The 72,089-nt window shown below is 43.1% G+C and overlaps 1 pseudogene; it reads right to left on the minus strand.

Moving 5' to 3' along the window:
* Nucleotides 1–3,501: 3,501 nt before the first annotated feature.
* LOC127328371 (uncharacterized) lies at nt 3,502–55,980 on the minus strand (annotated as a pseudogene).
* Between the last annotated feature and the right edge of the window lie 16,109 nt (nt 55,981–72,089).

The following is a 72,089-nucleotide window of genomic DNA, read 5'->3' on the forward strand; positions in this document are numbered from 1 at the left end:
CAATATGAAGCTAGAAGTTTTTTTTTTTTGGATGATTTGCGTTTGTTTTCAGATGTGTCACCAAGGATGACAGAAGAAACCGAGAGATGCTTCTTCCTCGTCAATATTAATTTTCATAAACAAAATAATTATTCGTAGAGAGAATAGTGATTCCTATATTTAAATTGCGCTAATATAGTGTATTTAGATTGCCTAACTCACTCTGACAATAGCATCATTGGTAGAGGCTAGGGTTCTACCAGAACGGGGGCGTAGGTTGTAGGGGTGGAAGTGCTGCTAGCGCGAGGAAGAGAGGCGGCGCCGGCGGATCACGAGAGCTTGGGGAGGCGGCGGTTAGGGTTTGGGGCGGCGCGGGCAGTAGAAGGCCGACTCCTCTGGGAGTCGGCAATAATGAGATTGATTATTGCTTAATCGAATTAGTCTGATTACATCTATTTATCTGTTTATATAATAGAATAACTGGGCTAAGCCCCTAATTTGGCCCACTATTTGGGCCCCTTCTAGAATAAGAGATACCAACCATAACATCTCTTCCCGCCTTCTCAAACAGCTCGTCCTCGAGCTGAACATCAGGAAAATGCTGCTGAAACTCCTCTAGCTTCTCCCACCTAGCGTCCTCTGAGAACAGGCCAGCCCACTGCACCAGTATATGCCAAGCGCCCCGACGCAGCTGCGCCTTCAACACCTTCTCGGGACCCGGAAGCACGCGACCACCATCATGAGGAGGAAGCGTCGGTGCCTCGGCGGGTGGATCGCCCTTGTGAGCCTTCAGCAAGCTCACATGGAAGACGTCGTGGAGGCGAGAACCCTCCGGTAGCGCCAAGCGGTAGGCGAGCGTGCCGACACGGTCTAGCACGCGAAAGGGCCCAGCATAACGAGGCCCCAACTTGCGCTTGGCACGCGGATACAGCGACTGCGCCATCCTGTGAAGTAGGCGCAGCCAGACCCAATCGCCCACGGCGAACTCAGCGTCGCGATGATGAGCGTCATAATACTTCCGCGCCAGCTGCTGTGCCTGAAGAAGACGTTGGCGCGCCTCAGCCAAAATCTCATCACGTGTCCGAAGCAAGTCGCCCGCGGTCTCCGAACGGGCCGTGCCCGACTCATAAGGTAGCATCCGTGGTGGTGGGCGCCCGTAGACCACCTCAAAGGGGGTGGCATGCAGGGCGGAGTGATAGGAGGTGTTGTAGCAGTACTCCGCCCATGCCAACCAGTCCACCCAAGCTCGCGGACGATCCCCTGTAACACAACGCAAGTACGTGGCAATAATTTTGTTAACCACCTCGGACTGGCCGTCTGTTTGCGGGTGGAAAGCAGTGCTCATGCGAAGCTTCACACCCGCCAGGCGAAAGAGATCGCGCCAAACATGCCCCGTGAACACGGGATCCCGGTCGCTGACAATGGACGATGGGAACCCATGGAGGCGCACGATGTCGTCGAAGAAGGCCCGCGCCACGGACGCGGCTGTGTACGGATGGCCGAGCGGGATGAAGTGGGCGTACTTGGAGAAGCGGTCGACCACCGTCAGGATGACGGACTTGCCGCCCACCTTAGGGAGGCCCTCGATGAAGTCCATGGAAATATCCGCCCACACCTGCGACGGCACGTCCAGAGGCTGAAGCAGCCCCGCCGGCCGTAACGTCTCCGTATTGTTGCGCTGGCACGTCACACACGACCCCACCAAAGCGCGGACCAGCGCACCATCACCAGGAATGTAGAAGTCATCCCGGAGACAGTTGAGCGTCTTTTGCACGCCCTCGTGGCCTGCCGAGTGCGCGAGAAGCAGGGCCTGCTGACGAAGATCGTCCTGATCGGGCACGAAGATGCGGCGCCCATGGAGAAGCAGCCCATCGGCGAGGTGCCAGGGCGCGGCGAGCTCACCCGCGTTGAGACGCTGGCGCAGCACCTGGGCATCCGCGGCTCCCACCGTGGCCCGGCGGATGTCGTCGATGAAGGCGAACGACGGGTCCGAGCGGATGCACATGAGCACGCCGCCGCCGTTGAGTGAGTCCGCAAGCTCTTCCGTGTCGCGGCGAGAGTGCGCGTCGGCGATCGTGTTAAGACGGCCCGAACGGTACTCGACGGTGAAGTCGAACCCGAAGAGCTTGCTGATCCACTGGTGCTGCGGCACGGTGGAGAGACGCTGATCAAGCAATAACTTCAGGCTGTAATGATCCGTGCGGACCCGGAAGGTGTGTCCCCACAAGTAGGGCCACCAATGGCGCACGGCTTGAACAAGCCCAATGAGCTCGCGCTCGTACGCCGCGAGCTTGAGATGGCGAGCGGCGAACGGCCGGCTGAAGAAAGCGAGCGGCCCCTCCCCTTGATGGAGGACGGCGCCGAACCCGATGCCGGAGGCGTCGCAGTCCACGATGAAAGGCAGGTCGAAGTCCGGCATCTGGAGCACAGGCCCTGTTGTGAGCGCCCGTTGAAGCGCCTGGAAGGCCTTTGTTGCCTCCGCGTCCCAGGCGAAGGCGTCACGGCGCAGAAGGCGGGTCAGAGGCGCGGCGATGAGGCCAAAGTCCCGGATGTACATCCGGTAGTAGCCCGCGAGCCCCACAAGCCACGAAGGGCCCGTGGTGACTGCGGCGTCAGCCATGCAGCGACGGCCACGACCTTGTCCGCATCCATCGCGACGCCCTCCGCCGTGATGACGTGTCCCAAGTAGGCGACGGAGGTCATGCCGAACGAGCACTTCGAGCGCTTTAGGTGGAGACGATGCGCTCGAATCTCGTTGAAAACGATGGCGACGTGCTGTAGATGCTCCGCCCACGAGGCACTTTAGATGAGAATATCATCAAAGAAAACAAGCACAAAACGGCGTCAGTAGGGACTGAGCACGTCATTCATCAAATCCTGGAATGTTGCCGGTGCATTGGAGAGGCCGAACGGCATCACCAGGAACTCGAAGTGGTCGTGATGCATGCGGAAAGCCGTCTTCGGAACATCATCCGGATGCATCCGTACCTGATGGTAGCCTGAGCGCAAGTCGAGCTTGGTGAAGAAGCGCGCCCCGTGTAGCTCGTCCAAGAGCTCGTCCACGACCGAGATGGGGAAATTGTCCTTGGACGTCACGACGTTGAGTGCGCGGTAGTCGATGCAGAAGCGCCACGTGCCGTCGGGCTTGCGCACCAAGTGCACCGGCGCCGAGAAGGGTGAAGTCGAAATCCGGATGATGCCCTGGGCTAACATGACCGCCACCTGACGCTCGATCTCGTCCTTCTGCAGCTGGGGGTAGCGGTACGGTCGTACTGCGACATGCAACGTACCCGGCAGTAGGTGGATGCAGTGATCGCAGGCCCGCGCCGGAGGTAGGCCCTGTGGCTCGGTGAAGATGTCGCTATGCTGCTGCAGAAAGTCGTCCAAGAGCGGATGCGTCGGGTCGAGGGCAGCAGCCATCAGCGCCAGCTGGGCCGTCGGTGGCTCGGAGCTGCCGAGGCCCCTCCACTCGACGCAGCGGCCGCGCTCGCGCCAGAAGATGAGGGACAGCGCCTCGAAATCTCAGAGGATGGGACCGAGGGTGGACAGGAAGTCGATGCCAAGGATGAAGTCGTAGCAGCCGAGGTTGATGCCGACGCAGTCCACGGAGAAGTGCTCATCGCCGATGGTGATGGGCACCTGCCGAACCACGCCCTGGTAGGCCAGGCGGTCCCCGTTGGCGACGGTGACACTGAAGTGCTCGTCTCCTGATGGCTGTAGTGCGAGGCGGCGCATGGCGTCGCCGGCCATGAAGTTGTGCGTCGAACCCGTGTCCACCAGCGCTGTGAGACGCTCCCCGCTGATCGTCACCGGCAGGAGCATGGTTTTCACCGTCTTGATGCCCGCCAACGCGTGGAGGGAGATGACAAAAGCCTTTGCGTCGACCGGCCCATAGGTCGTGGCGCCTGGCTCGGAAGCGGCCCCGGTGTCAAGCTCCGGGGTAAGTGGCTCGCCGTCCTCGTCATCGACCGTCTCCAAATAGAACAGGCGAGCGCACGTGTGACTCAGTGCGTACTGCTCGTCGCAGTTGAAGCATAGGCCCTTGCGGCGCCTCTCGAGTTGCTCGGCCGTCGTCAGGCGACAGAAGGGACGTGTAGGTGCTGCAGGGGTCATCGTGGCAGCCGGCAGTGCCGGGCGCGTCGGGGCCGGCTGGGTAGGGCGCGGCGGAGGGCGGGCTCCCCTGCCCTGGAAGGACTGCTGGATGGCGAGGGTGCGCTGCTCGTACACCCGGGCGTAGTACATGGCGGTCTACAGGTCCTGCGGCTCGCGCATCTCCACGTCGACCCGGATGTGGTCGGGGAGGCCGCCCACAAAGAGATCGGCGCGCTGGCGAGCGGAGACGTCGGGGGCATGGCACGCCAACGACTGGAAGCGGTCGGCGAAGTCCTGCACCGACGAGGTGAACTGCAGGCGCCCCAGCTTGGCGAGGTGACTCCCGCGTACCGGGGGTCCGAACCGGAGGAGGCACAGGTCGCGGAAGCGCTCCCACGGCGGCATCCCGCCCTCGTCCTGCTCGAAGGCATAGTACCACGTCTGGGCGGCTCCGCGGAGGTGGTAGGAGGCTATCCAGGTGCGGTCGGACGCCAGTGTACGCTACCCCCTAAAGAATTGCTCGCACTGGTTGAGCCAGTTGAGAGGGTCGGTGGCGCCATCATAGGTGGTGAACTCCAACTTGGTGTAGCACGGTGGCTGCTGAGCGGCCGGCGCGGCGACGAAGGTCGTGGCTGATACGTCTCCGACGTATCGATAATTTCTTATGTTCCATGCCACTTTATTGATGATATCTACATGTTTTATGCATACTTTATGTCATATTTATGCATTTTCCGGCACTAACCTATTAACGAGATGCCGAAGAGCCAGTTGCTGTTTTCTGCTGTTTTTGGTTTCAGAAATCCTAGTAAGGAAATATTCTCGGAATTGGACGAAATCAACGCCCAGGGGCCTATTTTGCCACGAAGCTTCCAGAAGACCGAAGAGGAGACGAATTGGGGCCACGAGGTGGCCAGACGCTAGGGCGGCGCGGCCCAAGCCCTGGCCGCACCGGCCTAGTGTGTGGGCCCCCTGTCAGGCCCCCTGACCTGCCCTTCCGCCTACATAAGGTCTTCGTCGCGAAACCCCCAGTACCGAGAGCCACGATACGGAAAACCTTCCAGAGACGCCGCCGCCGCCAATCCCATTTCGGGGGATTCAGGAGATTGATAACCCACAAGTATAGGGGATCGCGGCAGTCTTCGAGGGAAGTAAAACCCAAATTTATTGATTCGACACAAGGGGAGGTAAAGAATACTTATAAGCCTTAACAACTGAGTTGTCAATTCAGCTGCACCTGGAAAAGCACTAGTAACAGGGGTGATGTGAAAGTAGCAGTAATATGAGAGCAATAGTAACAAGATAACAAAGCAGTAATAGTAACACAGGAGCAATGGCACCAGAGAATAGTTGATACTACTTCCAATGACATGTAGAACGAGTATATGATGATGAAAGATGGACCGGGGTTCCCAGCGATCTACACTAGTGGTAACTCTCCAATAACAAGTGACAAGTGTTGGGTGAACAAATTACAGTTGGGCAATTGATAGGATTGATAAAGCATTAAGAAAGAACATCAATTCATTAATCATGTAGGCATGTTTTCCATATATAGTCGTATGTGCTCGCAATGAGAAACTTGCACAACATCTTTTGTCCTACCAGTCGGTGGCAGCCGGGCCTCAAGGGAATCTACTGGATATTAAGGTACTCCTTTTAATAGAGCACCGGAGCAAAGCATTAACACACCGTGAAAACATGTGATCCTCACATCACCGCCATCCCCTCCGGTTCTCCCGATTTCTGTCACTTCGGGGCCTTTGGTTCCGGACAGTGACATGTGCATACAACTTGTAGATACAATCTAAGCAATAATTATAGAGCTTAAATCTAAGATCATGCCACTCGGGCCCTAGTGACAAGCATTAAGCATAACAAGATTGCAGCAACAATAACTTCACAAACTTTATAGATAGACTAATCATAATGTATCATCCATCGGATCACAACAAACACAACACCGATTACATCAGATGGATCTCAATCATGTAAGGCAGCTCATGAGATCAATGTATTGAAGTACATAGGATAGAGAGTACCAACTAGCTGCTGCTAGAACCCGTAGTCCATGGGGGAACTACTCACGGAGCATGATGGAGGCGGTGGCGTCGATGCAGATGGCTTCCGGGGGTACTTCCCCGTCCCGGCAGGGTGCCGGAACAGAGACTTCTGTCCCCCGAATTGGAGTTTCGCGATGGCGGCGGCGCCCCTGGAGTCTTTCTGGAGTTTCGTCAATTGGTATTGAGTTTTTAGGTCGAAAGGACTTATATAGGCGAAGAGGCGGCGCAGGAGGGGCGACAGGGTGGCCCCACACCAGGCCGGCGCGGCCAGGGTGTAGCCCGCGCGGCCCACATGTGTGGTGGCCCCCTGGCTCTCCTCCGACTCCCCTTCGGTGTTCTGGAGCCTCCCGAGGAAAATAAGATCTTTGGCGTTGATTTCGTCCAATTCCGAGAATATTGCCCGAACAGCCTTTCTGGAACCAAAAACAGCAGAAAACAGGAACTGGCACTGTGGCATCTTGTTAATAGGTTAGTTCCGGAAAATGCATAAAAACATTATAAAGTGCGAGCAAAACATGTAAGTATTGTCATAAAACAAGCATGGAACATCAGAAATTATGGATACGTTGGAGACGTATCAGCATCCCCAAGCTTAGTTCCTACTCGTCCTCGAGTAGGTAAACGATAAAAAGAATAATTTCTGTAGTGACATGCTACTTACATAACCTTGATCATACTATTACAAAGCATATGAAATGAATGAAGTGACTCAACGCAATGATCTATAGTTGCTAACAAATAGATAACATGTAGCAAAACTTTTCATGAAGAGTACTTTCAAGACAAGCATCAAAAGTCTTGCACAAGAGTTAACTCATAAAGCAATAGATTCAAAGTAAAAGCATTGAAGCAACACAAAGGAAGATTTAAGTTTCAGCGGTTGCTTTCAACTTTCAACATGCATATCTCATGGATAATTGTCAACATAAAGTAATATGATGAATGCAAATAAGCAAGTATGTAAGAATCAATGCACAGTTGACACAAGTGTTTGCTTCTAAGATGAAAGGAAGTAGGTAAACTGACTCAACATAAAGTAAAAGAAAGGCCCTTCGCAGAGGGAAGCATTGATTGCTATATTTGTGCTAGAGCTTTGGTTTTGAAAATATAAAGAGAGCATAAAAGAGTAAAATTTTGAGAGGTGCTTGTTGTTGTCAACGAATGGTAGTGGGCACTCTAACCCCCTCGCCAGACAAACCTTCAAAGAGCGGCTCCCATGAATTATTTTTATTTTTGGGTGGCACTCCTTCCAACCTTTCTTTCACAAACCATGGCTAACCGAATCCTCGGGTGCCTGCCAACAGTCTCATACCATGAAGGAGTGCCTTTTTATCTTAGTTTTATTATGATGACACTCCTCCCCACCTTTGCTTTCTCAAGCCATGGCTAACCGAATCCTTCGGGTGTCGTCCAACAATCACATACCATGGAGGAGTGTCTATTTTGGTTAATTAATTTGGGACTGGGAATCCCATTGCCAGCTCTTTTTGCAAAATTATTGGATAAGCGGATGAAGCCACTAGTCCATTGGTGAAAGTTGCCCAACAAGAATGAAAGATAAACACCACATACTTCCTCATGAGCTATAAAACATTGACACAAATCAGAGGTAATAAATTTTGAATTGTTTAAAGGTAGCACTCAAGCAATTTACTTTGGAATGGCAGGAAATACCACATAGTAGGTAGGTATGGTGGACACACATGGCATAGGTTTTAGCTCAAGGTTTTGGATGCACGAGAAGCATTCCCTCTCAGTACAAGGCTTTGGCTAGCAAGGTTATTTGAAGCAAACATAAGTATGAACCGGTACAGCAAAACTTACATAAGAACATATTGCAAGCATTATAATACTCTACACTGTCTTCCTTGTTGCTCAAACACTTTTACCAGAAAATATCTAGACCTTAAGAGAGACCAATCATGCAAACCAATTTTAACAAGCTCTACAGTAGTTCTCCACTAATAGGTTTAAACTACATGAAAAAAAACTTAATCATAATCTACTTGAGAGCTTAAAACAATTGCCAAGTGTCAAATTATTCAAGACAATATGAGGCATTTTCTGTTTCCAACCAAATAACCATAAATGCAACAGCTTCCAACTTTTATCATTGAACATTAAAAGTAAAACGAAGAACAAGTGTTCATATGAAAAAGAGGAGCGTGTCTCTCTCCCACACAAGGATTGCTAGGATCCGAATTTATTCAAACACAAACAAAAATAAAACATACAGACGCTCCAAGTAAAGCACATATGATGTGACCGAATAAAAATATAGTTTCAATAGAAGAAACCTGATAAGTTGATGAAGAAGGGGATGCCTTGGGCATCCCCAAGCTTAAACGCTTGAGTCTTCTTGAAATATTCAGGGATGAACCACGGGGGCATCCCCAAGCTTAGACTTTTCACTCTTCTTGATCATATATCATCCTCCTCTCTTGACCCTTGAAAACTTCCTTCACACCAAACTTCTCATAAACTTCATTAGAGGGGCTAGTACTCAAAAAAAACTTGAATCCACCTTGGTCCTGTAGTGACACATTGCAAGAACTCAATAAAACATTAGCTACAGCACTCCACGTCTAGAAAGCCTTGCTTAAAGTCCACAAGAGACAATGCAAAAAACAGAGACAGAATCTGTCAAAACAGAACAGCCAGTAAAGACGAATTTTAAAGAGGTACTTCCATTGCTCAAATCAGAAAACTCAAAACTAATGAACGTTGCGTACATATCTGAGGAACACGCACGTAAATTGGCAGATTTTTCTTAGTTACCTACAGAGAAAACAGCCCAGATTCGTGACAGATAGAAATCTGTTTCTGCGCAGAAATCCAAATCTAGTATCAACCTTCGATTAGAGGCTTCACTTGGCACAACAATGCAATAAAATAAAGATAAGGAGAGGTTGCTACAGTAGTAACAACTTCCAAGACACAACAAAACAGTAGCAAAATAAACACATGGGTTATCTCCCAAGAAGTGCTTTCTTTATAGCCATTAAGATGGGCTCAGCAGTTTTAGTGATGCACTCGCAAGAAATAAGAGTTGAAGCAAAAGAGAGCATCAAAAGGCAAATTCAAAACACATTTAAGTCTAACCCACTTCCTATGCATAGGAATCTTGTACACAAATAAATTCATGAAGAACAAAGTGACAAGCATAAGAAGATAAAACAAGAGTAACTTCAAAATTTTAAGCATATAGAGAGGTGTTTTAGTACCATGCAAATTTCTACAACCATATTTTCCTCTCTCATAATAATTTTCAGTAGCTTCATGAATAAACTCAACAATATAACTATCACATAAAGCATTCTTTTCATGATCCATAGACACATAATTTTTATCAAGCTCAAAAATAGTGGGATTAAAACTTTCAAACTCACTTTTATCAATAATATAACAAGATGATTGATCAATCTCAAGAGATATGGGACACATAGATAAAGTCAAGAACTCTCCAATCCCATTTTCATTAGTAGTACAATTAATAGTATCAAGTAACATAGGACCATCATCTAGAGCTTTATCATAAACATTTGCCAAGCAAAATTCTTTAGTACCATGCATTTCGACATCAGGCACAAACAAAGCATTATCATAAGATTTATCAAAGTAGCATGGATTATCATAGATAACAGTAGCATAATTATTCTCACAAGTTTTACTCATAGGAAATATTTCAAGAGAATCCACAGGAACATAACATTCAACCTCTTTCGGTAAGCATGGAGGACAATCAAATAGTGTAAGGGATAAAGAGTTACTCTCATTAGAAGGTTGGCATGGGTAGCTAATCCATTCTTCCTCCTTTTGTTCATCACTCTCCTCTTCTTTTTCATCCAATGAGCTTTCAGGTTCATCAATTTCCTCCTCTTTTTCATCCAATGAGCTTTCAGGTTCATCAATTTCTTCTTCCACTGGTTCCTGCAAATTGTGAGTGCATTCTTGTGCATTAATGAGTCTCTCTTTATAGTCAATGATATAAGGATTATCACTGTAGCTTTCATTGCAAAAATTAAGGATAGAAGAGACATAATCTTTAAGGTCCTTACAAACAACACAAGTTTCATAATTTTTAGCCATGAAGGATTCTATCTCAGAGGCTCCCATAAATATGACAAATTGTTCTACCTCTTCAAACCCAAAATGAATATAGCTATTCTGATTATAGTTCTTAATTAAAAATTCCTCACTAAAGCCACATTGAAATTTAAGATGTTTAGTGTCCTGTTGAGAGCAACAGTTTATATCATGGCGTTTAAGCAAGATTTTAGCAATTGTATTCAATTTTTCTATCACAGCACTCATAACTTTACCAGTTCTTGATTCTCTATAATTATTATAAAATTCTATAAGCTCCAAATAGGTTGTGGGTTCTCCCATAGCAACAATTTTTAATTTTTTGGGTTTTCAAATTTTTATGGATTTTTGGGTATATGAGAAAAATAAAACAAGACAAAAACAAACTAGACAAAAGTAAACTAAGAAAAATAATACTAGACAGAAATAAACTAAGCACAAATAAACTAAACAAAAGTAAACTAATCAAAACAAAATAAAACAAAATAAAAACAGAGAGAGAGGTAGAGTGTACTCCCCAGGTGAACTTATGAGTAGAGCTATGCCTCCCCGGCAACGGCGCCAGAAAACAGTCTTGATAACCCACAAGTATAGGGGATCGCGGCAGTCTTCGAGGGAAGTAAAACCCAAATTTATTGATTCGACACAAGGGGAGATAAAGAATACTTATAAGCCTTAACAACTGAGTTGTCAATTCAGCTGCACCTGGAAAAGCACTAGTAACAGGGGTGATGTGAAAGTAGCAGTAATATGAGAGCAATAATGTGATAACACAGCGATAATAGTAACACAGGAGCAATGGCACCAGAGAATAGTTGATACTACTTCCAATGACATGTAGAACGAGTATATGATGATGAAAGATGGACCGGGGTTCCCAGCGATCTACACTAGTGGTAACTCTCCAATAACAAGTGACAAGTGTTGGGTGAACAAATTACAGTTGGGCAATTGATAGGATTGATAAAGCATTAAGAAAGAACATCAATTCATTAATCATGTAGGCATGTTTTCCATATATAGTCGTACGTGCTCGCAATGAGAAACTTGCACAACATCTTTTGTCCTACCAGCCGGTGGTAGCCGGGCCTCAAGGGAATCTACTGGATATTAAGGTACTCCTTTTAATAGAGCACCGGAGCAAAGCATTAACACTCCGTGAAAACATGTGATCCTCACATCACCGCCATCCCCTCCGGTTGTCCCGATTTCTGTCACTTCGGGGCATTTGGTTCCGGACAGTGACATGTGCATACAACTTGTAGATACAATCTAAGCAATAATTATAGAGCTTAAATCTAAGATCATGCCACTCGGGCCCTAGTGACAAGCATTAAGCATAACAAGATTGCAGCAACAATAACTTCACAAACTTTATAGATAGACTAATCATAATGTATCATCCATCGGATCCCAACAAACACAACACGATTACATCAGATGGATCTCAATCATGTAAGGCAGCTCATGAGATCATTGTATTGAAGTACATAGGATAGAGAGTACCAACTAGCTGCTGCTAGAACCCGTAGTCCATGGGGGAACTACTCACGGAGCATGATGGAGGCGGTGGCGTCGATGGAGATGGCTTCCGGGGGCACTTCCCCGTCCTGGCAGGGTGCCGGAACAGAGACTTCTGTCCCCCGAATTGGAGTTTCGCGATGGCGGTGGCGCCCCTGGAGTCTTTCTGGAGTTTCGTCAATTGGTATCGAGTTTTTAGGTCGAAAGGACTTATATAGGCGAAGAGGCGGCGCAGGAGGGGCGATAGGGTGGCCCCACACCAGGCCGGCGCGGCCAGGGTGTAGCCCGTGCGGCCCACATGTGTGGTGGCCCCCTGGCTCTCCTCCGACTCCCCTTCGGTGTTCTGGAGCCTCCCGGGAAAAATAAGATCTTTGGCGTTGATTTCGTCCAATTCCGAGAATATTGCCCGAACAGCCTTTCTGGAACCAAAAACAGCAGAAAACAGGAACTGGCACTGTGGCATCTTGTTAATAGGTTAGTTCCGGAAAATGCATAAAAACATTATAAAGTGCGAGCAAAACATGTAAGTATTGTCATAAAACAAGCATGGAACATCAGAAATTATGGATACGTTGGAGACGTATCAATCGCCTCCGGCACCCTGCCGGAAAGGGGAATCATCTCCCGGAGGACTCTTCACCGCCATGGTCGCCTCCGGAGTGATGAGTGAGTAGTTCACCCCTGGACTATGGGTCCATAGCAGTAGCTAGATGGTTGTCTTCTCCTTATGTGCTTCATTGTCGGATCTTGTGAGCTGCCTAAAATGATCAAGATCATCTATCTGTAATGCTATATGTTGTGTTTGTTGGGATCCGATGGATAGAGAATACTATGTTATGTTGATTATCAATCTATTACCTATGTGTTGTTTATGATCTTGCATGCTCTCCGTTATTAGTAGAGGCTCTGGCCAAGTTTTTACTCTTAACTCCAAGAGGGAGTATTTATGCTCGATAGTGGGTTCATGCCTCCATTAAATCTAGGACAAGTGAGAAAGTTCTAAGGTTGTGGATGTGCTGTTGCCACTAGGGATAAAACATTGATGCTATGTCCGAGGATGTAGTTATTGATTACATTACGCACCATACTTAATGCAATTGTCTGTTGTTTGCAACTTAATACTGGAAGGGGTTCGGATGATAACCTGAAGGTGGACTTTTTAGGCATAGATGCATGTTGGAAAGCGGTCTATGTACTTTGTCGTAATGCCCAATTAAATCTCACAATACTCATCATATCATGTATGTGCATTGTCATGCCCTCTCTATTTGTCAATTGCCCAACTGTAATTTGTTCACCCAACATGCTATTTATTTTATGGGAGAGACACCTCTAGTGAACTGTGCACCCCGGTCCATTCTTTTAATCGAATACAATCTACTGCAATACTTGTTCTACTGTTCTCTGCAAACAATCATCATCCACACTATACATCTAATCCTTTGTTACAGCAAGCCGGTGAGATTGACAACCTCAATGTTTCATTGGGGCAAAGTACTTTGGTTGTGTTGTGCAGGTTCCACGTTGGCGCCGGAATCCCTGGTGTTGCGCCGCACTACATCTCGCCGCCATCAACCTTCAACGTGCTTCTTGGCTCCTACTGGTTCGATAAACCTTGGTTTCTTACTGAGGGAAACTTACTGCTGTACGCATCACACCTTCCTCTTGGGGTTCCCAACGGACGCGTGTTGAACGGAAAGACAATACGTCATCTACGCGCATCAAGCCGAATTTCTGGCGCCGTTGCCGGGGAGATCAAGACACGCTGCAAGGGGAGTCTCCACATCGCAATCTCTTTACTTTGTTTTTGTCTCGCTTTATTTTATTTACTACTTTGTTTGCTGCACTAAATCAAAACACAAAAAAATTAGTTGCTAGTTTTACTTTATTTGCTGTCTTGTTTGCCATATTAAAAACACAAAAAAATTAGTTACTTGCATTTACTTTATCTAGTTTGCTTTATTTACTGTTGCTAAAATGGGTACTCCTGAAAATACTAAGTTGTGTGACTTCACAACCACAAATAATAATGATTTCTTATGCACACCTATTGCTCCACCTGCTACTACAGCGGAATTCTTTGAAATTAAACCTGCTTTACTGAATCTTGTTATGCGAGAGCAATTTTCTGGTGTTAGTTCTGATGATGCTGCTGCCCATCTCAATAATTTTGTTGAACTTTGTAAAATGCAGATTAAAAGTATAAAGATGTAGATGGTGACATTATAAAATTAAAATTGTTTCCTTTCTCATTAAGAGGAAGAGCTAAAGATTGGTTGCTATCTCTGCCTAAGAATAGTATTGATTCATGGACTAAATGCAAGGATGCTTTTATTGGTAGATATTATTCCCCTGCTAAAATTATATCTTTGAGGAGTAGCATAATGAATTTTAAACAATTGGATACTGAGCATGTTGCACAAGCATGGGAAAGAATGAAATCTTTGGTTAAAAATTGCCCAACCCATGGACTGACTACTTGGATGATCATCCAAACCTTTTATGCAGGATTGAATTTTTCTTCGCGGAACCTATTGGATTCAGCTGCTGGAGGTACCTTTATGTCCATCACTTTGGGGGCAGCAACAAAGCTTCTTGATGAAATGATGATGAATTACTCTGAATGGCACACGGAAAGAGCTCCACAAGGTAAGAAGGTAAATTCTATCGAAGAAACCTCTTCCTTGGGTGATAAGATTGATGCTATTATGTCTATGCTTGTGAATGGTAGGACTAATGTTGATCCTAATAATGTTCCGTTAGCTTCATTGGTTGCTCAAGAAGATAATGTTGATGTGAACTTCATTAAAAATAATAATTTCAACAATAATGCTTATCGGAACAATTCTAGTAACAACTATAGGCCATATCCTTATAATAATGGCAACGGTTATGGGAATTCTTATGGGAATTCTTACAACAACAATAGGAACACACCCCCTGGACTTGAAGCTATGCTTAAAGAATTTATTAGTACACAAACTGCTTTTAACAAATCTGTTGAAGAAAAGCTTGGGAAAATTGATATACTTGCTTCCAAAGTTGATAGTCTTGCTGCTGATGTTGATCTTTTGAAATTGAAAGTTATGCCTAATAGGGACAATGAAAATAAAATTGTTACTACAACAAATGCCATCTGATACGTCTCCGACGTATCGATAATTTCTTATGTTCCATGCCACATTATTGATGATATCTACATGTTTTATGCATACTTTATGTCATATTTATGCGTTTTCCGGAACTAACCTATTGACGAGATGCCGAAGGGCCAGTTCCTGTTTTCTGCTGTTTTTGGTTTCAGAAATCCTAGTAAGGAAATATTCTCGGAATTGGACGAAATCAACACCCAGAGTCTTAAAACTCCACGAAGCTTCCAGAACACCCGAGAGCCGCCAGAGGGGGGCCACAGGGGCCCCAGATGACAGGGCGGCGCGGCCAGGGCCTGGGCCGCGCCCCCCTATTGTGTCATCGCCTCGTCGCCCCTCCGACTCCGCCTCTTCGCCTATATAAAGGTCCCTGACCTAAAACATCGATACGGAAAAGCCACGGTACGAGAAACCTTCCAGAGCCACCGCCATCTCGAAGCCAAGATCTGGGGGACAGGAGTCTCTGTTCCGGCACGCCGCCGGGACGGGGAAGTGCCCCCGGAAGGCTTCTCCATCGACACCACCGCCATCTTCATCAACACTGTTGTCTCCCATGAGGAGGGAGTAGTTCTCCATCGAGGCTCGGGGCTGTACCGGTAGCTATGTGGTTCATCTCTCTCCTATGTACTTCAATACAATAACCTCATGAGCTGCCTTACATGATTGAGATTCATATGATGATGCTTGTAATCTAGATGTCATTATGCTAGTCAAGTGGATTTTACTTATGTGATCTCCGGAGACTCCTTGTCCCACGTGTGTAAAGGTGACAGTGTGTGCACCGTGTGGGTCTCTTAGGCTATATCAAATAATACTTATTCACTGTTATGAATGGCATAGTGAAGTGCTTATTTATATCTCTTTATGATTGCAATGTGTTTTGTATCACAATTTATCTGTGTGCTACTCTAGTGATGTTATTAAAGTAGTTTATTCCTCCTGCATGGTGTAATGGTGACAGTGTGTGCATCGTGTAGTACTTGGCGTAGGCTATGATTGTGATCTCTTGTAGATTATGAAGTTAACTATTGCTATGATGGTATTGATGTGATCTATGCCTCCTTTCTTAGCGTGAAGGTGACAGTGTGCATGCTATGTTAGTACTTGGTTTGGTTATGTTGATCTGTCATGCACTCTAAGGTTATTTAAATATGAACATCGAATATTGTGGAGCTTGTTAACTCCGGCATTGAGGGTTCGTGTAATCCTACACAGTTAGTGGTGTTCATCATCCAACAAGAGGGTGTAGAGTCTAGCATCTATTTATTTATTCTGTTATGTGATCAATGTTGAGAGTGTCCACTAGTGAAAGTATGATCCCTAGGCCTTGTTCCAAAATACTGCTATCGCTGCTTGTTTACTGTTCTACTGTATTTGTACTGTCCGCAATATTACCACCATCAACCACACGCCAGTCCTGGGCAAAACACTTTTCTGGCACTGTTACTACTGCTCATATATATTCATACCACCTGTATTTCACTATCTCTTCGCCGAACTAGTGCACCTATTAGGTGTGTTGGGGACACAAGAGACTTCTTGCTTTGTTGTTGCAGGGTTGCATGAGAGGGATATCTTTGACCTCTTCCTCCCTGAGTTCGATAAACCTTGGGTGATCCACTTAAGTGAAGCTTGCTGCTGTTCTACAAACCTCTGCTCTTGGAGGCCCAACACTGTCTACAAGAATAGAAGCTCCCGTAGACATCAAGCACTTTTCTGGCGCCGTTGCCGGGGAGGAAAGGTAAAAGGCACTCATACTCCGGTTCCAGGTAACAGTACTTTTCTGGCGCCATTGTGTTTGTGCTCGAAGCTATTTCCTTTAGATCCTGCAATTGCATCTTTTTGTTTCTTGTTTACACTAGTAAGGCATAATGGACAACAATGAGCTTCTTATTCTATTTCCTGATTTAAGACATGGATGGTTTGATCCGAAAATTAAAAAACCCATGGAACATATTAGCATGAATACTTAAAACACCATTGTTGCAAATGATATGGAAAATTCTAAGTTTGGGGAAGCTGGTTTTGATGAGCATGATCTTTTTAGTCCCGCAAGCATTGAGGAGAAAATTTACTTTGATGATACTTTGCCTCCAATTTATGATGATTATAATGATATTGGTCTTTTGGTTCCACCTGTTATGGAGGATAAATTTGATTATGATTACAATATGCCTCCTATATTTGATGATGAGAATAATAATGATAGCTACTTTGTTGAATTTGCTCCCACTACAACTAATAAAATTGACTATGCTTATGTGGAGAGTAATAATTTTATGCATGAAGCTCATGACAAGAATGTTTCATTTGATAGTTATATTGTTGAATTTGCTCATGATGCTACTGGACATTATTATGAGAGAGGAAAATGTGGTTGTAGAAATTTTCATGTTACTAAAACACCTCTCTATATGCTTAAAATCTTGAAGCTGCACTTGTTTTATCCTTATATGCTTGTTGCATTATGCTTCATGAATTTGTTTATTTACAAGATTCCTATGCATAGGAAGCATGTTAGACTTAAATGTGTTTTGAATTTGCCTCTTGATGCTCTCTTTTTGCTTCAAATACTATTTCTTATGAGTGCATCATTAAAACTGCTGAGCCCATCTTAATGGCTATAAAGAAAGAACTTCTTGGGAGATAACCCATGTGTTTATTTTGCTACAGTACCTCTATTTTATATTTGTGTCTTGGAAGTTGTTACTACTATAGCAACTTCTCCTTATCTTAGTTTTGTTGCATTGTTGTGCCAAATAAAGTCTTTGATAGTAAGGTTCATACTAGATTTGGATTACTGCGCAGAAACAGATTTCTGTCTGTCTGGAATCTGGGCCTAATTCTCTGTAGGTAACTCAGAAAATTATACCACTTTACGTGAGTGATCCTCAGATATGTACGCAACTTTCATTCAATTTGAGCATTCTCATTTGAGCAAGTCTGGTGCCTCAATAAAATTCGTCTTTACGAACTGTTCTGTTTTGATAGATTCTGCCTTTTATTTCGCATTGCCTGTTTTGCCATGCTTGATGGATTTTTCGATTCCATTGACTTTCAGTAGCTTTGTGCAATGTCCAGAAGTGTTAAGAATGATTGTGTCACCTCTGAACATGTAAATTTTAATTGTGCACTGATACGTCTCCAACGTATCTATAATTTCTGATGTTCCATGCTTGTTTTATGACAATACCGACATGTTTTGTTCACACTTTATGTCATTATTATGCGTTTTCCGGAACTAACCTATTGACGAGATGCCGAAAGGCCAGTTACTGTTTTCTGCTGTTTTTGGTTTCAGAAATCCTAGTAAGGAAATATTTTCGGAATCGGACGAAATCAACACGGGAGATCTTATAATTCCAGGAAGCTTCCAGAGCACCGGAAAAGAGTCAGAGGGGAGCCAGGGGGCCCCACCCCATAGGGCGGCGTGGCCCAAGGGGGGCGCGCCCCGCTATCATCTGGGCACCCCGTGGCCCCTCCGACTCCGCCTCTCCGCCTATATAATCGTCCCTGACCTAAAAACCTCGGGAAGTTCGACGAAACCAGAGAAAACCATCCAGAGCCGCCATCACGAAACTCCAATTCGGGGGACAGAAGTCTCTGTTCCGGCACCCTGCCGGGACGGGGAATTGCCCCCGGAGTCATCTCCACTGCCGTCTCCACCGCCATCTTCACCGCCATCGCTGTCTCCATGATGAGGAGGGAGTAATTCACCCCCGGGGCTGAGGGCTCCGCTGTAGCTATGTGGTTCATCTCTCTCTTTATGTGATCTAGTTGAATATTATCTATGTGCTAGTCTAGTGATGTTATTAAAGTACTCTATTCCTCCTGCGCGGTGTAATTGTGACAGTGTGTGCATCGTGTAGTACTTGGCGTGGGGTATGATTGTGATCTCTTGTAGATTATGAAGTTAACTATTGCTATGTTAGTATTGATATGATCTATGCCTCCTTCATAGTGTGATGGTGACAGTGTGCATGCTATGTTAGTTCTCGGTGTAATTGTGTTGATCTATCTTGCACTCTAAGGTTACTTAAACATGAATATCGAATATTGTGGAGCTTGTTAACTCCGGCATTGAGGGTTCGTGTAATCCTACACAATTAGTGGTGTTCATAATCCAACAACAGAGTGTAGAGTAGTCCTATTATGTGATCATTGTTGAGAGTGTCCACTAGTGAAAGCAGGATCCCTGGGCCTTGCTTCCAAGCATTGAATCTCCGTTTGTTTACTGTTTTGTTGCATGTTTACTCGCTGCCATATTTTATTCAGATTGCTATTACCACTCATACTCATTCATATTACTTGCATCTCACTATCTTTTCGCCGAACTAGTGCACCTATACATCTGACAAGTGTATTTGGTGTGTTGGGGACACAAGAGACTTCTTGCATTGTGATCGCAGGGTTGCTTGAGAGGGATATCTTTGACCTCTTCCTCCCTGAGTTCGATAAACCTTGGGTGATCCACTTAAGGGAAACTTGCTGCTGTTCTACAAACCTCTGATCTTGGAGGCCCAACACTGTCTACAAGAATAGAAGCTCCCGTAGACATCAAGCACTTTTCTGGCGCCGTTGCCGGGGAGGAAAGGTAAAAGGCACTCATACTCCGGTTCCAGGTAACAGTACTTTTCTGGTGCCATTGTGTTTGTGCTCGAAGCTATTTCCTTTAGATCCTGCAATTGCATCTTTTTGTTTCTTGTTTACACTAGTTAGGCATAATGGACAACAATGAGCTTCTTATTTTATTTCCTAAGTTAAGACATGAATTGTGTGATGCGAAAATTAAAGAACCTATGGAACCTCATTTGCATGCTAGTAGCAATATTATTGGTATGAACGCAATCACTGCTAATGCTATGGATAAGTCTAAGCTTGGGGAAGCTAGTTTATATAAAAATAATCTTTTTTGCTCCTCAGCTTTGGAAGAAATATTTTGCTCTGATAATGCTTTATCTCCCATATGCGATAACTCTAATGATGCTTCTGATATTTTAAATCCACCTGCTGAAAGTATTCCGTATAAAATACCTATGAAAATTATTGAACGTGTTATGGATAACCGCTATGAAGGGGATGGAACCGTCCATCCTGGAGATCATTTACTGTTTTTGCATGAATTATGCGGGTTATTCAAGTGTGCAGGTATCTCTATGGATGAAGTGAGGAAGAAGCTATTCTCTGTTTCGCTGTCTGGTAAAGCGGCGCATTGGTATAAATTGTTGAAGAATAGTCATTCTCTTGGTTGGGAGGAAATTGTATCTCTCTTTTACTCTAAATTTTATCCTCCTCATGAAGTGCATATTGATAGGAATTATATTTATAAATTTTATCCTCGTGATGGAGAGAGTATTTCTCAAGCGTGGGGGAGATTGAAGTCACTAATGCTCAAATGTCCCATTCATGAGCTCCCCCGTAATGTTATTGTTAACAATTTTTATGCGAGGCTTTCAGGACAACACAAGGACTATCTGGATGCCTGTTCGGAGGGATCTTTCACAAGCAAGGAGGTTGAAGCTAGGTGGGATCTTCTTGATCGGATTGAGGACACCGCTGAAGGATGGGAGAACAACAAAGGTAAAGAGTCAGGTATAAATTATGATTATGAATGCATTGAAGCTTTTATGGATACTGATAAATTTCGAAATATGAGTGCTACTTATGGTCTTGACTCTCAAGTTGCTGCAAATCTTTATAAAGCCTTTGCTTCTCATTTTGTATTGCCTAAGAAGAATTTTGATAAGTATCATGAACCTTTTAAAGAGGCTTGCATGAAGAATGAAATTGTTGTTAATAATTGCAATAAGCATGCTCAAACTCCTAAGAATGCTATTTCTTATAAGCATGTTAATTTTTGTGGAATGCATAGACCTTGTGGAATTAATCAAATCGAAGATGAATATTGTATCCATCATATTAATGAAAAAAACTAGAAAGTGGGCTAGGACTCTAGATGATCTGGGTAAAAAAGTTTGTGCCCTCTATCCTTTTATTTGTGAACTTTGCCATAGAGTGGGCCATTTTAATTTTCAATGCTCCTCCAATGATAATCTGAACCCCATGAGTGCTACAAAGTTGTATTGTGATGATGAAATTACTCCTAATCAGCATGATGAACTTACTTTATTTTTGTGGTGTAAAGAGTTATCAAGGAAAATTTCTTTGTTAGATATTAATGATCTTGATATTGATGATGTCCTGCATGGGTGTTTTTCTCATTGCATTGATAATAGCCATACAAATACTTACATACAAAATATTTTAGAAGATGACACCTTGCCAAAATATGATAGGACCGCTGTGTGTTTTGAACTAATTAATGAAAAGGAGGGATCCTCCCAAGTTTCTTCTATTGTTTCTGAAAGTAAATCAGGTTATGCGGATAAGCCACCCTTCAAGCCTCTTCCTCGTAAAGGGAACGAGGAGAAGGAAGAGAAGAAGAAGAAGAAGAAGAAGAAGAAGGGAACGAAGAAGAAGGAGAAGAAGAAGAAGAAGGAGGAGAATAAAAAGAAAGAGGTAACAGCATATTCCCGCGTGAATGAGATAACGCTAGGTAACCGTAAGTATGTTGCTCCTAATGATTATTGTGATAATGAATCTGAATACGATGATCTTCCTATGCCCTTTACATACATTAGCGATCATGCTTTGAATGAGCACACTACTTTTGATGTTGCAAATCTCTGGGAAACTAATTCTGAAAATGATGATGATAATAATTGCCATAGTGTCAGTGCTATCCATGCTTCCTCCCATAATGATATAGAAAGCTCTAAGCTTGGGTAAGAGGTGTTTGAAAATCCTTTTGCTACTGATCATTATGTGTTTGATACATCTCCTTCTAATAACAATGATGGTATGGCCATAGATAAACCGACTGCGAAAGATAACTATTCTATTTCTTATGATAACACTGTGCCTATGATCTTTGATGATTATTATAAAGAATGCTATGATATAGGTTATAACTATCCTTATGAAACTTGTCATAGTCATGATTGGATTACCAAAAACAATTCCCTTAATATGCAACTTGTTTACCATGTTCAAATTCTTGATAATAATCTTGCTCCAATTACTATTAATGAAAAGAACTCTTCTTATGCCAAAATTAATGATACTTCTATGCATATGAACCATGATAAGAATGTTTTAAGTGATGGGTATATTGTGGATTTCATCAATGATGCTACTGAAAGTTATTATGAGAGAGGGAAATATGGTTATATGCACCTTAATAATATTAAGTTTCCCCTCTTTATGTTGAGAATCTTGAAGTTACTCGTGTTTTATCCTTTTATGCTTGTCACTTTGTTCTTCATGAATTCATTTGTGTATAAGATTCTTTTGCATAGCAAGTGGGTTAGACTTAAATGTGTTTTTGAATTTTCCTCTTGATACTCTCTTTTGCTTCAAATACTATTTCTTGCGAGTGCATCATTAAAACTGCTGAGCCCATCTTAATGGCTATAAAGAAAGAACTTCTTGGGAGATAACCCATGTGTTTATTTTGCTACAGTAACCTTGTTTTATATTTGAGTCTTGGAAGTTGTTTACTACTGTAGCAACCTCTCCTTATCTTAGTTTTGTGTTTTGTTGTGCCAAGTAAAGTCTTTGGTAGCAAGGTTGATACTAGATTTGGATTACTGCGCAGAAACAGATTTCTTTGCTGTCACGAATCTGGGAAAAATTCTCTGTAGGTAACTCAGAAAATTATGCCAATTTACGTGAGTGATCCTCAGATATGTACGAAACTTTCATTCAATTTGAGCATTTTCATTTGAGCAAGTCTGTTGCCTCAATAAAATTAGTCTTTACGGACTGTTCTGTTTTGACAGATTCTGCCTTTTATTTCGCATTTCTTCTTTTGCTATGTGGGATGGATTTCTTTGTTCCATTGACTTCCAGTAGCTTTGAGCAATGTCCAGAAGTGTTAAGAATGATTGTGTCACCTCTGAACATGTGAGTTTTTGATTATGCACTAACCCTCTAATGAGTTTGTTTCGAGTTTGGTGTGAAGGAAGTTTTCAAGGGTCAAGAGAGGAGGATGATATACTATGATCAAGAAGAGTGAAAAGTCTAAGCTTGGGGATGCCCCGGTGGTTCATCCCTGCATATTTCAAGAAGACTCAAGCATCTAAGCATGGGGATGCCCAAGGCATCCCCTTCTTCATCGACAAATTATCAGGTTCCTTCTCTTGAAACTATATTTTTATTCGGTCACATCTTATGTACTTTACTTGGAGCGTCTGTATGTTTTTATTTTTGTTTTTGTTTGAATAAATGCTTGTGTGGGAGAGAGACACGCTCCGCTGGTTCGTATGAACACATGTGTTCTTAGCTTTTAATTTTCATGGCGAAGGTTGAAACTGCTTAGTTAATTGTTATATGGTTGGAAACGGGAAATGCTACATGTAGTGATTGGTATGATGTCTTGAATAACTTGATACTTGGCAATTCTTGTGCTCATGTTTAAGCTCTTGCATCATGTACTTTGCACCTATTAGTGAAGAAATACATAGAGCTTGTTAAAATTTGGTTTGCATGAGTGGTTTCTCTAGAGTCTAGATATTTTCTAGTGAGGAGTTTGAACAACAAGGAAGACGATGTATAGTCTTATAATGCTTGTAATATGTCTTTTATGTAAGTTTTGATGTACTAGTTCATGCTTGTGTTTGCTTCAAACAACCTTGCTAGCCTAAACCTTGTATCGAGAGGGAATACTTCTCATGCATCCAAAATACTTGAGCCAACCACTATGCCATTTGTGTCCACCATACCTACCTGCTACATGGTATTTCTCCGCCATTCCAAAGTAAATTGCTTGAAGTGCTACCTTTAAATTTCTATCCTCTACCTTTGCAATATATAGCTCATGGGACAAATAGCTTAAAAACTATTGTGGTATTGAATATGTACTTATGCACTTTATCTCTTATTAAGTTGCTTGTTGTGCGATAACCATGTTCCTGGGGACGCCATCAACTACTCTTTGTTGAATATCATGTGAGTTGCTATGCATGTCCGTCTTGTCTGAAGTAAGGGAGATTTACCACTCATTTAATGGTTAGAGCATGCATATTGTTAGAGAAGAACATTGGGTCGCTAACTAAAGCCATGAATCATGGTGGAAATTTCAGTTTTGGACATATATCCTCAATCTCATATGAGAAAATTAATTGTTGCTACATGCTTAAGCATAAAAGAGGAGTCCATTATCTGTTGTCTATGTTGTCCCGGTATGGATGTCTAAGTTGAGAATAATCAAAAGCGAGAAATCCAATGCGAGCTTTCTCCTTAGACCTTTGTACAGGCGGCATAGAGGTACCCCTTTGTGACACTTGGTTAAAACATGTGCATTGCGATAATCCCGGTAATCCAAGCTAATTAGGACAAGGTGCGGGCACTATTAGTATACTATGCATGAGGCTTGCAACTTGTAAGATATAATTTACATGATACATATGCTTTATTACTACCGTTGACAAAATTGTTTCTTGTTTTCAAAATCAAAGCTCTAGCACAAATATAGCAATCGATGCTTTCCTCTTTGAAGGACCCTTCTTTTACTTTTATGTTGAGTCAGTTCACCTATTTCTCTCCACCTCAAGAAGCAAACACTTGTGTGAACTGTGCATTGATTCCTGCATACTTGCATATTGCACTTGTTATATTGCTTTGCATTGACAACTATCCATGAGATATACATGTTACAAGTTGAAAGCAACCGCTGAAACTTAATCTTCCATTGTGTTGTTTCAATGCCTTTACTTTGAATTTATTGCTTTATGAGTTAACTCTTATGCAAAACTTATTGATGTTTGTCTTGAAAGTACTATTCATGAAAAGTCTTTGCTATATGATTCAATTGTTTACTCATTGCATTTACATTGTTTCGAATCGCTGCATTCATCTCATATGCTTTACAATAGTATGATTAAGATTATGTTGGTAGCATGTCACCTCAGAAATTATCTTTTATCGTTTACCTACTCGAGGACGAGTAGGAACTAAGCTTGGGGATGCTGATACGTCTCCAACGTATCTATAATTTCTGATGTTCCATGCTTGTTTTATGACAATACCGACATGTTTTGTTCACACTTTATGTCATTATTATGCGTTTTCCGGAACTAACCTATTGACGAGATGCCGAAAGGCCAGTTGCTGTTTTCTGCTGTTTTTGGTTTCAGAAATCCTAGTAAGGAAATATTTTCGGAATCGGACGAAATCAACACGGGAGATCTTATAATTCCAGGAAACTTCCAGAGCACCGGAAAAGAGTCAGAGGGGTGCCAAGGGGGGCCCACCCCATAGGGTGGCGCGGCCCAAGGGGGGGGCGCGCCCCCCTATCATCTGGGCACCCCGTGGCCCCTCCGACTCCGCCTCTCCGCCTATATAATCGTCCCTGACCTAAAAACCTCGGGAAGTTCGACGAAACCAGAGAAAACCATCCAGAGCCGCCGCCATCGCGAAACTCCAATTCGGGGGACAGAAGTCTCTGTTCCGGCACCCTGCCGGGACGGGGAATTGCCCCCGGAGTCATCTCCACCGCCGTCTCCACCGCCATCTTCACCGCCATCGCTGTCTCCATGATGAGGAGGGAGTAATTCACCCCCGGGGCTGAGGGCTCCGCTGTAGCTATGTGGTTCATCTCTCTCTTTATGTGATCTAGTTGAATATTATCTATGTGCTACTCTAGTGATGTTATTAAAGTACTCTATTCCTCCTGCGCGGTGTAATTGTGACAGTGTGTGCATCGTGTAGTACTTGGCGTGGGGTATGATTGTGATCTCTTGTAGATTATGAAGTTAACTATTGCTATGTTAGTATTGATATGATCTATGCCTCCTTCATAGTGTGATGGTGACAGTGTGCATGCTATGTTAGTTCTCGGTGTAATTGTGTTGATCTATCTTGCACTCTAAGGTTACTTAAACATGAATATCGAATATTGTGGAGCTTGTTAACTCCGGCATTGAGGGTTTGTGTAATCCTACAGAATTAGTGGTGTTCATCATCCAACAACAGAGTGTAGAGTAGTCCTATTATGTGATCATTGTTGAGAGTGTCCACTAGTGAAAGCAGGATCCCTGGGCCTTGCTTCCAAGCATTGAATCTCCGTTTGTTTACTGTTTTGTTGCATGTTTACTCGCTGCCATATTTTATTCAGATTGCTATTACCACTCATACTCATTCATATTACTTGCATCTCACTATCTCTTCGCCGAACTAGTGCACCTATACATCTGACAAGTGTATTTGGTGTGTTGGGGACACAAGAGACTTCTTGCATTGTGATCGCAGGGTTGCTTGAGAGGGATATCTTTGACCTCTTCCTCCCTGAGTTCGATAAACCTTGGGTGATCCACTTAAGGGAAACTTGCTGCTGTTCTCCAAACCTCTGCTCTTGGAGGCCCAACACTGTCTACAAGAATAGAAGCTCCCGTAGACATCAAGCACTAACCCTCTAATGAGTTGTTTTGAGTTTGGTGTGGAGGAAGTTTTCAAGGATCAAGAGAGGAGAATGATACAATATGATCAAGGAGAGTGAAAGCTCTAAGCTTGGGGATGTGATACATCTCCGACGTATCGATAATTTCTTATGTTCCATGCCACATTATTGATGATATCTACATGTTTTATGCACACTTTATGTCATATTCATGCATTTTCTGGAACTAACCTAATAACAAGATGCCGAAGTGCCAGTTCCTGTTTTCTGCTGTTTTTGGTTTCAGAAATCCTAGTAAAGAAATATTCTCGGAATTGGACGAAATCAACGCCCAGGTTCCTATTTTGCCCGGAAGCATCCAGAACACCCGAGAGCCGCCAGAGAGGGGGCACAGGCCCACCAGACCATAGGCCGGCGCGGCCTAGGGGTGGCCCGCGCCCCCCTATAGTGTCGTCGCCCCGTTGACCTTCTGACGCCGCCTCTTCGCCTATAAAAAGGTCCCAGACCTAAAACCTCGATACGTTCGACGAAACCAGAGAAAACCTTCCAGAGCCGCCGCCATCGCGAAGCCAAGATCTGGGGGACAGGAGTCTCTGTTCCGGCACGCCGCCGGGACGGGGAAGTGCCCCCGGAAGGCTTCTCCATCAACACCGCTGCCATCTCCACCGCCATCTTCATCACCGCTGCTGCTCCCATGAGGAGGGAGTAGTTCTCCATCGAGGCTCGGGGCTGTACCGGTAGCTATGTGGTTCATCTCTCTCCTATGTACTTCAATACAATAATCTCATGAGCTGCCTTACATGATTGAGATTCATATGATGATGCTTGTAATCTAGATGTCATTATGCTAGTCAAGTGAATTTTACTTATGTGATCTCCGGAGACTCCTTGTCCCACGTGTGTAAAGGTGACAGTGTGTGCACCGTGTGGGTCTCTTAGGCTATATTTCACATAATACTTATTCACTGTTATGAATGGCATAGTGAAGTGCTTATTTATATCTCTTTATGATTGCAATGTGTTTTGTATCACAATTTATCTATGTGCTACTCTAGTGATGTTATTAAAGTAGTTTTATTCCTCCTACACGGTGTAATGGTGACAGTGTGTGCATCCGTGTTAGTACTTGGTTTATGCTATGATTGTGATCTCCTGTAGATTACAAAGTTAACTATTGCTATGATAGTATTGATATGATCTATTCCTCCTTTCTTAGCATGAAGGTGACAGTGTGCATGCTATGTTAGTACTTGGTTTAGTTGTTGATCTATCATACACTCTAAGGTTATTTAAATATGAACATTGAATTGTGGAGCTTGTTAACTCCGGCATTGAGGGTTCGTGTAATCCTACGCAATGTGTTCATCATCCAACAAGAGTGTAGAGTATGCATTTATCTATTCTGTTATGTGATCAATGTTGAGAGTGTCCACTAGTGAAAGTCTAATCCCTAGGCCTTGTTCCTAAATACTGCTATCACTGTTTGTTTACTGTTTTACTGCGTTACTACTGCTGCGTTACTACTGCTTGTTTACTGTCCTGGGCAAAGCACTTTTCTGGTGCCGTTGCTTACCTTATTCATACCACCTGTATTTCACTATCTCTTCGCCGAACTAGTGCACCTATTAGGTGTGTTGGGGACACAAGAGACTTCTTGCTTTGCGGTTGCAGGGTTGCATGAGAGGGATATCTTTGACCTCTTCCTCCCTGAGTTCGATAAACCTTGGGTGATCCACTTAAGGGAAAACTTGCTGCTGTTCTACAAACCTCTGCTCTTGGAGGCCCAACACTGTCTACGGGGAAAAGGAGGGCGTAGACATCAAGCTATTTTCTGGCGCCGTTGCCGGGGAACAAAAAGCTACAATACAGGGATTTCCTCCCTCGTCAACCACGCGCCAGTTGTAGGCAGTCAAGCTATTTTCTGGCGCCGTTGCCGGGGAGGAAAGGTAAAAGGTACTCACACTCCGGATCTCGGCTACTAAGCTATTTTCGCCGTTGTAAGTACTCGAAGCTATTTCCTTTAGATCCTGCAATTGCATCTTTTTGTTTCTTGTTTACACTAGTTTGGCATAATGGACAACAGTGAGCTTCTCATTCTATTTCCTGATTTAAGACATGGATGGTTTGATGCGAAAATTAAAAAACCCATGGAACATATTAGTATGAACACTTTGAACACTATTGTTGCTAATGCTATGGAAAATTCTAAGCTTGGGGAAGCTGGCTTTGATGAGCATGATCTTTTTAGTCCCCCAAGAATTGAGGAGGAAATTTACTTTGATGATACTTTACCTCCTATTTATGATGATTATAATGATAGTGGTCTTTTGGTGCCGCCTACTATGGAGATTAATTATGATTACAATATGCCTCCTATATTTGATGATAGCCACTTTGTTGAATTTGCTCCCACTACAACTAATAAAATTGACTATGCTTATGTGGAGAGTAATAATTTTATGCATGAGACTCATGATAAGAATGCTTTATGTGATAGTTATATTGTTGAGTTTACTCATGTTGTTACTGAAAGTTATTATGAGAGAGGAAAATATGGTTGTAGAAATTTTCATGTTACTAAAATACCTCTCTATGTGCTGAAATTTTTGAAACTACACTTGTTCTATCTTCCTATGCTTGTTACTTTGCTCTTCATGAACTTGTTTATTTACAAGATTCTTATGCATAGGAAGCATGTTAGACTTAAATGTGTTTTGAATTTGCCTCTTGATGCTCTCTTTTGCTTCAAATACTATTTGTTGCGAGTGCATCATTAAAACTGCTGAGCCCATCTTAATGGCTATAAAGAAAGAACTTCTTGGGAGATAACCCATGTGTTATTTTGCTACAGTACTTTGTTTTTATTTTGTGTCTTGGAAGTTGTTTACTACTGTAGCAACCTCTCCTTATCTTAGTTTTGTATTTTGTTGTGCCAAGTAAAGTCTTTGATAGTAAAGTTCATACTAGATTTGGATTACTGCGCAGTTTCAGATTTCTTTGCTGTCACGAATTTCGACCTGCCTCCCTGTAGGTAGCTCAGAAAATTAAGCCAATTTACGTGCGTGATCCCCAGATATGTACGCAACTTTCATTAAATTTGGGCATTTTCATCTGAGCAAGTCTGGTGCCATTTTAAAATTCGTCTTTACGGACTGTTCTGTTTTGACAAATTCTGCCTTTTATTTCGCATTGCCTCTTTTGCTATGTGGGATGGATTTCTTTGTTCCATTAACTTCCAGTAGCTTTGAGCAATGTCCAGAAGTGTTAAGAATGATTGTGTCACCTCTGAACATGTGAGTTTTTGATTATGCACTAACCCTCTAATGAGTTTGTTTCGAGTTTGGTGTGGAGGAAGTTTTCAAGGGTCAAGAGAGGAGGATGATATACTACGATCAAGAAGAGTGAAAAGTCTAAGCTTGGGGATGCCCCGGTGGTTCATCCCTGCATATTTCAAGAAGACTCAAGCATCTAAGCTTGGGGATGCCTTGGGCATCCCCTTCTTCATCGACAAATTATCAGGTTCCTTCTCTTGAAACTATATTTTTATTCGGTCACATCTTATGTACTTTACTTGGAGCGTCTGTGTGCTTTTGTTTTTGTTTTTGCTTGAATAAAATGGATCCTAGCATTCACTGTATGGGAGAGAGACACGCTCCGCTGTTTCATATGGACAAGTATGTCCTTAGGCTTTACTCATAGTATTCATGGCGAAGTTTCTTCTTCGTTAAATTGTTATATGGTTGAAACGGGAAATGCTACATGTAGTAATTACTAAAATGTCTTGGGTAATGTGATACTTGGCAATTGTTGTGCTCATGTTTAAGCTCTTGCATCATATGCTTTGCACCCATTAATGAAGAAATACATAGAGTTTGCTAAAATTTGGTTTACATATTTGGTTTCTCTAAAGTCTAGATAATTTCTAGTATTGAGTTTGAACAACAAGGAAGACGGTGTAGAGTCTTATAATGTTTTCAATATGTCTTTTATGTGAGTTTTGCTGCACCGCTTCATCCTTGTGTTTGTTTCAAATAGCCTTGCTAGCCTAAACCTTGTATCGAGAGGGAATACTTCTCATGCATCCAAAATACTTGAGCCAACCACTATGCCATTTGTGTCCACCATACCTACCTACTACATGGTATTTCTCCGCCATTCCAAAGTAAATTGCTTGAGTGCTACCTTTAAATTTCCATTCTTCACCTTTACAATATATAGCTCATGGGACAAATAGCTTAAAAACTATTGTGGTATTGAATATGTACTATGCACTTTATCTCTTATTAAGTTGCTTGTTGTGCGATAACCATGTTCACTGGGGACGCCATCAACTACCTTTTGTTGAATTTCATGTGAGTTGATATGCATGTTCGTCTTGTCTGAAGTAAGAGCGATCTACCACCTTATGGTTGGAGCATGCATATTGTTAGAGAAGAACATTGGGCCGCTAACTAAAGCCATGATCCATGGTGGAAGTTTCAGTTTTGGACATATATCCTCAATCTCAAATGAGAAAAATAATTGTTGCTACATGCTTATGCATAAAAGAGGAGTCCATTATCTGTTGTCTATGTTGTCCCGGTATGGATGTCTAAGTTGAGAATAATCAATAGCGAGAAATCCGATGTGAGCTTTCTCCTTAGACCTTTGTACAGGCGGCATAGAGGTACCCCATTGTGACACTTGGTTAAAACATGTGCATTGCGATGATCCGGTAGTCCAAGCTAATTAGGACATGGTGCGGGCACTATTAGTATACTATGCATGAGGCTTGCAACTTGTAAGATATAATTTACATGATACATATGCTTTATTACTACCGTTGACAAAATTGTTTATTGTTTTCAAAATCAAAGCTCTAGCACAAATATAGCAATCGATGCTTTCCTCTTTGAAGGACCATTCTTTTACTTTTATGTTGAGTCAGTTCACCTATTTCTCTCCACCTCAAGAAGCAAACACTTGTGTGAACTGTGCATTGATTCCTACATACTTGCATATTGCCCTTATTATATTACTCTATGTTGACGATTATCCATGAGATATACATGTTATAAGTTGAAAGCAACCGCTGAAACTTAATCTTCCTTTGTGTTGCTTCAATACCTTTACTTTGATTTATTGCTTTATGAGTTAACTCTTATGCAAGACTTATTGATGCTTGTCTTGAAGTGCTATTCATGAAAAGTCCTTGCTTTATGATTCACTTGTTTACTCATGTCATATACATTGTTTTGATCGCTGCATTCATTACATATGTTTACAATATGATCAAGTTTATGATGGCATGTCACTCCAGAAATTATCTTTGTTTATCGTTTACCTGCTCGGGACGAGCAGAAACTAAGCTTGGGGATGCTGATACGTCTCCGACGTATCGATAATTTCTTATGTTCCATGCCACATTATTGATGATATCTACATGTTTTATGCACACTTTATGTCATATTCGTGCATTTTCTGGAACTAACCTATTAACAAGATGCCGAAGTGCCAGTTCCTGTTTTCTGCTGTTTTTGGTTTCAGAAATCCTAGTAAAGAAATATTCTCGGAATTGGACGAAATCAACGCCCAGGTTCCTATTTTGCCCGGAAGCATCCAGAACACCCGAGAGCCGCTAGAGAGGGGGCACAGGCCCACCAGACCATAGGCCGGCGCGGCCTAGGGGTGGCCCGTGCCCCCCTATAGTGTCGTCGCCCCGTTGACCTTCTGACGCTGCCTCTTCGCCTATAAAAAGGTCCCAGACCTAAAACCTCGATACGTTCGACGAAACCAGAGAAAACCTTCCAGAGCCGCCGCCATCGCGAAGCCAAGATCTGGGGGACAGGAGTCTCTGTTCCGGCACACCGCCGGGATGGGGAAGTGCCCCCAGAAGGCTTCTCCATCAACACCGCTGCCATCTCCACAGCCATCTTCATCACCGCTGCTGCTCCCATGAGGAGGGAGTAGTTCTCCATCGAGGCTCGGGGCTGTACCGGTAGCTATGTGGTTCATCTCTCTCCTATGTACTTCAATACAATAATCTCATGAGCTGCCTTACATGATTGAGATTCATATGATGATGCTTGTAATCTAGATGTAATTATGCTAGTCAAGTGAATTTTACTTATGTGATCTCCGGAGACTCCTTGTCCCACGTGTGTAAAGGTGACAGTGTGTGCACCGTGTGGGTCTCTTAGGCTATATTTCACAGAATACTTATTCACTGTTATGAATGGCATAGTGAAGTGCTTATTTATATCTCTTTATGATTGCAATGTGTTTTGTATCACAATTTATCTATGTGCTACTCTAGTGATGTTATTAAAGTAGTTTTATTCCTCCTACACGGTGTAATGGTGACAGTGTGTGCATCCGTGTTAGTACTTGGTTTATGCTATGATTGTGATCTCCTGTAGATTACAAAGTTAACTATTGCTATGATAGTATTGATATGATCTATTCCTCCTTTCTTAGCATGAAGGTGACAGTGTGCATGCTATGTTAGTACTTGGTTTAGTTGTTGATCTATCGTACACTCTAAGGTTATTTAAATATGAACATTGAATTGTGGAGCTTGTTAACTCCGGCATTGAGGGTTCGTGTAATCCTACGCAATGTGTTCATCATCCAACAAGAGTGTAGAGTATGCATTTATCTATTCTGTTATGTAATCAATGTTGAGAGTGTCCACTAGTGAAAGTCTAATCCCTAGGCCTTGTTCCTAAATACTGCTATCGCTGTTTGTTTACTGTTTTACTGCGTTACTACTGCTGCGTTACTACTGCTTGTTTACTGTCCTGGGCAAAGCACTTTTCTGGTGCCGTTGCTTCTGCTTATTCATACCACCTGTATTTCACTATCTCTTCGCCGAACTAGTGCACCTATTAGGTGTGTTGGGGACACAAGAGACTTCTTGCTTTGTGGTTGCGGGGTTGCATGAGAGGGATATCTTTGACCTCTTCCTCCCTGAGTTCGATAAACCTTGGGTGATCCACTTAAGGGAAAACTTGCTGTTGTTCTACAAACCTCTGCTCTTGGAGGCCCAACACTGTCTACAGGAAAAGGAGGGGGCGTAGACATCAGGATGCCCCGGTGGTTCATCCCTGCATATTTCAAGAAGACTCAAGCGTCTAAGCTTGGGGATGCCCAAGGCATCCCCTTCTTCATCGACAACATTATCAGGTTCCTCTAGTGAAACTATATTTTTATTCCATCACATCTTATGTACCTTGCTTGGAGCGTCTGTTTGTTTTTGTTTTTTTTTTGTTTGAATAAAATGGATCCTAGCATTCATTGTGTGGGAGAGAGACACGCTCCGCTGTTGCATATGGACAAATATGTCCTTAGGCTTTACTCATAGTATTCATGGCGAAAGTTTCTTCTTCGTTAAATTGTTATATGGTTGGAATTGGAAAATGATACATGTAGTAATTGCTAAAATGTCTTGGATAATGTGATACTTGGCAATTGTTGTGCTCATGTTTAAGCTCTTGCATCATATACTTTGCACCTATTAATGAAGAAATACATAGAGCATGCTAAAATTTGGTTTGCATAATTGGTCTCTCTAAGGTCTAGATAATTTCTAGTATTGAGTTTGATCAACAAGGAAGACGGTGTAGAGTCTTATAATGTTTACAATATGTCTTTTATGTGAGTTTTGCTGCACCGCTTCATCCTTGTGTTTGTTTCAAATAAACCTTGCTAGCCTAAACCTTGTATCGAGAGGGAATACTTCTCATGCATCCAAAATCCTTGAGCCAACCACTATGCCATTTGTGTCCACCATACCTACCTACTACATGGTATTTCTCCGCCATTCCAAAGTAAATTGCTTGAGTGCTACCTTTAAATTTCCATTCTTCACCTTTACAATATATAGCTCATGGGACAAATAGCTTAAAAACTATTGTGGTATTGAATATGTACTTATGCACTTTATCTCTTATTAAGTTGCTTGTTGTGCGATAACCATGTTCCTGGGGACGCCATCAACTACTCTTTGTTGAATATCATGTGAGTTTCTATGCATGTTCGTCTTGTCTGAAGTAGGGGAGATTTACCACTAAAATGGTTAGAGCATGCATAATGTGAGAGAAGAACATTGGGCCGCTAACTAAAGCCATGATCCATGGTGGAAGTTTTAGTTTTGGACAAATATCCTCAATCTCATATGAGAAAATTAATTGTTGCTACATGCTTATGCATAAAAGAGGAGTCCATTATCTGTTGTCTATGTTGTCCCGGTATGGATGTCTAAGTTGAGAATAATCAATAGCGAGAAATCCGATGCGAGCTTTCTCCTTAGACCTTTGTACAAAGTGACATAGAGGTACCCCTTTGTGACACTTGGTTAAAACATGTGCATTGCGATGATAATCCAGGTAATCCGACCTAATTAGGACAAGGTGCGGGCACTATTAGTATACTATGCATGAGGCTTGCAACTTGTAGGATATAATTTACATAACACATATGCTTTATTACTACCGTTGACAAAATTGTTTCTTGTTTTCAAAACCCAAGCTCTAGCACAAATATAGCAATCAATGCTTCCCTCTGTGAAGGGCCTTTCTTTTACTTTTATGTTGAGTCAGTTCACCTATCTCTCTCCACCTCAAGAAGCAAACACTTGTGTGAACTGTGCATTCATTCCTACATACTTGCATATTGCACTTGTTATATTACTTTGCATTGACAATATCTATGAGATACACATGTTATAAGTTGAAAGCAACCACTGAAACTTAATCTTCCTTTATGTTGCTTCAATACCTTTACTTTGAATTATTGCTTTATGAGTTAACTCTTATGCAAGACTTATTGATGCTTGTCTTGAAGTACTATTCATGAAAAGTCTTTGCTTTATGATTCATTTGTTTACTCATGTCATTTACATTGTTTGGATCGCTGCATTCATTACATATGCTTACAATAGTATGATCAAGGTTATGATGGCATGTCACTCCAAAAATTATCTTTGTTATCGTTTACCTGCTCGGGACGAGCAGAAACTAAGCTTGGGGATGCTGATACGTCTCCGACGTATCGATAATTTCTTATGTTCCATGCCACATTATTGATGATATCTACATGTTTTATGCATACTTTATGTCATATTTATGCGTTTTCCGGAACTAACCTATTGACGAGATGTCGAAGGGCCAGTTCCTGTTTTCTGCTGTTTTTGGTTTCAGAAATCCTAGTAAGGAAATATTCTCGGAATTGGACAAAATCAACGCCCAGAGTCTTAAAACTCCACGAAGCTTCCAGAACACCCGAGAGCCGCCAGAGGGGGGCCACAGGGGCCCCATATGACAGGGCGGCGCGGCCAGGGCCTGGGCCGCGCCCCCCTATTGTGTCATCGCCTCGTCGCCCCTACGACTCCGCCTCTTCGCCTATATAAAGGTCCCTGACCTAAAACATCGATACGGAAAAGCCACGGTACGAGAAACCTTCCAGAGCCGCCGCCATCGCGAAGCCAAGATCTGGGGGACAGGAGTCTCTGTTCCGGCACGCCGCCGGGACGGGGAAGTGCCCCCGGAAGGCTTCTCCATCGACACCACCGCCATCTTCATCAACGCTACTGTCTCCCATGAGGAGGGAGTAGTTCTCCATCGAGGCTCGGGGCTGTACCGGTAGCTATGTGGTTCATCTCTCTCCTATGTACTTCAATACAATAATCTCATGAGCTGCCTTACATGATTGAGATTCATATGATGATGCTTGTAATCTAGATGTCATTATGCTAGTCAAGTGGATTTTACTTATGTGATCTCCGGAGACTCCTTGTCCCACGTGTGTAAAGGTGACAGTGTGTGCACCGTGTGGGTCTCTTAGGCTATATTTCATATAATACTTATTCACTGTTATGAATGGCATAGTGAAGTGCTTATTTATATCTCTTTATGATTGCAATGTGTTTTGTATCACAATTTATCTGTGTGCTACTCTAGTGATGTTATTAAAGTAGTTTATTCCTCCTGCACGGTGTAATGGTGCCAGTGTGTGCATCGTGTAGTACTTGGCGTAGGCTATGATTGTGATCACTTGTAGATTATAAAGTTAACTATTGCTATGATGGTATTGATGTGATCTATGCCTCCTTTCGTAGCGTGAAGCTGACAGCGTGCATGCTATATTAGTACTTGGTTTGGTTATGTTGATCTGTCATGCACTCTAAGGTTATTTAAATATGAACATCGAATATTGTGGAGCTTGTTAACTCCGGCATTGAGGGTTCGTGTAATCCTACACAGTTAGTGGTGTTCATCATCCAACAAGAGGGTGTAGAGTCTAGCATCTATTTATTTATTCTGTTATGTGATCAATGTTGAGAGTGTCCACTAGTGAAAGTATGATCCCTAGGCCTTGTCCCTAAATACTGCTATCGCTGCTTGTTTACTGTTCTACTGTATTTATACTGTCCGCAATACTGCCACCATCAACCACACGCCAGTCCTGGGCAAAGCACTTTTCTGGCACTGTTACTACTGCTCATATATATTCATACCACCTGTATTTCACTATCTTTTTTCTGAACTAGTGCACCTATTAGGTGTGTTGGGGACACAAGAGAATTCTTGCTTTGTGGTTTCAGGGTTGCATGAGAGGGATATCTTTGACCTCTTCCTCCCTGAGTTCGATAAACCTTGGGTGATCCACTTAAGGGAAACTTGCTGCTGTTCTACAAACCTCTGCTCTTGGAGGCCCAACACTGTCTACAAGAATAGAAGCTCCCGTAGACATCACCATCCAAGTTAGAATTAATGAGAATATAAGATTAATGGCTAAATTGCATGCTAGGTGGGAAAGAGAAGAAAATGAAAAACTAGCTAAAGAGAATAATATAGCTAAAGTTTGGACTATTACCACCACTAGTAATGCTAATGCTCCACATGTTGCTGCACCTCCTACTATTAATGGTAAAATAATTGGTGTTGGCAATGTTTCCACTTCTAATGCAAAGCGCGAAAAACTGCCTGAAACTGCTAAAACTGTTGAAACTGCCTGTGATAAAACTGCTGAAATTTTTTCCAACATTGGGGACAATAATCCCATTGCTTTAGATTATAATGGTTTGGATTTTGATGATTGCCATATCTCTGAAGTAATAAAGTTCTTACAAAAACTTGCAAAAAGTCCTAATGCTAGTGCTATAAATTTGGCTTTCACAAAACATATTACAAATGCTCTCATAAAAGCTAGAGAAGAGAAACTAGAACGCGAAACTTCTATTCCTAGGAAGCTAGGGGATGGTTGGGAGCCCATCATTAAGATGAAGGTCAATGACTTTGATTGTAATGCTTTATGTGATCTTGGTGCAAGTATTTCCGTTATGCCTAAGAAAATCTATAATATGCTTGACTTGCCACCATTGAAAAATTGTTATTTGGATGTTAATCTTGCTGATAATTCTACGAAGAAACCTTTGGGGAGAGTTGATAATGTTCGCATTACCGTTAACAATAACCTTGTCCCCGTTGATTTTGTTGTCTTGGATATTGAATGCAATGCATCTTGTCCCATTATATTGGGAAGACCTTTTCTTCGAACTGTTGGTGCTATCATTGATATGAAGGAAGGTAATATTAAATATCAATTTCCTCTCAAGAAGGGATGGAAAACTTCCCTAGAAATAGAATGAAGTTAACTTTTGATTCTATCATTAGAACAAATTATGATGTTGACACTTCGTCTCTTGATAATACTTGATATACACTTTCTGCGCCTAGCTGAAAGGCGTTAAAAAAAGCGCTTATGGGAGACAACCCATGTTTTTTACTACAGTACTTTTATTTTATATTTGCGTCTTGGAAGTTGTTACTACTGTAGCAGCCTCTCCTTATCTTAGTTTTGTGCATTGTTGTGCCAAGTAAAGTCGTTGATAGTAAGGTTCATACTAGATTTGGATTACTGCGCAGAAACAGATTTCTTTGCTGTCACGAATCTGGGCCTAATTCTCTGTAGGTAACTCAGAAAATTATTCCAATTTACATGAGTGATCCTCAGATATGTACGCAACTTTCATTCAATTTGAGCATTTTCATTTGAGCAAGTCTGGTGCCTCAATAAAATTCGTCTTTACGAACTGTTCTATTTTGACAGATTCTGCCTTTTATTTCGCATTGCCTGTTTTGCCATGCTTGATGGATTTTTCGATTCCATTGACTTTCAGTAGCTTTGTGCAATGTCCAGAAATGTAAAGAATGATTGTGTCACCTCTGAACATGTAAATTTTAATTCTGCACTAACCCTCTAATGAGTTGTTTTGAGTTTGGTGTGGAGGAAGTTTTCAAGGATCAAGAGAGGGAGATGATACAATATGATCAAGGAGAGTGAAAGCTCTAAGCTTGGGGATGCCCCGGTGGTTCACCCCTGCATATATCAAGAAGACTCAAGCGTCTAAGCTTGGGGATGCCCAAGGCATCCCCTTCTTCATCAACAACATTATTAGGTTCCTCTAGTGAAACTATATTTTTATTCCATCACATCTTATGTACTTTGCTTGGAGCGTCGGTTTGTTTTTGTTTTTGTTTTGTTTGAATAAAATGGATCCTAGCATTCATTGTGTGGGAGAGATACACGCTCCGCTGTTGCATATGGACAAGTATGTCCTTAGGCTTTACTCATAATATTCATGGCGAAAGTTTCTTCTTCGTTAAATTGTTATATGGTTGGAATTGGAAAATGATACATGTAGTAATTGCTAAAATGTCTTGGATAATGTGATACTTGGCAATTGTTGTGCTCATATTTAAGCTCTTGCATCATATACTTTGCACCTATTAATGAAGAAATACATAGAGCATGCTAAAATTTGGTTTGCATAATTGGTCTCTCTAAGGTCTAGATAATTTCTAGTATTGAGTTTGAACAACAAGGAAGACGGTGTAGAGTCTTATAATGTTTACAATATGTCATTTATGTGAGTTTTGCTGCACCGCTTCATCCTTGTGTTTGTTTCAAATAAACCTTGCTAGCCTAAACCTTGTATCGAGAGGGAATACTTCTCATGCATCCAAAATCCTTGAGCCAACCACTATGCCATTTGTGTCCACCATACCTACCTACTACATGGTATTTCTCCGCCATTCCAAAGTAAATTGCTTGAGTGCTACCTTTAAAATTTCCATTCTTCACCTTTACAATATATAGCTCATGGGACAAATAGCTTAAAAACTATTGTGGTATTGAATATGTACTTATGCACTTTATCTCTTATTAAGTTGCTTGTTGTGCGATAACCATGTTCCTGGGGACGCCATCAACTACTCTTTGTTGAATATCATGTGAGTTGCTATGCATGTTCGTCTTGTCTGAAGTAAGGGAGATTTACCGCTTGAATGGTTAGAGCATGCATAATGTTAGAGAAGAACATTGGGCCGCTAACTAAAGCCATGATCCATGGTGGAAGTTTCAGTTTTGGACAAATATCCTCAATCTCATATGAGAAAAATTAATTGTTGTTGAATGCTTATGCATAAAAGAGGAGTCCATTATCTGTTGTCTATGTTGTCCCGGTATGGATGTCTAAGTTGAGAATAATCAATAGCGAGAAATCCGATGCGGGCTTTCTCCTTAGACCTTTGTACAGGCGGCATAGAGGTACCCCTTTGTGACACTTGGTTAAAACATGTGCATTGCGATGATAATCCAGGTAATCCGAGCTAATTACGACAAGGTGCGGGCACTATTAGTATACTATGCATGAGGCTTGCAACTTGTAGGATATAATTTACATAACACATATGTTTTATTACTACCGTTGACAAAATTGTTTCTTGTTTTCAAAATCAAAGCTCTAGCACAAATATAGCAATCGATGCTTTCCTCTTTGAAGGACCTTTCTTTTACTTTTATGTTGAGTCAGTTCACCTATCTCTCTCCACTTCAAGAAGCAAACACTTGTGTGAACTGTGCATTGATTCCTACATACTTGCATATTGCACTTGTTATATTACTTTGCATTGACAACTATCCATGAGATATACATGTTACAAGTTGAAAGCAACCGCTGAAACTTCATCTTCCTTTTTGTTGCTTCAATACCTTTACTTTGAATTATTGCTTTATGAGTTAACTCTTATGCAAGACTTATTGATGCTTGTCTTGAAGTACTATTCATGAAAAGTCTTTGCTATATGATTCAATTGTTTACTCATGTCATTTACATTGTTTTGATCGCTGCATTCATTACATATGCTTACAATAGTATGATCAAGGTTATGATGGCATGTCACTCCAGAAATTATCTTTGTTATCGTTTACCTACTCGGGACGAGCAGGAACTAAGCTTGGGGATGCTGATACGTCTCCGACGTATCGATATTTTCTTATGTTCCATGCCACTTTATTGATGATATCTACATGTTTTATGCATACTTTATGTCATATTTATGCATTTTTCGGCACTAACCTATTAACGAGATGCCGAAGAGCCAGTTGCTGTTTTCTGCTGTTTTTTGGTTTCAGAAATCCTAGTAAGGAAATATTCTCGGAATTGGACGAAATCAACGCCCAAAGGCCAATTTTGCCACGAAGCTTCCAGAAGACCGAAGAGGAGACGAAGTGGGGCCACGAGGTGGCCAGACGCTAGGGCGGCGCGGCCCAAGCCCTGGCCGCGCCGGCCTAGTGTGTGGGCCCTGATGTCTACGCCCCCTCCTTTTCCTGTAGACAGTGTTGGGCCTCCAAGAGCAGAGGTTTGTAGAATAGCAGCAAGTTTTCCCTTAAGTGGATCACCCAAGGTTTATCGAACTCAGGGAGGAAGAGGTCAAAGATATCCCTCTCATGCAACCCTGCAACCACAAAGCATGAAGTCTCTTGTGTCCCAACACACCTAATAGGTGCACTAGTTCGGCGAAGAGATAGTGAAATACAGGTGATATGAATATATAGTAGCAGTAGCAACGGCACCAGAAAAGTGCTTTGCCCAGGACAGTAAACAAGCAGTAGTAACGCAGCAGTAGTAACGCAGTAAAACAGTAAACAAGCAGCGATAACAGTATTTAGGAACAAGGCCTAGGGATCATACTTTCACTAGTAGACACTCTCAACATTGATCACATAACAGAATAGATAAATGCATACTCTACACTCTTGTTGGATGATGAACACCATTGCGTAGGATTACACGAACCCTCAATGCCGGAGTTAACAAGCTCCACAATTCAATGTTCATATTTAAATAACCTTAGAGTGCAAGATAGATCAACACAACCAAACCAAATACTAACATAGAATGCACACCGTAACCTTCACACTATGAAAGGAGGCATAGATCGCATCAATACCATCATAGTAATAGTTAACTTCATAATCTACAAGAGATCACAATCATAGCATAAACCAAGTACTTCATGATGCACACACTGCCAACATTACATCATGGAGGAGGAATAGACTACTTTAATAACATCACTAGAGTAGCACATAGATGAATTGTGATACAAAACTCATATGAATCTCAATCATGTAAGGCAGCTCATGAGATCATTGTATTGAAGTACATAGGAGAGAGATTAACCACATAGCTACCGGTACAGCCCCGAGCCTCGATGGAGAAATACTCCCTCCTCATGGGAGACAGCAGCGTTGATGAAGATGGCGGTGGTGTCGATGGAGAAGCCTTCCGGGGGCACTTCCCCGTCCCGGCGGCGTGCCAGAACAGAGACTCATGTCCCCCAGATCTTGGCTTCGCGATGGCGGCGGCTCTGGATGGTTTCTCGTCCCGTGGCTTTTCCGTATCGAGGTTTTAGGTCGAGGGGTTTTATATAGGCGAAGAGGCGGCGTCAGAAGGTCGAAGGGGCGCCGACACTATAGGGGGGCGCGGGCCACCCCTAGGCCGCGCCGGCCTATGGTTTGGTGGGCATGTGCCCCCTCTCTGGCGGTTCTCGTGTGTTCTGGATGCTTCCGGGCAAAATAGGAACCTGGGCGTTGATTTCGTCCAATTCCGAGAATATTTCTTTACTAGGATTTCTGAAACCAAAAACAGCAGAAAACAGCAACTGGCACTTCGGCATCTTGTTAATAGGTTAGTTCCAGAAAATGCACGAATATGACATAAAGTGTGCATAAAACATGTAGATATCATCAATAATGTGGCATGGAACATAAGAAATTATCGATACGTCGGAGACGTATCAGCATCCCCAAGCTTTGTTTCTGCTCGTCCCGAGCAGGTAAACGATAACAAAGATAATTTCTGGAGTGACATGCCATCATAAACTTGATCATATTGTAAACATATGTAATGAATGCAGCGATCAAAACAATGTATATGACATGAGTAAACAAGTGAATCATACAGCAAAGACTTTTCATGAATAGTACTTAAAGACAAGCATCAATAAGTCTTGCATAAGAGTTAACTCATAGAGAAATAATTCATAGTAAAGCATTGAAGCAACACAATGGAAGATTAAGTTTCAGCGGTTGCTTTCAACTTGTAACAAGTATATCTCATGGATAGTTGTCAACATAGAGTAATATAACAAATGCAATATGCAAGTATGTAGGAATCAATGCACAGTTCACACAAGTGTTTGCTTCTTGAGGTGGAGAGAAATAGGTGAACTGACTCAACATAAAAGTAAAAAAGAATGGTCCTTCAAAGAGGAAAGCATCGATTGCTATATTTGTGCTAGAGCTCTTATTTTGAAAACATGAAACAATTTTGTCAACGGTAGTAATAAAGCATATGAGTTATGTAAATTATATCTTACAAGTTGCGAGCCTCATGCATAGTATACTAATAGTGCCCGCACCTTGTCCTAATTAGCTTGGACTATCGGATCATCACAATACACATGTTTTAACCAAGTGTCACAATGGGGTACCTCCATGCCGCCTGTACAAAGGTCTAAGGAGAAAGCTCGCATTTTGGATTTCTCGCTTTTGATTATTCTCAACTTAGACATCCATACCGGGACAACATGGACAACAGATAATGGACTCCTCTTTAATGCATAAGCATGTGGCAACAATTATTATTCTCATATGAGATTGAGGATATATGTCCAAAACTGAAACTTCCACCATGAATCATGGCTTTAGTTAGCGGCCCATTGTTCTTCTCTAATAATATGTATGCTCCAACCATTAAGGTGGTAGATCTCTCTTACTTCAGACAAGACGGACATGCATAGCAACTCACATGATATTCAACAAAGAATAGTTGATGGCGTCCCCAGAAACATGGTTATCGCACAACAAGCAACTTAATAAGAGATAAAGTGCATAAGTACATATTCAATACCACAATAGTTTTTAAGCTATTTGTCCCATGAGCTATATATTGCAAAGGTGAATGATGGAATTTTAAAGGTAGCACTCAAGCAATTTACTTTGGAATGGCGGAGAAATACCATGTAGTAGGTAGGTATGGTGGACACAAATGGCATAGTGGTTGGCTCAAGGATTTTGGATGCATGAGAAGTAATCCCTCTCGATACAAGGTTTAGGCTAGCAAGGTTATTTGAAACAAACACAAGGATGAACCGGTGCAGCAAAACTCACATAAAAGACATATTGTAAACATTATAAGAATCTACACCGTCTTCCTTGTTGTTCAAAACTCAATACTAGAAATTATCTAGACTTTAGAGAGACCAAATATGCAAACCAAATTAGCAAGCTCTAGGTGTTTCTTCATTAATAGGTGCAAAGTATATGATGCAAGAGCTTAAACGTGAGCACAACAATTGCCAAATATCACATTATCCAAGACATTTTACCAATTACTACATGTAGCATTTTCTGTTTCCAACCATATAATGATGAACGAAGCAATCAACCTTCGCCATGAAAATTAAAAGCTAAGAACACATGTGTTCATATGAACCAGCGGAGCGTGTCTCTCTCCCACACAAGCATTTATTCAAACAAAAACAAAAACAAAAGCATACAGACGCTCCAAGTAAAGCACATAAGATGTGACCGAATAAAAATATAGTTTCAAGAGAAGGAACCTGATAATTTTGTCGATGAAGAAGGGGATGCCTTGGGCATCCCCAAGCTTAGATGCTTGAGTCTTCTTGAAATATGCAGGGATGAACCACTGGGGCATCCCCAAGCTTAGACTTTTCACTCTTCTTGATCATAGTATATCATCCTCCTCTCTTGACACTTGAAAACTTCCTTCACACCAAACTTCTCATAAACTTCATTAGAGGGGTTAGTACATAATCAAAAACTCACATGTTCAGAGGTGACACAATCATTTTTAACACTTCTGGACATTGCTCAAAGCTACTGGAAGGTAATGGAACAAAGAAATCCACCCAACACAGCGAAAGAAGCAATGCGAAATAAAAGGCAGAATCTGTCAAAACAGAACATTCCGTAAAGACGAATTTTTAATAAATACTTCTGTTGCTCAGATCAGAAAACTCAAAACTAATGAAAGTTGCGTACATATCTGAGGAACACGCACGTAAATTGGCAAATTTTTCTGAGTTATCTACAGAGAAAACATCCCAGATTCGTGACAGATAGAAATCTGTTTCTGCACAGAAATCCAAATATAGTATCAACCTTCGATTAGAGGCTTCTCTTGGCACAACAAAACACAAAACTAAGATAAGGAGAGGTTGCTACAGTAGTAAACAACTTCCAAGACACAAATATAAAACAAAGTACTGTAGCAAAATAAACACATGGGTTATCTCCCAAGAAGTTCTTTTCTTTATAGCCATTAAGATGGGCTCAGCAATTTTAATGATGCACTCGCAAGAAATAGTATTTGAAGCAAAAGAGAGCATCAAGAGGCAAATTCAAAACACATTTAAGTCTAACATGCTTCCTATGAAAAGGAATCTTGTAAATAAACAAGTTATGTAGGCATAATGCAATAAGCATAAAAAGATAGAACAAGTGTAGCTTCAAAAATTTCAGCACATAGAGAGGTGTTTTAGTAACATGAAAATTTCTACAACCATATTTTCCTCTCTCATAATAACTTTCAGTAGCATCATGAGCAAACTCAACAATATAACTATCACATAAAGCATTCTTATCATGAGTCTCATGCATAAAATTATTACTCTCCACATAAGCATAATCAATTTTATTAGTAATAGCGGGAGCAAATTCAAGAAAGTAGCTATCATTATTATTCTCATCATCAAATATAGGAGGCATATTGTATTCATAATCAAATTCATCCTCCATAACAGGTGGTAACAAAAGACTACTATCATTATAATCATCATAAATAGGAGGCAAAGTATCATCAAAGTAAATTTTCTCCTCAATTCTTGGGGGACTAAAAAGATCATGCTCATCAAAGCCAGCCTCCCCAAGCTTAGAATTTTCCATAGCATTAGCAACAATAGTGTTCAAAGCATTCATATTAATAACATTCCCATTAGCATGCATATAAAGTTCCATGGGTTTTTTAATTCTCTCTTCAAACACATCATGTCCTAATTCAAGATAAAGTTCATAAAGATCTCTCATATTTTTGTTGTTTTCCATTATGCCTTACTAGTGTAAACAAGAAACAAAAAGTTGCAATTGCAGGATCTAAAGGAAATAGCTTCGAGCACAAACACAATGGCGCCAGAAAAGCATCCGTTACACGGAACCGAAGTATGAGTGCCTTTTACCTTTCCTCCCCGGCAAAGGCGCCAGAAAATAGCTTGATGTCTACGCCCCCTCCTTTTCCTGTAGACAGTGTTGGGCCTCCAAGAGCAGAGGTTTGTTAGAACAGCAGCAAGTTTTCCCTTAAGTGGATCACCCAAGGTTTATCGAACTCAGGGAGGAAGAGGTCAAAGATATCCCTCTCATGCAACCCTGCAACCACAAAGCATGAAGTCTCTTGTGTCCCCAACACACCTAATAGGTGCACTAGTTCGGCGAAGAGATAGTGAAATACAGGTGGTATGAATATATAGTAGCAGTAGCAACGGCACCAGAAAAGTGCTTTGCCCAGGACAGTAAACAAGCAGTAGTAACGCAGCAGTAGTAACGCAGTAAAACAGTAAACAAGCAGCGATAGCAGTATTTAGGAACAAGGCCTAGGGATCATACTTTCACTAGTAGACACTCTCAACATTGATCACATAACAGAATAGATAAATGCATACTCTACACTCTTGTTGGATGATGAACACCATTGCGTAGGATTACACGAACCCTCAATGCCGGAGTTAACAAGCTCCACAATTCAATGTTCATATTTAAATAACCTTAGAGTGCAAGATAGATCAACACAACCAAACCAAGTACTAACATAGCATGCACACCGTAACCTTCACACTATGAAAGGAGGAATAGATCGCATCAATACCATCATAGTAATAGTTAACTTCATAATCTACAAGAGATCACAATCATAGCATAAACCAAGTACTTCATGATGCACACACTGCCAACATTACATCATGGAGGAGGAATAGACTACTTTAATAACATCACTAGAGTAGCACATAGATGAATTGTGATACAAAACTCATATGAATCTCAATCATGTAAGGCAGCTCATGAGATCATTGTATTGAAGTACATAGGAGAGAGATTAACCACATAGCTACCGGTACAGCCCCGAGCCTCGATGGAGAACTACTCCCTCCTCATGGGAGACAGCAGCGTTGATGAAGATGGCGGTGGTGTCGATGGAGAAGCCTTCCGGGGGCACTTCCCCGTCCCGGCGGCGTGCCGGAACAGAGACTCCTGTCCCCCAGATCTTGGCTTCGCGATGGCGGCGGCTCTGGATGGTTTCTCGTCCCGTGGCTTTTTCGTATCAAGGTTTTAGGTCGAGGGGCTTTATATAGGCGAAGAGGCGGCGTCAGAAGGTCGAAGGGGCGCCGACACTATAGGGGGGCGCGGGCCACCCCTAGGCCGCGCCGGCCTATGGTTTGGTGGGCCTGTGCCCCCTCTCTGGCGGTTCTCGTGTGTTCTGGATGCTTCCGGGCAAAATAGGAACCTGGGCGTTGATTTCATCCAATTCCGAGAATATTTCTTTACTAGGATTTCTGAAACCAAAAATAGCAGAAAACAGCAACTGGCACTTCGGCATCTTGTTAATAGGTTAGTTCCAGAAAATGCACGAATATGACATAAAGTGTGCATAAAACATGTAGATATCATCAATAATGTGGCATGGAACATAAGAAATTATCGATACGTCGGAGACGTATCAGGCCCCCTGACCTGCCCTTCCGCCTACATAAGGTCTTCGTTGCAAAACCCCCAGTACCGAGAGCCACGATACGGAAAACCTTCCAGAGACGCCGCCGCCGCCAATCCCATCTCGGGGGATTCAGGAGATCGCCTCCGGCACCCTGCCGGAGAGGGGAATCATCTCCCGGAGGACTCTTCACCGCCATGGTCGCCTCCGGAGTGATGAGTGAGTAGTTCACCCCTGGACTATGGGTCCATAGCAGTAGCTAGATGGTTGTCTTCTCCTTATGTGCTTCATTGTCGGATCTTGTGAGCTGCCTAACATGATCAAGATCATCTATCTGTAATGCTATATGTTGTGTTTGTTGGGATCCGATGGATAGAGAATACTATGTTATGTTGATTATCAATCTATTACCTATGTGTTGTTTATGATCTTGCATGCTCTCCGTTATTAGTAGAGGCTCTGGCCAAGTTTTTACTCTTAACTCCAAGAGGAAGTATTTATGCTCGATAGTGGGTTCATGCCTCCATTAAATCTGGGACAGTGACAGAAAGTTCTAAGGTTGTGGATGTGCTATTGCCACTAGGGATAAAACATTGATGCTATGTCCGAGGATGTAGTTATTGATTACATTACGCACCATACTTAATGCAATTGTCTGTTGTTTGCAACTTAATACTGGAAGGGGTTCGGATGATAACCTGAAGGTGGACTTTTTAGGCATAGATGCATGCTGGATAGCGGTCTATGTACTTTGTCGTAATGCCCAATTAAATCTCACAATACTCATCATATCATGTATGTGCATTGTCACGCCCTCTCTATTTGTCAATTGCCCAACTGTAATTTGTTCACCCAACATGCTATTTATTTTATGGGAGAGACACCTCTAGTGAACTGTGGACCCCGGTCCATTCTTTTAATCGAATACAATCTACTGCAATACTTGTTCTACTGTTCTCTGCAAACAATCATCATTCACACTTGATACGTCTCCGACGTATCGATAATTTCTTGTGTTCCATGCCACATTATTGATGATATCTACATGTTTTATGCACACTTTATGTCATATTCGTGCATTTTCTGGAACTAACCTATTAACAAGATGCCGAAGTGTCAGTTGCTGTTTTCTGATGTTTTTGGTTTCAGAAATCCTAGTAACGAAATATTCTCGGAATCGGACGAAATCAACGCCCAGGTTCCTATTTTGCCCGGAAGCATCCAGAACACACGAGAAGGACCAGAGGGGGGCACTGGGCCCCCAGACCATAGGCCGGCGCGGCCCAGGCCCTGGCCGCGCCGCCCTATAGTGTCGGCGCCCCTTCGACCTTCTGACGCCGCCTCTTCGCCTATTTAAGCCTCCTCAACCTAAAACCTCGATACGAAAAAGCCACGGTACGAGAAACCATCCAGAGCCGCCGCCATCGCGAAGCCAAGATCTGGGGGACAGGAGTCTCTGTTCCGGCACGCCGCCGGAACGGGGAAGTGCCCCCGGAAGGCTTCTCCATCGACACCGCTGCCATCTCCACCGCCATCTTCATCACCGCTGCTGCTCCCATGAGGAGGGAGTAGTTCTCCATCGAGGCTCGGGGCTGTACCGGTAGCTATGTGGTTCATCTCTCTCCTGTGTGCTTCAATACAATAATCTCATGAGCTGCCTTACATGATTGAGATTCATATGATGATGCTTGTAATCTAGATGTCGTTATGCTAGTCAAGTGAATTTTACTTATGTGATCTCCGGAGACTCCTTGTCCCACGTGTGTAAAGGTGACCGTGTGTGCACCGTGTGGGTCTCTTAGGCTATATTTCACAGAATACTTATTCACTGTTATGAATGGCATAGTGAAGTGCTTATTTATATCTCTTTATGATTACAATGTGTTTTGTATCACAATTTATCTATGTGCTACTCTAGCAATGTTATTAAAGTAGTTTTATTCCTCCTACACGGTGTAATGGTGACAGTGTGTGCATCCGTGTTAGTACTTGGTTTATGCTATGATCATGATCTCTTGTAGATTGCGAAGTTAACTATTGCTATGATAGTATCGATGTGTTCTATGCCCCCTTTCTTAGCATGAAGGTGACAGTGTGCATGCTACGTTAGTACTTAGTTTAGTCGTATTGATCTATCTTACACTCTAAGGTTACTTAAATATGAACATTGAATTGTGGAGCTTGTTAACTCCGGCATTGAGGGTTCGTGTAATCCTACGCAATGTGTTCATCATCCAACAAGAGTGTAGAGTATGCATTTATCTATTCTGTTATGTGATCAATGTTGAGAGTGTCCACTAGTGAAAGTCTAATCCCTAGGCCTTGTTCCTAAATACTGCTGCGTTACTACTGCTCATATATATTCATACCACCTGTATTTCACTATCTCTTCGCCGAACTAGTGCACCTATTAGGTGTGTTGGGGACACAAGAGACTTCTTGCTTTGTGGTTGCAGGGTTGCATGAGAGGGATATCTTTGACCTCTTCCTCCCTGAGTTCGATAAACCTTGGGTGATCCACTTAAGGGAAAACTTGCTACTGTTCTAGAAACCTCTGCTCTTGGAGGCCCAACACTGTCTACAGGAAAAGGAGGGGGAAGTAGACATCAAGCTATTTTCTGGCGCCGTTGCCGGGGAGGAAAGGTAAAAGGTACTCACACTCCGGATCCCGGCTACTAAGCTATTTTCCGGCGCCGTAAGTACTCGAAGCTATTTCCTTTAGATCCTGCAATTGCATCTTTTTGTTTCTTGTTTACACTAGTTTGGCATAATGGACAAGAATGAGCTTCTTATGCTATTTCCTGATTTAAAACATGGATTGTTTGATGCGAAAATTAAAAAACCTATGGAATCTTATTTGCATGCTGGTAGTAATATTAGTATGAACGCTTTGAACACCATTGTTGATAATGATATAGAAAATTCTAAGCTTGGGGAAGCTGGTTTTGATGAGCATGATCTTTTTAGTCCACCAAGCATTGAGGAGAAAATTTTCTTTGATGATACTTTGCCTCCCATATATGATGATTATAATGATAGTGGTCTTTTGGTGCCACCTACTATGGAGAGTAAATTTTGTTGTGATTATACTATGCCTCCAACACTTGATGAGAATAATAATGATAGCTACTTTGTTGAATTTGCTCCCGCAATTACTAATAAAATTGATTATGCTTATGTGGAGAGTAATAATTTTATGCATGAGACTCATGATAAGAATGCTTTATGTGATAGTTATATTGTTGAGTTTGCTCATGATGCTACTGAAAGTTATTATGAGAGAGGAAAATATGGTTGTAGAAATTTTCATGTTACTAAAACACCTCTCTATGTGCTGAAATTTTTGAAACTACACTTGTTTTATCTTCCTATGCTTGTTACTTTGTTCTTCATGAACTTGTTTATTTACAAGATTCCTATGCATAGGAAGCACGTTAGACTTAAATGTGTTTTGAATTTGCCTCTTGATGCTCTCTTTTGCTTCAAATACTATTTCTTGCGAGTGCATCATTAAAACTGCTGAGCCCATCTTAATGGCTATAAAGAAAGAACTTCTTGGGAGATAACCCATGTGTTATTTTGCTACAGTACTTTGTTTTATATTTGTGTCTTGGAAGTTGTTTACTACTGTAGCAACCTCTCCTTATCTTAGTTTAGTGTTTTGTTGTGCCAAGTGAAGCCTCTAATCGAAGGTTGATACTAGATTTGGATTTCTGCACAGAAACAGATTTCTATCTGTCACGAATCTGGGATGTTTTCTCTGTAGAAAAATCAGAAAAATATGCCAATTTACGTGCGTGTTCCTCAGATATGTACGCAACTTTCATTAGTTTTGCGTTTTCTGATCTGAGCAACGTAAGTATTTATTAAAAATTCATCTTTACGGACTGTTCTGTTTTGACAGATTCTGCCTTTTATTTCACATTGCTTCTTTCGCTGTGTTGGGTGGATTTCTTTGTTCCATTACCTTCCAGTAGCTTTGAGCAATCTCCAGAAGTGTTAAGAATGATTGTGTCACCTACGAACATGTGAGTTTTTGATTATGTACTAACTCCTCTAATGAAGTTTATGAGAAGTTTGGTGTGAAAGAAGTTTTCAAGGGTCAAGAGAGGAGGATGATATACTATGATCAAGAAGAGTGAAAGCTCTAAGTTTGGGGATGCCCCGGTGGTTCACCCCTGCATATATCAAGAAGACTCAAGCGTCTAAGATTGGGGATGCCCAAGGCATCCCCTTCTTCATCGACAACATTATCAGGTTCCTCCCCTGAAACTATATTTTTATTCCATCACATCTTATGTGCTTTTCTTGGAGCGTCGGTTTGTTTTTGTTTTTTGTTTTGTTTGAATAAAATGGATCCTAGTATTCACTTTATGGGAGAGAGACACGCTCCGCTGTAGCATATGGACAAGTATGTCCTTAGGCTCTACTCATAGTATTCATGGCGAAGTTTCTTCTTCGTTAAATTGTTATATGGTTGGAATTGGAAAATGATACATGTAGTAATTGCTATAATGTCTTGGATAATGTGATACTTGGCAATTGTTGTGCTCATGTCTAAGCTCTTGCATCATATACTTTGCACCTATTAATGAACAAATACATAGAGCTTGCTAAAATTTGGTTTGCATATTTGGTCTTTCTAAGGTCTAGATAATTTCTAGTATTGAGTTTGAACAACAAGGAAGACGGTGTAGAGTCTTATAATGTTTTCAATATGTCTTTTATGTGAGCTTTGCTGCACCGGTTCATCCTTGTGTTTGTTTCAAATAATCTTGCTAGCCTAAAACTTGTATCGAGAGGGAATACTTCTCATGCATCCAAATACTTGAGCCAACCACTATGCCATTTGTGTCCACCATACCTACCTACTACATGGTATTTCTCCGCCATTCCAAAGTAAATTGCTTGAGAGCTACCTTTAAAATTCCATCATTCACCTTTGCAATATATAGCTCATGGGACAAATAGCTTAAAAACTATTGTGGTATTAAATATATACTTATGCACTTTATCTCTTATTAAGTTGCTTGTTGTGCGATAACCATGTTCACTGGGGACGCCATCAACTACTCTTTGTTGAATTTCATGTGAGTTGCTATGCATGTTCGTCTTGTCTGAAGTAAGAGAGATCTACCACCTTATGGTTAAGCATGCATATTGTTAGAGAAGAACATTGGGCCGCTAACTAAAGCCATGATTCATGGTGGAAGTTTCAGTTTTGGACAATATCCTCAATCTCATATGAGAATAATAATTGTTGCCACATGCTTATGCATAAAAGAGGAGTCCATTATCTGTTGTCTATGTTGTCCCGGTATGGATGTCTAAGTTGAGAATAATCAATAGCGAGAAATCCAATGCGAGCTTTCTCCTTAGACCTTTGTACAGGCAGCATAGAGGTACCCCTTTGTGACACTTGGTTAAAACATGTGCATTGCGATGATCCGGTAGTCCAAGCTAATTAGGACAAGGTGCGGGCACTATTAGTATACTATGCATGAGGCTTGCAACTTGTAGGATATAATTTACATGATACATATGCTTTATTACTACCGTTGACAAAATTATTTCATGTTTTCAAAATCAAAGCTCTAGCACAAATATAGCAATCGATGCTTTTCCTCTATGGAGGACCATTCTTTTACTTTCAATGTTGAGTCAGTTCACCTATTTCTCTCCACCTCAAAGAAGCAAACACTTGTGTGAACTGTGCATTGATTCCTACATATTTGCTTATTGCACTTATTATATTACTCTATGTTGACAATATCCATGAGATATACATGTTACAAGTTGAAAGCAACCGCTGAAACTTAATCTTCCTTTGTGTTGCTTCAATGCCTTTACTTTGAATTATTGCTTTATGAGTTAACTCTTATGCAAGACTTATTGATGCTTGTCTTGAAGTGCTATTCATGAAAAGTCTTTGCTATATGATTCACTTGTTTACTCATGTCATATACATTGTTTTGATCGCTGCATTCACTACATATGCTTTACAAATAGTATGATCAAGGTTATGATGGCATGTCACTCCAGAAATTATCTGTGTTATCGTTTTACCTGCTCGGGACGAGCAGAACTAAGCTTGGGGATGCTGATACGTCTCCGACGTATCGATAATTTCTTGTGTTCCATGCCACATTATTGATGATATCTACATGTTTTATGCACACTTTATGTCATATTCGTGCATTTTCTGGAACTAACCTATTAACAAGATGCCGAAGTGCCGATTCTTTGTCTGCTGTTTTTGGTTTCAGAAATCCTAGTAACGAAATATTCTCGGAATTGGACGAAATCAACGCCCAGGTTCCTATTTTGCCCGGAAGCATCCAGAACACACGAGAAGGACCAGAGGGGGGCACTGGGCCCCCAGACCATAGGCCGGCGCGGCCCAGGCCCTGGCCGCGCCGCCCTATAGTGTCGGCGCCCCTTCGACCTTCTGACGCCGCCTCTTCGCCTATTTAAGCCTCCTCGACCTAAAACCTCGATACGAAAAAGCCACGGTACGAGAAACCATCCAGAGCCGCCGCCATCGCGAAGCCAAGATCTGGGGGACAGGAGTCTCTGTTCCGGCACGCCGCCGGAACGGGGAAGTGCCCCCGGAAGGCTTCTCCATCGACACCGCTGCCATCTCCACCGCCATCTTCATCACCGCTGCTGCTCCCATGAGGAGGGAGTAGTTCTCCATCGAGGCTCGGGGCTGTACCGGTAGCTATGTGGTTCATCTCTCTCATGTGTGCTTCAATACAATAATCTCATGAGCTGCCTTACATGATTGAGATTCATATGATGATGCTTGTAATCTAGATGTCGTTATGCTAGTCAAGTGAATTTTACTTATGTGATCTCCGGAGACTCCTTGTCCCACGTGTGTAAAGGTGACAGTGTGTGCACCGTGTGGGTCTCTTAGGCTATATTTCACAGAATACTTATTCACTGTTATGAATGGCATAGTGAAGTGCTTATTTATATCTCTTTATGATTACAATGTGTTTTGTATCACAATTTATCTATGTGCTACTCTAGCAATGTTATTAAAGTAGTTTTATTCCTCCTACACGGTGTAATGGTGACAGTGTGTGCATCCGTGTTAGTACTTGGTTTATGCTATGATCATGAACTCTTGTAGATTGCGAAGTTAACTATTGCTATGATAGTATCGATGTGTTCTATGCCCCCTTTCTTAGCATGAAGGTGACAGTGTGCATGCTACGTTAGTACTTGGTTTAGTCGTATTGATCTATCTTACACTCTAAGGTTACTTAAATATGAACATTGAATTGTGGAGCTTGTTAACTCCGGCATTGAGGGTTCGTGTAATCCTACGCAATGTGTTCATCATCCAACAAGAGTGTAGAGTATGCATTTATCTATTCTGTTATGTGATCAATGTTGAGAGTGTCCACTAGTGAAAGTCTAATCCCTAGGCCTTGTTCCTAAATACTGCTGCGTTACTACTGCTCATATATATTCATACCACCTGTATTTCACTATCTCTTCGCCGAACTAGTGCACCTATTAGGTGTGTTGGGGACACAAGAGACTTCTTGCTTTGTGGTTGCAGGGTTGCATGAGAGGGATATCTTTGACCTCTTCCTCCCTGAGTTCGATAAACCTTGGGTGATCCACTTAAGGGAAAACTTGCTGCTGTTCTACAAACCTCTGCTCTTGGAGACCCAACACTGTCTACAGGAAAAGGAGGGGGAAGTAGACATCAACACTATACATCTAATTCTTTGTTACAGCAAGCCGGTGAGATTGACAACCTCACTGTTTCGTTGGGGCAAAGTACTTTGGTTGTGTTGTGCAGGTTCCACGTTGGCGCCGGAATTCCTGGTGTTGCGCGCACTACATCTCGCCGCCATCAACCTTCAACGTGCTTCTTGGCTCCTACTGGTTCGATAAACCTTGGTTTCTTACTGAGGGAAACTTACTGCTGTATGCATCACACCTTCCCCTTGGGGTTCCCAACAGACCCGTGTTGAACGGAAAGACAATACGTCATCTACGCGCATCAGTGGCCAGCGCGGTAGTGGGCGAGTAGACAGCGCTGCCCCCCGCATGGGGATCGCCGTAGCCGCTGAAGCCACCGATGTGAGAGGGCGCAGCGTACGCCGCTAGTGGAGGCACAGTCGGCTGGGCAGGGGCAGGTGTGAAGACCGGGGCGTCCACCCATGAGGGCCGCTGCGACGGCGACGCCGGCCACTTGATGTTGGTGATGGGGACGCCCTGGTTTGCGGCCGGGGCCGGTGGAGGAGACGCGTGAGGCGCGAGCGGGGGTGGCGACGGTGGCGGCGGAGCGGACACGACGGTCGGCAGCCCGTGCGTGACCTGCAGGAACGTCCGCATGTTGGCCATCGCCAGGGCGAGGTCGCGGACAGCCGCGGACAGTTCCGCCGGAGAGAGGACGGGGGGCGGATCGGCGCCCGGCGCCACGTGCGTGCCGGCGGTGGAGGCCGCCGGCGTCTCGGAGGTGGTAGCGATGGTGGCGGAGGGCTGGCCCGACGACATGATCGCAACCGAGGAATCTGATACCAAATTGGTAGAGGCTAGGATTCTACCATAACGGGGGCGTAGGTTGTAGTGGTGGAAGTGCTGCGAGCGTGAGGAAGAGAGGCGGCGCCGGCGGCAGGGCGCCGTCGCGAGAGCTTGGGGAGGCGGCGGCTAGGGTTTGGGGCGGCGCGGGCATGAGAAGGCCGACTCCTCTAGGAGTCGGCAATAATGAGATTGATTATTGTTTAATCGAAATAGTCTGATTACATCTGTTTATATAATAGAATAACTGGGCTAAGCCCCTAATTTAGTCCACTATTTGGGCCCCTTCTAGAATAAGAGATACCAACCATAACAATCATTGAGCAAAATGCTCGCATAATCTTGAGAGGGGAAATGATTGGGATGTTGTGTGATAAAATAAAGTAAGAAGTGTCATTGAGTGAATACACAGCACGTGCACGCTTACTAGTACCAAACAAGCTCGAAAAATACGAGAGAAATAAACAAGGCTTAAAAAAAAATTAAAACCAACTTTTGCAGGAGACTATCCGGCCCAAATTCAAATGGTCCGGGATTTCTCGTCCGGTAAACTCATTTATCGCATGGACTAGGAATTTCGGTTTGCAGCCGGAACCGTGGTATTTCAACTAGCAACCAAATCCCTGCATGCGATACAGTAGACACATGTACTCCTTCAGTCACGTAGAAAGTGGCTTAGAATTTGAAAATAAAAACACAATCAAATCACAATGCGATAGCTAGGAACATAAGATGTACGGACTACGGAGTACGAGAAAAACATAAATACGTATCAATGGGGTGGGGCAATAAAGACGATCATTAAGGGTTCTAATGAACTCGCTCGCAACGCCCCTCCCCTTGTCGCTCTCAGCTCGCTATAGTAGTTGAGAGTATTTTCTCTCTCATTGGGCCGCTCCGATGTCCTCTTCGTCAGAATAGCCGGCCGGAGTTGGACAGCAGCTGGCCCCGAAGTAGATAGGTGTAGATCTAGGTTTAGTGTTTGGTCCTAATGGCGTATGGCGTTTATGCCAGGAGGGAAGTGGTAGATCTCTGCGGCCAGATCTGGCACGGCCTCAGTTTCTTCCTCTGCTTCATGGTGCTCCGGTGGTCGTAGACGAAAGTCTGGTGGTGGAGGAAGGCGGAGATCTCCATAAATAAGGCTGCTTTCGGCGGATATGGTGGCCAAGCCTGGAGCGGCAAGCTCCTCTCCCTTGTTCGTCATGGTGACGAGATTGGGAATACGCTGCTGATCACGGTCGGCTGGCCGCCGCATCTGCAACAGGGGAGCGCTCGCTATCGCCGTCTTCCATGGCTGAAGGGCGGCCCCTCCAACCTCGAGCGACGGTGACAGTTCCTTCCAGTCGTCGTATTCAGCTCATCAACAACCTCCAGGCATTCTTGCCATTGCAGAGGCCCTCTGGTAGCGCCGTAGTTGGCTCTCACTTTCACGCCCCAAGTTGTTATGTCCCCAGCGGCGTGGATGTTGACTATGGCGCCCCTGGCGTGGTGGAGCAGGAGCCGGACTTGATTGTGTTTCCTGTTTTTATTCTGAGGTCCTTAGTGCAAATTGTAAGGGTCGGCTTGTAATTTTCATTTCTTGTATGACCCTATCTATAAAATGTACCTCCACCACTTTGACTGAAATGAAGCTCTAGGTCTTTCGGAACCTTCCATGTTAAAAATAAGGGTTCTCGTCTATAAAGAAAAAAAAATGCATATCAATGGGGTGGGGTACCAACGGATGAGCATGAAAAAGTGACACCTTCCTAGAGAAGGGCACCAGAATTAAGCCTGACATTGATGGCCTCACCTACACTTCACTGTCCGCGGCGAATCCCATTTGGTTGGGCTTCTTGCCGAGGTGACCCTCGGAGACCTCCCAAGGTTGGGGAGGAGCCTTCAGCTCTAAGGATCTGACCGGTGATGTCGAAGAATGACATCTCCCAACGTTGACACTGGGGTTGGGGAGAGCTTATGTTGGTGTTGTGGTGAGGATGGGGACGAGGAACTTAAGTGTGCATGTACACATTCGACTATATATGTGAGAGAGCTGAACACGTGCATGTTATAAATAGAAAACATCGCAAGATCAAATCTCTAGCAAATGCATTGACTAGATAAGACCCGGACACCAAAGATGTTGTGGAATTTTACACATATTGGCAGGTGACCAATATGGATGTTCGAGAAAAATCCTACTGGTAGACACCTCATTGACTCAAGAAGTTTCTTTTTTTCACTTCGACCTAACATATAGGATATCTCATAAATAAGAACACTGCTCAAGATTTTGTTATGCATTTATATTTATAACATTTTGAAAAATATTTAAGAGTACCAAAATAGTCAATGTGAACATATACACACTATAATTTATCTAAAAGGCATATACTAATTTGTGGAGACATGTGTTTTGTTGGGATTGAAGTAGTTTGTAAAGAAAACATTTTGAAGTGTAGACACAAAAACCCCGACTTCCATTGTTCAATATGGGTTCAGTTTACTTCACATATATTCTCAACTCTAGATGCATGCATCCCCGTATTTTATTTAGCAGGAGTATCATGTTCTTAATTTTGCGCACGAAATTCAAGATTTGTACGATTATAAAACGAGTTATAAATAAGTTATAAAATCATAACAAATAAGTAATAAAAATGTCTTGCATGGTAAACCCGGCCTCCATGTCAAAATATAAGATGGTTAAGAAATCTTCCAACCAGGTGAAAATTGAACAAAACAACATCGCTACCCCTATCTAATTTGATCGCAACCTCTGTCGTCTTCCATCTAAGCCCCGACCCAGATGTGGTCGTCTTCAATCTCCACCTCGACCCAGCATTCCTCCATCCCATCTAGCTCGCCTACTCCACTTCCTCTGAGATCGCGTTCCCTCCTCCGCCCTGGGTCCTATGACTAATCGTCCATAGTCATAGGTCTAGTCCTTTGATCAATCTACAGCAAGAGGTTGATCTAGCATGATCCTATGATTGTCCAGAGCAAGTGGTCGCCCAAATGATCCAGAGCCACAGGTCGCCCAGCCAGAGCGGAGAGGATGCCGGCACGGGGGGTGAGTGTAACACCGCAGGTTTCGCCCATACCTAGAATGCTACCACACTACATTAGAACTGCCAAGTATCAGACTTTATTTGAGAGTTGGGAAGAATTTCATCTCTATATAAGGATATCCACGGCAATCAATTAGTAATATCATGACATGATATAAAAAGGTAATAAAATTTTAATATGACTCCGAAGAATGTATAAATTCCCAAGTGGCGAAAGAGTCAAAGCAATGACATCTATATATACCTAATAATAAAGGAGCTAAGGTTTCTACCAGATTTTTCATCCAACTTTTATTTGGACCGTTTTGCTCTCCCACCAAAATACATAATACTGCAATTGCCATCCTATCCTAGCGTACCGGTTCGCTAATTTGGATCCCGCTCGTGCGCTTCGGAGATCCCGCTCGTGTCCCTTCGGTAGGTCGTCTAGGGCTATGGGCTCCCGTGTGTCAACACCCGGATTTTTAAAGTCCGGATGCCTATTATGTCATACATCGCAATCCCAGGAAATGGTTGTTGCGAGGCATAATAGTTAAGTATCACAGTCATCATTCATTACAAACCATAAAGTCTTACAACTTGGAATCACATGATCCATATTACACAAATAGTTGATCTAATGATCAACGAAACAAACACAAGTTCATAGCGGAAGCGTAAGATACAAGGACTCTCTAGTCCACAGGCCAACGCTTGACGTTAGAAGCTCCTAGTTGTAGTAGACGTCCTGCTGATCGTCCTCCTCGTACTGCTGCTCGGCTTCATATTCTGGCCATTTGAATAGCCAGGGACAAAGCCGTGAGTACTTTAAGTACTCACAATCTAATACTAAAGTAAGTACTAGCATTGACATAATGGTGTTCTAAGCTCTAAGTTTATTTGCGTAAAGCCAATTTTATTGGATAAACATTGTAGAAAACAAACTCCTCATGTGCTAACTAAATCAAGTGGGAAACTTTAGTGTCATTCCCACAACTCTGTTGTGATACAAAGTCAAAGTCACCGTTCAGGTTCAAGTTCAAAAACACCAGTCACAAAGATATAAATTCTGATGACGGAAACAGAATGGCCTTTCCAATTGTCCATATCCGCGGACGCGGCTATTCGAATAGTTCTACACTCTGCAGAGGTCGCACACTTGTGCCACAACATTTGATTACATCCGTCAGGGATAAAACCCTGAATGATCGTAACTCAGTACGCGGATCATCAACCGTTAACCTTTTACTTACACACCCTAGTATAGGCACCTCTCCCCATGAGCTTGGCCTCCCGGTGAAAACCAACTGTTAACCCGGGAACTGCACAGGGCTTGGCCGTACAATTCACCATCAATTCACATCATTTCTCAACAACGGAGGCAGCCTCAAGCATAACCCCTATGATGTGTTTTCAGAGGGAACCCATACTAAGACACATAAATTTCCAGCTAAGCCCTACCCATAATCAGGTATTGTGGGGGTACTCAGTATTGGTAAGGTATCGCATCCAACTCAATCATCAGTTTTTACCAAAGTCCCCAAGTCCACTTCAGTGTCATATTCACCTTCAAAATCTTTCAATGGAAATGACTAATCATTTCCAAGGTTTTCACCATCAACATTTCATCAACACATGTTCCCATCTAGAGTAGTCATTTTTAATTTAGCACTAGCCACTATGTGTGAGGGGTGCTAAGTATTTGCTTTGCTTCTAGGCTAAGTTTGATACTCTTGTACTAACTCCATACTAACCTAGTAAATCATAAATCAAAGGTACCTTGATAAAACAAAGGTAAATAAAGCTTGTAAAGTAAAACTGGGAATAGGATCATAAACATAAAGCAGATGGGGTAATGCTTTGCTCATGGTGAGCTTTGCACTTTGCAAGAGTATTATCTTGCCTTGGTTGGGAAACTGGTCAAAGTGGTCTTCTTCTCCTTGGAAGTAGACCTCCTCCTCCTCCTGGTACTCCTCGGTACTAGCGTCTAAAATACGAATACGGAGTACACAATCATCACACCAAACTAATCTACTAAACTATGCACAAACATGGTTTACACACTTAAACTAGCATCACATATTACTATTAAGTTGGTGGATGGGTTCTTCTTATTAATTAAGAAAAATAATTTCCTCTCATACTAATATTAAATGTTACTTTGAATTATTTAGAGAAATAATTTCCTCTCATTATCTTATTAAGATTTAATTTCTCTTATGCATAATATGTGACCTAGGTTGACCCAAGTCAACCTCTTCACACTTATCATTTGGAGAAAATGATTTAAATGAGGTGAGCACCTCATACCATTTAATTCTAGCATACCAAAGATTTAATATCACCAAAAATTCCCATGGGATCTAAATAACCAGAGTCTCCACTTCATTTGGAATTGGTGGTGACAAGATTTAAATGAGGGAAACTCCCACATAAGATTTCTTAATAGTTTTGGAAAATATCTTTGACTAGAAATAGCCATAAAGGCATTTAAATCAACTAAACCATGATCATTCAAAGTAAGCATGGCATATTTTTGTAGAAACAATTAGTATAAGTGAAAAGTGAATTATTGGAGGTGGAATTAACTGAAAAGCATTTATGGTTGATTTTTAAGAATTATTATAAGGCAGAAAAGTCCCTGCTTTGTTTATTTTGTCATTTTAATTCTACAACAGATCTAGGGTTCTATCTAGTGGCATTGTGTAGATAAATTCTTAAGGTTTCCAAAAATATAAAGTTTGTAAAATTTGGCCGAGTAGATTTGTCCCTATTGAATTTCAAAGTTTGCATCAGATTAAGATATTTTTCTGATTTCCAAAATTGAATTCAAACGGTGGGCTTCGCGCGGGAAAAGAACTTGGGCTGCGGAGAGAAAAAGAGTTGGGCCGGCCCACTTCTCGTCCAGCGCGAGCAGGCCGTCTGACGGCGGGTCCCACGCGTCAGCGGGAGTTACTCACCGAACCGGTACGGGGAAGGAGAGGCGTTGGATCAGGCGATGATCTAACGGCCGGGGGTTGTCGTCGTCGACGGCGAGAAGCAGTGGCGAGCGCGGCGGCAGCAGGGGGTCGGAGGGGTCGTCGGAGCTCCGGCGAGCGTCTGGAGGGTGCGCCGCGACGTTGTCGATGATGGTGAAGCCGATGGAAGCAGCGGCGCGTCCTGGGGCGGCCTCCTTCTCCGGCGAGCTTCGGCTACTGGCGGCGGCAGCGAGCTAGCAATTGGGGCGAGGCGGTGGCTAATCGAGCATGGTGCGAGGTCGAGGAGAGGCTGTGAGATGAGGGAAGGTGAGTGGCGTGCTCAATTTGGGGCGCGGAGTGCCCCTTTTATAGCGGCTCCGAGCAGCGGCGGGTGGTCACGGTGACGACGGCCATGGCGCTCTCCCGTCGATCAACGGCGTGGGCGAGGGTACGGTATTGCGCAGGCGGACTCAGGGAGCGTCATGGTGCGCTCAGAACAGTTTTCGGTGGTCAAGAATAGTGGCGCGCGTCACGCGTCCGTGGGCACTGTGGCGGACGTCGTCGTCCTCCTCGACGGCGACAGGGCGCGGGGAGGCTCGTGGTGGTGTCTGGCGGTGTCCTGGAGCTGAGGTGATTCATCCTGCAGGCGCTGGTGACGAGGGACGGGCTGAGGCGACGAGGCGCAGCGCGCTCTGGCACGTCCAGGGCTGGCGCCATGCGCGCTCTGGCGTGGCATGGGCGTTCCTGGGCGTCACTGGGCGCGCTGGTTCCGGCGTGTGCATGCGTCGTGTTGACCATGGGAGGGTACGGGCGTGTTCAGGAGAGTGAGGGGAGGCCAGTGGACAAGGTGGTGCAGGCCCGAGGTGGCCAGGTAAGAGATGGCATGAGGTGGCATGCCATGCCACGGCATGGCATGGTTTGGGTTGTTTAATTTAAACCATGTCCAGTGCAAGTTGTGGAGTTGATGTGGTGAGGTGAGAGGGAGGCTCCAGGGTGCAGAGAGGGCAAGGTTGGACCAAGTCCAAGTAGAAAAATGAAGTATGGGCTCCAATTTTTACCCTGCCAGCAAGGTGTTCGACAGAATGCCCGCAAGAAAAATATTTTTGAATTTTGAAAATCTTTTTGGTGGGTTGTAATCAAATATTAAATGGAGCATTTTGGTGGTGGTGGTGGTCAAAATGGAATTGGTATGCAAAATCACATTTTGCATATGATCTTGTATATGTGAAAAAGTTCCAACTTTGCTTGCTTCCCATTTGAAATTGGTGATGATTTTGGGGTAGTGTTTTTGGGCAAAGTTGAAGTGCTTGATGTTGTCTTGGATGAGGTGTAAAGAGTTGACAAGGTTTAGAAGTGGAAAGAAGAAAACCAGGGGCTCAAAGTGACCATCAGGGTAAAAATGGCACAAGTGACCATATTGCATGTGACTTGGAAATTGAATTTGATTTTTGGTTTGATTTGAGTTTCTTCACTTCCAATAGTTTTTTAAAAGTGTTTAGTAACCATTTACAACCAATGGTGCAAGCCAAGGTGGTCTAGGTTAAGTATTTGCAAAAATGGCATAGGCCTTATGTGTGTGTGAAGTTGATTTTATTATTTCTTTTCTAATTTCTTTCTATTTGACTTTGGATGATCAAGTGATCATTGCTAGGGTTTTAGAGTGAGAGAGAACACATAAGCAAGCATCATGGCAATTGCACACTCAAACTAATTTAATAAGGTGAGCTAATATGCATAGTCCTATATGATGAGAAAAAGTTTTTGTTGGCTCCAAAATTTGGATTCTTGAAATCTCTCTTTGGTTCATTTTATTGAAACTTGGGATGTTACACCGTGTCTTGGAATAGGGCCGCAGCTTGGCTTTGATCCACATCACCATATGTCAACACACAAGCCGAATAGTCCCACCTCGCTTGTATATACGGAGTTCCACCGGCTTATATGGCTAAGTTTTATGGGATAGAACAAGCTGAGTTGGAAGAGCAAGCAACTGCAAATATGGAGCGCAGGAATTGTACAGTCCTGGCATACTGGAGGCCAGATTAAAGTGTTATGAATTTCCCTCTGGTGGCATGCGGTGAGGGAGCGGGAGAAAAGATCAGACGAATTTGGAAAAAGAGGAACGCCCGGCGTGGACGGAGCCGGAGCGGCGCGGGTCGAGGGAGGGGAGGTCACGCGCTGGTCCTGCCGGCGGGAAAAAAGGAGGCCGAGGCGGCGGCATCCTTGTCGACGGGGCAAGCGGACGCGCTGGCTGGAGGGGGAAGGACGGCGGAGGCTCGCCGTCTGGCGCCGGGACCAGGCGCGGAGCAGGGAAGGGAGGCGATGCGCGCGAGGTTGGAGCTCGAGGGAGCAAGGCAGGGACGCGATCTTTTGGGCTCGAGCGAGGAAGAGCAGAGACGAAAAGCGCTAGGGGTCGAGACCAGGATACGTGCAGGAAGAGAGAGTGGAGAGGTGGGAGGACTTAAACGCGAAAAGAAAGAGGCAGAGGGGTTTTCTGTAAACAACCGGCGGCGGGGGTGGGAGTGCAAAACGGCCAAGGCACCAGTTGGGGATGCTATAGGGTTTCTTTGTGGGCTGGGGTAGGTTTGACCGGCTGGGCCTGGGTGGGCTGGCCGGTTGGGAGTCTTCTCCTTTTTTTATTTAAAGCATTTGCAAATAGTTTTTATATACGAAAATAATCAGAAAACAGAGTTTTCACTTGGGAATAGAATGAGATAATAATTTTAGCAATAAAATAGAGTTTAATAAAATAAATTTGAAGTTCAAAAGACCTTGGGCTTTGCTGGCCGGTTGGATATTTGGGACAGCTTAGTGTCTTTCCTTTTTTTTTAACTTCTTAAACTTGATGATGGATGGCGAACAAAGAGTACGACTCAACTATGAAGAGCAAAAATCTTAGCCAAAAACGATGATGCTGCCCCGTGAAGTGGAAAATCCACAGCCAAACATGTTGGTGTGTGTAATGTGCCTCACACGGTTTGATGATTAGATGGGAAAACTGAAAGCTAGACCTTAATTAACATTAGTACGAACCATAATACAAAACTAAATTTAAAGAGTAGCAACGTCCCTGTGTCAAGAACGCTTAGTCTTAAACTCTTAATAGTACATATTAACACCCACCCCCAAAAAATTATACTCCTTCGTTTCAAAAAAGAAATAAATTTGCAACATCCTTTTCAGAATGAAGGGAGTAATGATATTCTTCATTGCGAGCCAATAAAAATCAATTCTTAATAAAATTAAAGGGTGACGACCACCATATCAATAGAAGGAAACCTAATCAACATCGATGATGCTGACTAAGAAGAGAAGTGTCAACATGGATGATGACTAGAAGATTAATTTTCGTTGTTATTTTGGTGTGTTTGGTTTGCTGCTATAAGGGATTAATCTACTTCTTTATTATATTGGTTGGTTGTGTGCATCCGTACTGCCCCTAGGACACTGCGTTGTTGTATAGATTGGGTGTAATTGATATCTTTTCAAAATCAATATATTCTATTTATCGCAAAATGGATGGTGATTAAGAGGAAAAGTATCACAGATGATTTGCTTAAGTGTTTAGTATATATTTCTTCCGATGCAACGCACGGACACTAATACACACAGATGCCATGATACCGGTTCGTTTTTTTATTTTTTGGCTCCACTCCTTCGCATAACCTCTCCGAGAAGAACTGCTTTGCGCCAGCCGACACACGCTGCCGACCCGGCCCCCCGCCGCCAGCGCCCCTCCTTTCCCGCCGCAAACCACGATGCCGACATTTCTTTCACTCCCGAAAATCTCCGTGCATGCACCCTGCTTGAGGTCCCGAGCACGGCCTGGCCAGATCGAGGCGCAGCCCCGCGCTTTCCTCCTACAAAATACAGATGCAGGTACGACTCCTCCCGCAGGGCCAGCCAAGGGCCTCCATAGCCGCGCCCATTTGCTTTTGGTAGCAGGTCACTAGGCCATCTGCCAGGGACAAGGCAAGCAGCCAGCGATGGCGGCGTGCTCACGGATGGGAGGCTGATGGGAAGGGGATGGGAGGAATCCAATCAGTGGTCGGTGGAAAAGGGGCGGAAGGAGAGGGCCTGCGGTAGAAAGAGGTGCAGGAAGGCCGCGCGCCGCACTGCTGCGTCAAGTTGAGAAGGGATTTCAGAATTGAGTCAGCGGATAATACACCGATTTTACAATAATTACGATGGATTTGGGGCACGCAGGGGATCTCGGAATTGAGAGAAGCGGTTGGCCCGGCCGAGCTAGGCTTGACGATGAATCGACCTAGCGGCAAATGTGGCGGTGGCATGCTGCGCTGGTGCTGAGGCCATCACGCGCCGCGGGATGCACACCTTCTCCGTCGACCAGGACGCCAACGCCGGGAGGAACCTGTTTGGGTACCGCCTCCGCGTCGCGCTGCTGGACAGAGACACGGTCTCGTGCCTCTCCCCGGCCACGGAGGCCAGCGAGCCATGGCGCCGGCTCTTCGGATTTTTGTCTGCCGCACTCCGCCGGGTATTCATCGTGCGTGGCCGGGGAATCCACCTCGCGCCTCGATTGGGGCGAGCAGCGAACGTTCAATTCGTGTGTTCTCCGTCTTTTGTTGCAAAAACAAACTGAGCTTGCAAACAAATTCTGATATTGTGTGTCCTTTGTTGTGAACCTGCTCTAGATGTTCGATGCAATGCTTGTGAGACTAAGAGCGAGGGACTGTCCCACCACTAGCGTGCAGCCTGATTTTTTTCTTAGCTATTCCGCATTTGCTACTTGGACAACACTTAAAATTTTCAGACAAGAATGATGGAGTAGAATGGGATAGATTAAATTACTAAAAAAATGTAAAAACAAATATAATAGTAATACATTTAATAAAACTATAGTCAAATCGAGTATATGAGTGTATGTGTATCAAAAAAATCTTGGGACTCGGAGTATTCAATACATTGTATGACTTTTTCTTAATGTGTGGATTGTTGTGTTATATAAATTTTGTAGTTAAAATCATGTATATTACTGAAATATACATAGTGCTAATACAAACCGAATCGGATTTATTTACAGAATTTTATAATTGGACATATAAATAGACATATTTTTGCCACACATACTATGTTATGGGAGAAAATGGGAAAAAACCTAAAGTAAGGCTAGGGCTATATATGGTGCACGGCTCACCAGATTGTCATGCAAAATTTATTTGAGCCATATACATGTTTTTACTACTAAATTCTACTAACTATAAATTCGTCCAAATTCATATTTTTAATAAAATTTAAGAATGAGGTCTACCATCATTACCCGTCTACGGTATTTCAAGTCGGTAGAGCGAGTGATGTCAATATAACCATTGTGTTAAGACTGATTTTTTGATCGTTTCATTATTTGCTTTCCCGGTGCAACGCACGGGCACTTTTGCTAGTTATGCTTAATAGCCAAGGGTAGTAGCTACTACCTAAAATACAAGTGTCAACTAATTATTATTGCGTGAAAGTATGTTATGTGATGAAGTGGTGTAGGGGTGCTACTTCCATCTCACATGCATGCCCCTAACTTATCACCTGAAATCCAAATAAAACAGAAAAAATGATTATAATTTTTTAGAAAGTGCAATATAAAACCATAAGAACATTAGCCAATAAACATCATTAGAGCATCACTCAGGAATATCCGAAAATAGAACTACGGGTCTTGGCAGATGTGACCGAAACTAGCCATCATGTGAAGGCAGCGCTGGCTCAAAATTACCAACACATTGGCTTGAACTTACCAACCTACCGTGGTGTTGGCTTGAAATTACCAACCTGTAACTCCTCATGTGTGCCAAGTTAAGGAAATTTCAACATAGAAAACCAAGCACTTCAGATGCCCAACCAGCAATACTACCTCCGTTTAGAAACGGAATAGTATAATACTACCTCCGTTTTAAGGAATAAGACGTACGCGTATTCTAAGACGAATTTTGACCATAAAAATTAAGCAACAAAATCTTGATTATATTATATGAAATTGGTATCGGTGAATTCGTATTGAAAAGAACTATTTAATGATACTAATTTCATACAATCAATATTTATTTATTTGAAGTAATTCTTGATCAAAGAAAAAACTCGTAAAACAAGGGCGCCTTATACCTCGAAACGAAGGTAGTATTATAGTCTTTTCAGATCTAGACAAAGATCGAAAGGACTCGCCTAGCATTTGAGTATCTGGGCACTCATGGTATCTCTAGCAGGCCGAACTAAATCAGTGACCCAAATGATACATTTCTATTTGTTTGGGTTGGTCCGCGGACTGGATGCGTCTCCCGGTCCGACCGGTCCGGACAGAGCGCCGAGCGACACCACCCCGCCGCTACCCATTCGGTCCGGGTTGGTGCATTTTGACGATGTGGTATAATACAAAACATGGCAAAAACTGAAACTTTCATTCAAAATTCATTATATGTACATGTTTGAATGAAAGCAACGACAAACCCTACTGGCCTCTGTCGGCGGTCGAGATGGCCTAGCTTTGATGTCGTTCTCCGTGGTGGTCTACGGCGCAGAGGTGGCCCGCTGGATCAACGCCAACCGCCACCTCATGGTGTACTCGGCGTTGAGGGCAAGCCGCGCGTCTTCATGACGGCGTTCCTCGGCCAGCGTCCAAGCGTTTAGCTCAACAATCCTCTATCGCTCGGCCTCCATGTGGAGCCGCCCAACCTCCTTGCTAGCCAACAGTTCACGGGAGACCAGCATGGCGTGCTGGAGAAGCTATTTGTCCGCCTACTCTAGGATGCGGGCGACGTTCCTCTGGTCGTGTGCCAGCTGGTAAGACTCCAGTATCGCCGCCTGCTGCGGGTCGGCGACTGGCTCCTGCTGCTCCTCTTTGGCTTCCCGTTCCGCATCGACATCTTACTTCTCGTTTAGGAGGACGGACTCCGCTATGTTGACTTCGCTGAGGCCTGCGTCAAAGATGTCCGACGGGATCCATTTCTGCACCAGCTGTGGAGGCGGAGACGGAGGGGGAGGGGAGGCAGAGGCGAAGGCGACGTGTGCCCGTTACGGCCCAACATGGAGTAGGTGATAGCTTTTTTATGAGGCATGCTAGCTACGGGGAGGAGATGCTTGGTTGGTGGGAGCTTGGTGCTAATGACCACGGCGGAGGCAACACTTAAATAGGCCAAGGGCATTGGATGCCTGCGTGGAGCCTGAGCATCAGCATTGATGGAGGAGACAGCGCATGTGATTGTGGAAGTGGCTTTGTGGCCATGGCTGCAGCCGCCGGTCAGCCTTCTGCCGTCGGGTCGCGTCCAATGATAGGGCCGATCAGCCTTTCAGCCCTCGGGTCGTGTTCGTCGCTACCGCCGGTCAGCCTTCCAGCCGCTGGGTCGCTTCCGTCGGTCAGCCTATCGCACGTGGACACGGGAGGACACACTCGTTGTCCGTACCGATGCATCGGTTCCCCAAATTTGGTGAACGGATGGGTAGGAACGGACGGATCGATCCGTTTGCGTCGCCTCGCTGGAGCGTGCGTGGGTGTCCGCCTATCCGCGTGGACCGTTTCAAACAGCCCAGAATCGTTTGGGTCGACCCGATGGAGATGCCTATGCTCCAAGAACGCATCATGGTGCGACGCCTCCGGTGCCTTGTTGTGGCCTGTGACGTGGATGTCGCCAAAACTCATCCTGTGTGCGCACCTCACTGTGAGCGAATGCCTCTACCTCGACTACCATGGTGCACCACCTATCAATTTATGGTGTAATTTCTGCCATTTGAGCACTTAAAATTATTTTATTTTCAATTATTATCCTTTTATAAAGAGAAAAGGTGAGTATGTAGTTTGGTTTTCTCCTCGGATTTGGTATTTAGGGTTCATCTTTCTAGAGAAATCTTGTGATCGATTGAACAAAGCTGTGAGTGCTTATTATAATCAAGGGAGGTGCTACAATTACCACTAGTAGTATGGTAAGTCGCTAGAGTAAGTACAATAGATCCTACTCAACGAGCTATAAGCTATTCCATAACAGTAAAAATCTCTTAGGTGGAAAAGAGAGAAGAGAGGAAAGAGAGGAAAGAGAGAGAAGCAGACTCTTCTACGATAGCCCGGCTACAACACAATAACCAAGGTTTTGTAGCCAGCATGCAGCCATTCATGGGCTCTAGAGCCGCTGATGGCTGTGAAATACGCCATATTTTCTCGCGTTTAAACCCTTAGCTAAGTCAATAAATTGACTAAGTTTACCTCTGAACTTGCCACTAATGCCTAATCAATGCAAAGATGTGCAATCTCTTCTATTTTTTGATGCTTTGCAGGATATCACGTTATAATGGATAATGGACGTGCAATTACCGAAGTAAATCATGCCAGGAGCATAACAAAGTTGACTATGCTCGTAAAGGCGGTTCCAGGGTCTTTAACGGGCATCGATATAGGCAATTCCCGTCCGTACCACCTGCGGCTGCGTTCCCGAGGCACTATAAAAGTCGTGAAGGGACCGACACTGAAAAGAGAGCCATTCATCACCAAATAGAGCCGCCATCCACCAGATCCATCTACAAAACACCGAAGGAGAGCCATCACCATAGTCCATCCATTTCATCTCCCATCTCCACCATAGCCATAGCCATCACTATTGTAATAGAGATCTCCTTGAGAATTGGCGACCATTATAAGAATATTATGATTTCAATCTAAGTATTTTGCACAATAATTTCTATCTTTGTATTTGATCTTGATATTATGTATGAGTATTCCTCACGGGCAGGGGATTGGGGTGAGTTCTCGCTGCGTTCATGTGCATCTAATCTTATGTTATGTGTAAGGATTGAATAAGAGTTTTACGATTTTGTATCCTTGTATCTTTGCCTCGTCTTGATGATCTGCAGGTACCCATATCATTCGAGTCGATCAAGGGAAGAGGTGGGATGAGGAGAACAGCATGCTACCGCGAAACCTCAGTGACAGAAATAGGAAAGTAACGGTACATGTTTAGTGATTCATTCGGGATAATAGCACAATCATCTAGCTTAAGAATTTTGGTATGTATTTACTTAAAAACTATTGTTGCTTGCGGCTGTGAGGACAATGGCTGGACCATTAGGCTCTTTTCACCTCTGGATTGAGGGGCAAGGGTATTTACGGATGTGCTACTTATAAATCTCTTATCTCTATTTTGTTTGTTACACATATGAGCTTTATTTATATATGTATGCATAGCTGTAGGTGAAACCTTAACCCTGGCCTATTTCCATCATCGAACACAACCCCCTTAAATGTAAACTAGATAGGTCCGGTAAACTGAAGATAAAATACACTAGCAAATCTTGTAGAAGTTTCCTTCATAACCATGTAGCGGTGCTTCCCAAGGTTCAATTAAATCTAGGTATTTTAGGGAAAAAGCTTATCATACTACAATCTGTAATCTGGATCGAAGGTATCAACCTTTTTTCTAGCGCCGTTGACGGGGGAGAAATTCCGCTGTTACGGTAAGGTTACTAGAGACCTTGTTAGTTATCTTATTTTTAGATTTTAAGTTTTTATTTACTGTTATTAATTAGTTTACTATTTTATTCTCTACTTGAAAACCCAAAAAATTTAGTTACTTATTCTTTTGCAAGCATAGAGAATAATACCAAAAAGATAATCACTATGGAAGAAAATAAGCTTGGAGAATATGCTATCCCCAATGATTATTTTATTCATGCACCCATAACTCAGCCCGTTGTTGAAGCGGAGAACTATGAAATTAAGCCTAACCTTTTAAGTTTGGTTCAGTAGGACCAATTTAGAGGCTCAGCCGCTGAGGATTCAGGTATGCACTTAAAAACATTCAATGAAATATGTGATATAATGCGCATTAAAGATGTTGATCCAAATGTTATTAAATTATGCTTGTTTCCTTTTTCATTAAGGGGAAAAGCAAAGGACTGGTTGCTATCTTTGTCTAAGGGCACTATAATTTCATGGGATAAATGCACTAATATACTTATGACTAAGTTTTTCCCACCAGCAAAGACTATGCAACTGTATTCTAATATTACAGGTTTTAGACAAGAAGATCGCGAGCCACTAGCGCTTGCATGGGAAAGGATGAAGGAAGTGATAACCCACAAGTATAGGGGATCGCAGCAGTCTTCG

The sequence above is a fragment of the Lolium perenne genome, chromosome 2 (assembly GCF_019359855.2).
Source record: "Lolium perenne isolate Kyuss_39 chromosome 2, Kyuss_2.0, whole genome shotgun sequence".
NCBI lineage: Eukaryota > Viridiplantae > Streptophyta > Magnoliopsida > Poales > Poaceae > Lolium > Lolium perenne.